The sequence below is a fragment of the Pseudonaja textilis genome, chromosome Z (assembly GCF_049901715.1).
Source record: "Pseudonaja textilis isolate UNSWEBS1 chromosome Z, rPseTex1.2, whole genome shotgun sequence".
Classification (NCBI taxonomy): Eukaryota; Metazoa; Chordata; class Lepidosauria; order Squamata; family Elapidae; genus Pseudonaja; species Pseudonaja textilis.
This window is the reverse complement of record NC_142008.1, coordinates 108,524,880-108,583,229: the sequence shown is the minus strand read 5'-3', so window position 1 is coordinate 108,583,229 and position 58,350 is coordinate 108,524,880. Positions and strand designations below refer to the sequence as shown.

The 58,350-nt window shown below is 34.3% G+C and overlaps 1 protein-coding gene and 2 pseudogenes across 2 annotated transcripts; all 3 read left to right on the top strand.

Annotated features, from left to right (window-relative positions):
- The first annotated feature begins 3,387 nt into the window (after positions 1–3,387).
- On the top strand, positions 3,388–19,773 carry LOC113452386 (vomeronasal type-2 receptor 26-like). 2 transcript variants are annotated; one of them, XM_087917834.1, is made up of 6 exons: positions 3,388–3,643; positions 4,473–4,764; positions 7,737–8,600; positions 14,777–14,998; positions 17,701–17,827; positions 18,711–19,773. In XM_087917834.1, the coding sequence occupies exons 1-6, from the start codon at positions 3,426–3,428 to the stop codon at positions 19,610–19,612; spliced, it is 2,625 nt and encodes an 874-aa protein (XP_087773960.1). In that variant the 5' UTR covers positions 3,388–3,425; the 3' UTR covers positions 19,613–19,773. The 2 variants fall into 2 exon arrangements, with proteins under 2 accessions (XP_087773960.1, XP_087773961.1); XM_087917835.1 differs by lacking the exon at positions 18,711–19,773 and having other exon boundaries at positions 17,730–17,817.
- Positions 19,774–25,087: 5,314 nt separating this feature from the next.
- Positions 25,088–27,340, top strand: LOC148124238 (vomeronasal type-2 receptor 26-like; annotated as a pseudogene).
- Positions 27,341–33,788: 6,448 nt separating this feature from the next.
- LOC113452385 (vomeronasal type-2 receptor 26-like) lies at positions 33,789–47,834 on the top strand (annotated as a pseudogene).
- Positions 47,835–58,350: the final 10,516 nt, after the last annotated feature.

Sequence of the window (58,350 nt, the reverse complement as noted above, 5' to 3'; positions counted from 1 at the left end):
TTTACAATGGAAAAACTGTATCAGGGTAACAGGAATCCACCTCTCTTGGCTTACTGTTGTTGGACAAGGCAGTGAGATGCATCAGACACTGTATACAAACAAAAATCAGCAGCAAAACACTTTTAGTAATTTCAGAGTGTCAGAAACATGTGAGTAAATACAATCATAGCCATTAATAGTTAATTTTATATTTCACAAAATTCCTACATAACAACAGTCATTTTGAAATTACAGTAATTTGTTCAGTTTGAAAGGGTCTATCAAATGGTTTTCAGAAAGCAAATCATTTGAAAAAATGGTTGTCCCACATAATTGATTCTCTAAATTTTTGAAAGATAATATTTGTGTCAATCATGATAGTATCACATCTTCTTTTCTTTAATTTTCTGACTGCCTTTAATTTTTCCATGTAGCAGGAACTCCCACAGTTGTTTTTACCTTCACAATATTTGTGAAAAATACTTTATCTTTAGTTTGTTTTCAATGCTTCCAATGACCCTTCTGGTTTTATATCATCTAATAGTGAGTGGCAGATTCTTCTTATGGTTCAAAGTTTTCTCTTTTACAAAAAAGAAACATATTTGTTTGTTCATTTATCACCAAAAATAAAATACAAAACAAAGAAAAAAAAAGGAAAACAGTAACAAACATCCAACCCTAACAAAAAAAATTAAACAAGGAAAAACTCATGTGTACAAAAAAGAGAGGAAAAAATCCAAATATCAAATACATCAAATATCAATTACATTAAATATAAGAAAAAATCAATCGGGGCTAAATACTGAAAAATACATCAAAAATCTAATACATTCTCCTCTTGTTACAACAGGTATAGAAATACTTTTTAAACTTTTCCATCTTTATTTAACTAAAATACTATACAAATATACCAGATATGTTAATCTATTTATTTAATAATCAAATTGACCCAACATCTGTTCACGTATACAGTACATGTAAAAGAAAAAAAGTCAAAAGGTTACCCCAAAGATAAAACTAATCTTCAAAACTCTCTGTAAAGCATCTGTCATTGTATTTAACATATAGAAAATCCACAAATGACTTCCAGTCTTATAAATTTGTCCAATCCAGTATATCCAATCAAAGCAGTTAATTGTCCCATCTCAGCTAATTCAGTAAATTTTTAATCCACTCTTTGACAGTTGGCAACCCCCCCTTTTCCAGGGGTTCACCTCCTCATCAAGTACCCTGGATAGTATGGTAGTGTGAACCAAATAACTAGGAACAGTTGGCAGTCAGACTGCACTGAAGAATTGGCAGTTAATGACAGTTGGCAGTCAGACATCTTTGTAGAACTCCTGGCTCTCTAAAAGCACGGCAATGGATAAACAAAAGAGGCCTTGTCAGGGCCAAAGAATCCATCACATTGTGTCCAAATGTCCATCAAGATTTTTTCAACATAGACCATCCTATCCTTGGATGGCTGGGTGGACTGGACATTAACATTTGAATCGCTATAAATTCATGTATTTGCCATATGCTAAATAAATAAATCCCCTTTTCCTTCCAATGCTTAGCATATACAATCTTTGCAATGGTCATCATGTAAAGAAATAATGCCCCAAACTTGTTTTTGATTGGTTCATCTGTAATACCTTTTCACAAAACTTTAAATCCAATTTTAAGTTCTACCCAGAGTTTGAAAAACTCTTGCTGTTCAGTAAACTTCTGCAGCAGTATTAACAGGCAAGCTTCCTTGACTTTTCTAATTCATGTATCTTACCTGATTTTTCCAGAGTTCTCTTTTCTGGACCTGATATCAATATCATTGTCACTAGAAATACTTTGTATAATTTAAATATTAATTTACTTTTTCTCTATAACTGCATTCTGTGTTGGGATCTAGGAAGTGCTATATCATGGAAACAAATATTTATGTGGCCAGGATGAACCCTTCATTTTAACCACTACACCCATGGTGGCACAGTGGTCAGAATGCAGTATTACAGTTCAACTCTTCCCACTGCCAGGAGTTTGATCCTGCCGGCTCAAGGTTGACTCGGCATTTCATGCTTCTGAAATCAGTAAAACCCAGATTTTATGAACCAGATTTTAGGGGACAAGTAAAACAGTTTTACCCCATTTTACTTCTTTTCTTGCCACTACTGTTAAGTGAATCATTGCAATTGTTAAGTTAGTAACATGGTTGTTAAGTGAATCAGGTTTCCTCATTGACTCTGCTTGCAAAAGCAGATCACATGACCCCAGGACATTGTAACCATCATAAATATGAACCAGTTGCCAACCATTTGAATTTTGATCACGCAACCATGGGGATACCCATTTTGATTTGTATTTTGATCACATGACCATGGGGATGCCCCTGGATACCCATGGGGATGATCTTGTGATCATGGACCTGTATACTGTACAAGTCAAAAAGAGGGCTGTGAAAATATCTACAGACCCCTCACATCCTGGACATACATTGTTTCAACTTCTATCCTCAAAATGATGCTATAAGGCATCAGAACAACTGGACACAAAAGGACAGTTTTTCCCCAAAATGCCATCACTCTGCTCAACAACTAATTCCCACAACATTGTCAAATTATTTACTAAGACTGTATTACTATTCTTCTTCTCATCCTTCTTAGTACCTATCTCTTCCCACCTATAACTATAACTGTATTGCTTGTATCTTTGCAATTTATATAGTTTTATTTGTTTTCTAGTATGATTTGATTGCTTATTAGTAACCTATGACTGTCACTAAGTATTGTATCTTATGATTCTTGATTAGTGTATTTTTTCCTTTTATGCACACTGTGAGCATATGCACCAAACATAAATTCCTTGTGTGTCCAATCACACTTGGCCAATAAAGAATTCTCTTCTCTTCTAAGTGTGAGAAATGATCACAAGTTACTTTTTTTTAGTGCTGCTGTAACTTTGAACAGTCACTAAATGAACTGTTGTAAGTTGGCTACCTGCATAGTTGGTTACCTTTGTTTGTTTTTGGATCATTCATCGAAAAATCATATCTTTCTCAAGAGGTTACAATAAAAACATTTGTTAAGACCTGATAAACATGTTTTCTTTAACAATTCCATAAGGAATTCTAGCTTTGAAATGATAGCAATTCCATTTTCCATTTAATAATATTTGCAATTAGCTAATCTGGCACAGCAGTGTGTTGTCAGTCATGAATAACAGTTAGGTGGATTATTTCATTAGAGAATTATGGTATAAACACAGTGCCTATTCCAGTATTTGAAGGAGTGATAAGGATAAGAGACAGGCATGCGTGTATTAATATGGTCCCAAATATTTAGTATTTAGAGATTTAAATTGATCAGAAGACTTTGTAAACTTCTTCAATGATTTTCCAAGTATTCCAGTGATCATGGCTAGATAGAAAAAAGAAAATTTTCAGGGAGGGATTTTCCTACTTTAAGTTTAGGATGTCAGAAACAAGGTTAATGCTGTTAATCCTTTTATCATATATGCCATATGGAGCTCCCACTGTAAAATGCAGTGTTGAGTATCTGGAGCACCCAGTTCATGAATATCATCAAGATGGGGACTTCCTCATTGGTGGCATAGTCTCTCATGGTGTTTTTCTCTCTTATGCCAAAGATTTCAAAAGAAAACCTCCACCCACAGTGCCTGAAGAGTTTATGTAAGGAATCCATTTTCATTTGTTATTGTAATTATGATAATTTTGCAGTGAATGCTGATGTTCCACCTTACACTGCAGAAACAATGCTAGTGTAATAATGAAATTTAGGGGTATTTATGTAGAGTTGATAAATTGTATGCATAGCATTAACTGTAGCATTTACATAGTGCAAACACTATGCTTAATTCTTCTGAACGTAATTTTAGTAAAATTTACTTCTCTAGCATTTTTATTAGGCAAAGAAGCCTGCAATTAGTTTTGGTGTCACATGTAGACCCTTAAAACATATTAAAATAATATTTTATAAAAGGTATTTGTTTTATTAAAGTGGATTAGCCATTGTAGATTATATTTCATATTACTATATCACAGGAATTTCCTTCATGATTCTTTTGCAACTTCTTGTTTTATTCATTTTGCTATAATTTTCAGTTACTCTTGTTCCAAACAGATCTGTTATTTTCCTGCATAGATGGTAGAATATATTAGATTCAATTAGTTTATTTTGTAGTACTATCCTCCTCATTAAACTTATAATTGCAAGCAAATTTTTTTCTTAGAAGAGGAGATTTTTTTCATTCTTTCATTTTTTTTGCTATACTTAAACCTTTTTTTAAATTTGTCTTCCAGAAAAGTAATTATAAATAATTATAAGCTCTATTAAAATATATATGGTACTTTAGGTTAAATATTGTACCTAAAAATATGATGTAGTAAATACCATAAAATATTACAGAATGAATATGATATAGCAAATCATAATCTAAAGAAAATATTGAGTATGTTGTGTGAATTCTTTCTTTGATTCGCAATACAATATTTATTCCAGAATGCTTCCGAAGCATTATCAACATATTCTGGCTTTGGCCTTTGCAGTAAAGAAGATTAATGACAATCCTCAAATACTTCCCAATATCACTTTGGGATTCCAAATTTTTGACAATTACTATAGTGGAAAATGGACCTATTATTCCACTATGCTCCTTTTGTATACATTGGAGAATTTTTTTCCAAACTATGGTTGCAACATGGAGAAGAAGCTGATTGCAGTGATTGGTGGACTGGATTCCCTAACTTCTCTTGGCATAAGGATTCTCCTAGAGATCTACAAGATTCCCCAGGTAGGAAATGCTTCTGAAGATTCTCGTTTCTTTACTTTTTCTCTGTTCCATTGGATATAACTTTGGATTCTGAGTAACTGAGTGACCTATTATATTCAACCTGACATTTGAGATTACACCCTTACCAAATCCAGACTCATTGAAATTGTGTTGATTATATTTAGTATACTCTATAACATTTGTTTTCCTAACATTTGCCCTGTCTATGTGCTACCTTGCCAAAGAAAATCAGATATATCTTATATGACATTTGTAGTAAGGCATTTGAGGAAAGAAGGCTCAGGAGTCTGGGATATGGTATATCGTTGTGATCTGGGATGAATTTGTACTAGCTATTTCTGAAGAAACAGACAATTTTGCCTGTTATTTAGATTTGTTTTGGTCAGGTTTAAGGCCAAGATTTAACCAAGACTCCCAACTGCTACTTAAAAGTATGTGGCAACTATGGCTGGGAAGCTCTTATGGAGCTATTACACCCTGTGCTAAATAAGGAAGCCCTTCAGACAGTCACTTATGCCCTAGTTATCCTATATCCTGACTACAGCAAACAAATTATACACTGAAAAACTGTACTGATGAAAAATACAATGAACATGTTTTCTCACCCTGTTCTTCAATATGTGTCAGAAAACAAAAGAATGATGAAAAAGTACTTAGATGAATAAGTAGAAAAATGTGCATATTGATTAACATTAGGTTATTCTCTCTTTTTAAAAAGTATTTAAAGTATATAAAACAAAATAAATGATTGAGATATTAAAAAAGGAAGGGAATAAAAAGAAAACATTCAATTATGCCTCCTTTTCAATAATTGCCAACTTATTTTTTCCTCATCCTCGTTGCCTATTTATATTCTTTGAAATCCAAGAATCAATTCAGTCTTTTCCTCCTTCAACAAAAAGTTCATGTGGTGTTTACAGTCCTTCAAAAAAGAAATCTTTATTTTTTTTGCTGACCAGACTGGGCAGCTTTACCATTTCTGAAAATTTCAGTTAATTCAGTTTTTCACTGTAGCTTTTCATTAATTTTCCAATTTTTGGCATCCAATTATCTAAAGTCAGTTTGTAGAGAAGATGGGTGGCATAAAAATTAATCAATAGCAATAGTTGTTAATTGCAAAGTCATGTCCGACCCATCACAACCCCATGGACAATGTTCCTCCAGGCCTTTCTGTCCTCTACTACCCCCCAAAGTCCATTGAAGCTCACACTGACTGCTTCAGTGATTCCATCCAGCCACCTCATTCTCTGATGTTCCCTTCTTCTTTTGCCCTCAACCTTTCCCAACATTAGGCTCTTCTCCAGTGAGTCCTTCCTTCTCATTAGGTGGCCAAAGTGTTTGAGTTTCATCTTCAAGATCTGGCCTTCTAATGAGCATACTTAGACTTTTATACCTCTTCATAGTGCTTTACAGCACTCACCAAGCATTTACAGAGTCAGCATATTGTCCCTAATATTCTGGGTCCTCATTTTACCAACCTTGGAAGGTTGAGTCGACTTTAAATATTGGTCAATATTGAACTGCTGACAGTTAGCAGAATTAGTCTGCAACACTGCATTGTAACCACTGAAACACCATTTGTAATCCCATAAAATTATTATGTTTCCATATTTTTTCCTAATTCTTTGTCCAAAAAACCAAATAGGAAAAAATCTGGTTTCATTATGATATCAGTCTGCAATATATTTTGCACGATTGCATGGATTCACCCTCAATACTTCTTTTGCTTTTTCACAAGTCCATAATTTGTAATAAAAAGATCCCCTCTTGCTTTTCCTACTTCCAACATTGGTTTGATGTTTCCTGAAACATTTTAGATAATTGAGCCAGTGTTATATAGCGTCAATATTTAATTCATTTAATAAAAAAAATCTTTTAAATTACAATGTAAATTAAAAAAACCAGTTTGCCACATTTTCTCCCAAATGCTGATATTGACATCATTTGTACATAACTCTATTTCAAATTCAGTTTTCTTTTACTCAATTCTGTCCTTTTGTCCCTATTAAACCTGCCTTTCATCTTATTATAAGAAAACTATTGGAAAAAATATCCTTCTGTTGCTAATTGCTCTCATCTCTTCATATTCACCTTCACTTCTTGCTTCTCTTGTATCAATAACTCTTCATGTTTGTCTTTGATAAAATGCTTCTTGTAAGAATAGCAATAATAACATCTTTGTACATAGCTTTGATTTATAAATATTTCACATACTTAACATGTTTCCTAAGTAATGTTTCTTAAAAAGTTTTTTCCCAAACGCCATCACTCTACTAAACAAATAATTTCCTCAAACTGATTAATTATTTATAAAATCTGCACTACTATTACTATTAATGTTCTCATCACTCTTTATCACCATCCTCTCCCACTTGTATGACTGTAACTTTGTCACTTGTATCCTTATGATTTATACGGACTGTTTCCTAGTATGACTTGATTGCTTATTGTACCCTATGGCTATTATTAAGTGTTGTACCTTATGATTCTTGACTCTCGACAAATGTGTCTTTTCTTTTATGTATACAGAGAGCATTTGCACCAAGACAAATTCCTTGTGTGTCTAATTACACATGGCCAATAAAAGAATTCTATTCTATTCTATTCTATTCTAAAATCTACATTCATGTCCACTTTGTCATTCCATAAAAAATTATGTAACCGAATCCTAAGATTGTGAACATCCAGCTCTAACATTCTATTATTTCTTAACAATATCCATTATTTCATCCAAATAAAACAACCTGCAGCAAAGTACAATTTGAGATTAGATACCTTTAATCTACTTTTCTTTTTTTGGCATCCTGTAAAATCTTGTAGATCTCCTTATTTTTTTCCCTCCTGTCATATAATCTTTGATAATACTTTTTGCAATTGTTTGATAGTTACTTCATTTTTTATTATTGGCATAGTCTGGAGTAAAAATACTTGGATTATTCTTTGACATATTTCTTCTTTATGGATCTCTTTAGCTCACCTATAGTCCCACTCCAGTGATGAAAGATAAATCTTCTGGTCTTCTTTTCTACCAAATGGTTCCTAAGGAGGAGCTTCAGTATAAGGGGATTCTGGCTCTGCTTCTGCACTTCAGGTGGATATGGATTGGAATGATGGTTATGGATAACGAGAATGGAGAAAGATTTGCACAAACTGTACTTCCCATGTTTTCTCAGAAGGGTGTGTGTGTTGCATTTGTACAAAAAATCCCTGTTGTAACTTTTGTTACTGATCTGCTTGAGATGTTGCATAAAGCGAAGAAGATTTATGACACTGTGATCAGCAGTAAGGTTACAGTAATACTTGCCTATGGTGAATCTCATTCCATGGGATTGTTTAGATTTGCATCTTATCTATCAGATGAAGATGTAGACAGTAAATATAGAAAACCTCTAGGAAAACTATGGATCTTCACTGCCCAAATGGAAATGGTTTCCTTTGGATTTCAGAGGTATTGGGATTTAGGAATTTTCCATGGAGCTTTAGGCTTTGCATTTCATTCCAATGATGTGTCCGGATTTCAGCAGTTTATTAAGAGTCGAAGTCCTTTCACTACAAAAGGAGATGGCTTTTTCAAAGGCTTTTGGGAGCAGGTCTTCAACTGCCAGTTTTTAGGTACATTTATCCATGAAGAAGAAGAGAACATTTGCACTGGGCAGGAGAAACTGGAGAGAGTCCCTGCCTTCTTTTTTGAAATGTCTATGTCTGGTTACAGCTATAGTATCTACAATGCTGTCTATGCCATAGCCTATGCTTTACATGCCATGTTTGCATCTGGATTCAAACACAAAGCACTGGTGGATAGTGGTCTACAAATTCATAACCAACCATTTTGGCAGGTAATATAGCGTATAAGTCCTTGTGTCAACTGAAAAACCTGACAGTGACTTCCTTTTCTTTTCCATCTCATGAAATTATTTCAATTTAATGCAATCTTGCAATTTCCACTATTGGTCTCTATGCTTCCTTTTTGTTCTTAATGTAAAGAACTAATTGTTTTTACTATTAGTGGTTCTATTGGCAAGAATTGGAAACTATGAAATAGAATAGAATAGAGTTCTTTTTTGGCCAAGTGTGATTGGACACACAAGGAATTTGTCTTGGTACAAATGCTCTCATTGTACATAAAAGAAAAGATACATTCATCAAGAGTCAAGAATCATAAGATATACCACTTAATAGTTGTCATAGGGTACACTAAGCAATCAAATCATACTAGGAAACAGTCAATATAAATCGTAAGGATACAAGCGACAAAGTTACAGTCATATGGTTACAAGTGGGAGGGGATGGGTGATCAGGAGTGATAAGAAGATTGAGACCAGAACCACTCTGGAGGGGTGGTAAAGAAAGGGGGAATCACCTGGAGGGTTGAGGGGAACCGCAACTCCCTTTCCTGACAAGAAAACCCGCTCCAAAGGCAAAGTGTAGTGGTGGTCCTAAAATGACCACCACAAAGACGAAGAACAGCCTGGAAAATTAAGACTGTGCTGGAGCAGAGAAGCAGCAAGCAGAGTGTGAATCAGGCAAAATACATGGATTTTGAGGCACCCTGTATTAAAAAATAAAGGATTAAATAAAATAAAATATATATTGGAGGAAAGTGGTGTGGAAGCAGTGACCAGAGAAAGTGAGAAGGAAATTGGATTTTATAAAATTGTTTTGAATTATTGTATTGGATTAACTTGGAAGAGAAAATTTAAAGGAAAATATTGGAACAGAACAAAATTTTAGAAATTAAACTGGACAGCTATTGGATTATTGGCACTTAAAGGGCACAACTAAATGCTAAAATTGAGTATGTTGAAAAGAAAAGAAATAATAGCTAATGATTGAAATTAGTGAATTTAATAAAAGTACTATACTTTACAAAGAAAGTTAAAGTTAAGGAAGGAGTGGATGGTGGAGAAGACTCAAGAGTGCCACCTGATGGTACAGGAAAATTTTCAGTGACTCTTTAAAAAAAGTGCTTGGTCTTTCTAAGAAATTGGACTTTGGAACTTAAAAGAGAGTAAAAGAAACTCCATTAAGACCCTGGAAAGTGATATTAGAATATTACAAAGGGGAAGATATTCAAAAATATTGTCAAAGAACCACCTGATGACTGTGGGAAACAATCGGGAAAGGGCCAACTAGAAGACCTGGAACAAAGACTTAAGGACATTGATTTTTGAAAATAAACTTAAAAGACACTGGCTGAAATAATATACTGGACTTTGGGATTGAATACATCTATTAAGGAAGAGGAATATGTCTATTAAGGAAGAGGAAAGAAAGGGAAAAAAGGAGAAGATACAATGGAGGAATTATTTGTTGAAATAAAATTGGACTTGCAAGACATAAGGGAAATGATGAAAATCAACCTTGAAATGTGTAATATGTATTACAGAAATTAGAAATGGCAACTCAGCCTGTAGAACAACAAAGTAAACCAGAAGGGGAGGAGTTTAACAAAGAAGAAGCCAGCTTTGAAGAACAAAGGGAACAACAATTATTTAAGCAGTCGGAAAAAGGAATTAAAATTTAAAAAAAATTGTGGTCTGATGTGATAGTAAAAGGAAGAATGGTTCAGAAAATGAAAAAAAAAGGAGAGGGAAAAAGCAGAAAAGGGAAGTACAAAAGAAAAATTGAAAGAGGGAGGGAGAAAAACTTAATAATTGGAAAGAGAAATGGAGGGGAATAAGAATGGAGGAAAGGGGAATTAAGAGAAAGGACCAGAAAATTAAAGAGAAACAGGAAGCAAACAAGGATGAAAATAAATTACATTGTTAAAAGAGTGAGAGTAATGGGTGAAAAAAAGGATAGGTAAGGGGATTTCACATGGTAATACGTTGTGATATATAAGAATAAGTGTTTAAAATAGATAAGTATGTACTGTAACTGATGTATTTTTTCTTTCTTAGTTTCTCTTTCTTCTCCTCTCTTTCTATTAAAGGATTATCACTACATTAGACATGGAACTTAATTAAATAAATATGGAATTGGGAATTTATAATAAGAATATATTATTTGATGATTATATTATATTATATTAATTATATTATATTATATTATATTATATATTATATTAAGATATATTAATTGATGATTAGCTATGTATAAGAAAAGGAGGAAAATGTTGAAATGAGAACTATCATGGAAAGATTAATATCAGTTGCTATAATTAATTGATTAGATTAATACTTATGTAATGTATAGATGATTTATAAGGTGATTGAGAAAATGTAATGTGGAATCTGACACACACACACACACACACACACACACAGACACACACACATATGTATGTATGTATGTATGTATGTAAGTATGTATGTATATATTTGTGTTTTATAGTAAATAGGGAGGCTGAGTATGAAGGTGGCTAGCTCAAATTATTAAACAGAGGGACACTTTCGAATTAATAAAATGAGGATAAAATTGCAAATGTGACAGAAAAAGAAACATGGGAAATGAACATAGAAATGGGATGAGAATTTTAGATAATATTGGAAAATAATATATGAGAATATCTTAAGGAAAATGAAATAAGTAATAACATGAATCGGAATTGGATAAGATACGTTTAATATTTAATACTAATAAGGATAATTGATATAAAATTGAATAAATAAAATGTATCGGTAACTATGGTCATGTTTGTATTGAAATGTGAAACCTGGAACCATACTGCTTGCCAAATGAGAATTTTTTATTTTAAAAAAATCTAAATTGGGGAGGAAATTGAACAATGAAATTGCTAGGTATGATATGGTGGCTGGCATTAGGAGAGGGTATTGAAATGTTGAAAATAAGCAATGAAGGATTATGATTTAATGTGAATATGAAGAGATATGATTGGTATTAAGTTGGCCTATACTAAAATGTATGATATATTGATGCCACACTGTTAATGTATTGTTGTGTGTGTGTAGATTGAAATAAAAAAACTTGATTTAAAAAAAAGAAGTGATGAGAAGATTAATAGGAATAGGAGTGCAGACTTTGTAAATAGTTGGACAGTGTTGAGGAAATTATTTGTTTAGCAGAGTGATGGTGTTCAGGAAAAAACTGTCCTTGTGTCCAGTTGTTCTGATGTGCAGTGCTCTATAGCATCGTTTTGAGGGTAGGAGTTGAAACAGTTTATGTCCAGGATATGAGGGTTCTGTAAATATTTTCACAGCCCTCTTTTTGATTTGTGCAGTGTACAGGTCGTTGATGGAAGGCTGGTTGGTAATAACAGTTTCTTATCCAGTTCTAATTACTCTCTGAAGTCTGTGACTGTCTTGTTGGGTTGCAGAACCAAACCAGACAGTTATAGAGGTGCAGATGACAGACTCAATAATTTCTGTGTACAGCTGCATCAGCAGCTGCTTGGGCAGTTTGAGCTTTCTGAGTTGGCGCAGAAAGAACATTCTTTGTTGTGCTTTTTGATGATGTTTTTGATGTTAGGTGTCCATTTTAGGTCTTGTAATATGATAGAACCTAGAAAGTTGAAGTTCTCTACTGTTGATATTGTGTTATCTAGTATTGTAAGAGGTGGTACTATGGGAGGGTTTCTCCTAAAGTCTACCACCATTTTTACAGTTCTGAGTGTGTTCAGTTCCAGATTGTTCTGGTTATACCACGAGGCAAACTGTACAATCTCCCATCTGTATGTAGATTCATCATTATCTCAAATGAGACCAATCTCTGTTGTATCTTCTGCAAACTTCTGTATTTTAATAGACAGATTGTTTGAAATGCAATCACTGGTATATAAGGAGAAGAAAAATGGTGCCCCTGTGCTAATTGTACAGGTAGCAGATGTGATTTTTGCCTAGCTTCACCTGCTGCTTCCTGTCTGTTAGGAAGCTTATGATCCATTTACAAGTGTGTTCAGGTACCGCTAGCTGGTTTAATTTAGTTAGAAGAATGTCTGGAATGATGGCATTGAATGCTGAACTGAAGTCTACAAAGAGGACCATTGCATAGGTATTTGGAGATTCAAGGTGTTGTAGGATGTAGTGCAGAGCCACAATAACAGCATCATTTGTTGATCTATTTGTTCGCTATGCAAACTGCATGCGATCTAACAGCAGATCTGTGATGGTTTTCAGGTGGGACAGCACTAGCATTTCAAAGGTTTTCATAACTATGGATGTTAGAGCAACTGGTCTGTAGTCATTCAGTTCTCTGATGGAGGCTTCTTTGGCCCTGGGATGATAGTAGATAGTAGTGTTTGAAGCAAAATGGAACATAGCACATATCTCGTGATTTATTGAAGATTTGGGTGAAGATGGGGGCCATTTGGTCAGCACAGACTTTTAAGCAAGAAGGAGTTATCTTGTCTGGCCCTGGTGCTTTATCTGTGAAATAGATCTTGCACATCTTGTTCTGTGATCACCAGAGGTGTGTAGGAAGCCTGGCTGTTGTTGGTGTGTTTGAGATTGGGGTTGTGCAGATAGGTGGCTATAGTTTTCTTTCAAACCTGCAGTAAAACAACTTCAGGTAATTGCTAGTTGTTGTTGTCCTTCTGCCTGGGAAGGAGGTTTGCTGTAGCCAGTGATGTTTTAAATAGTTTTCCACATGTTTGCTGGTTCATTTGTTGAGAACTGATTCCTTAACTTTTCAGAGTAGCTTCTTTTTGCTGCTCTGATCTCTCTTGTTAATATGTTTCTGGCCTAATTACATAGCACTCTGTCACCTTTTCTGTAGGCTTCCTCTTTGGAATGATGTAACTGCTTAAGTTTAGCTGTGAACCAAGGTTTATTGTTACTATATATTTGCAGGTTCCTTATTAGTACACATAAGTCTTCGCAGAAGCTGACATATGATGTTACAGTATCTGTGAGCTCATCTAGGTCTGCAGAGGTATCTTCAAAAACATTCCAATCAAGGCAATCAAGGCAAGACTGGAGCTTCAGCTTTGCCTCATCAGACCAAGTCCTCAGTGATTTAATTATTGGTTTCATGGTTTTAAGTCTTTGTCTGGAGGCAGGTACAAGGGGAATCATTGTAAAGACCTATAAGCATCTTTTACTGTTGTGTAGCAGTAATCTAAAGTATTTTTGCTTCTGATGGGACAATTTATATGCTGGAAATATTTTGGGAGCTCTTTCCTTAAATTTGCTTGATTGAAAAACCCTAAAATGATGGGAAGGGAATCTGGGTGTTTGGCTTCAGCCTCCATAATCTGATCAGCTAGAGCTCCTAATGCCTTGCTTACACCAGCTTGTGGAGGAACATATACAGCTATTAAGAGAAATGAGGAGAACTCACATGGAGAATAAAATGGCTTGCAGTTGATATGTAAAGACTCTAATTTTCATTACAGAATTTATATATTATAGTTATATCCTGAGACCAGCTCTTGTTGATATATAAACATAATCCTCCACTCTTCATTTTACCTGGTGTCTCTTCAATTGTGTCTGATGTAAATATCTGAAATCCTGGGATGTATATGCTGTTGTCATCATGAATTTCTGCATTAAGTTAGGTTTCAGTGAAACAAAGAATTGCTAAGTTGTAGAAATCAAAATTGTATCGATTTAAAAGGAGTATTTCATCCATCTTGTTAGCAGGTGAGCGTAAATTAGTCAGAAAGATTGAATGGAGAGGGTGCCCCCCATTCCTTAGTCTATTTAAAATCCCTGCTCTTTTACCTCATCCCCTTTTTTTGGCACTGCCTCTTCTTTCCTTTGTTTGTTGTAATCCATAGCACTAGGGAATTAGTTAGAATTTCCTCTGCATTTGCAAAGGGAAATGAGGAATAAGAAAGCTGCTCCTTAAAGAAAAATTGTCAAATTCTTAGCAGATGGTCTCGTGAGTATGAAATCCGTAGTGAATAATAAAGAATAAAAAAAAAAACATTAGAGAGCATTTCACTGAGGCAGCTGTCATCGTCACCATCTTGGATGTTGCTTTAATTTAATTAATTAATTTAAGTAATAAATATATTTTGAGTTATTTTAATGCACATATTTTAAAGAGCTCAGAATCATTTGATGTGCAGAACACTTTTCAATGTATTTCTCTTTTTATTGCATTGTAGCTTTGTAATTTCTTGAGACATTCCACATTTAATGACAATATTGAAGAAAAGATGACATTTGATGAAGATGGGAATTTAATAGGTGGATTTGATGTAATCAATTTTATTTTTTCTGAAAACCAGACAGTAGTGAAAATAGGACGGATAGATCCATATTCTACTCCAGACAAAATGTTAATCATCAAGAAAGATGCCATAATATGGAGTAGCTGGTTTAACCAGGTAGGTTCCAGGAATTGATTACTTGGTAATCTTTGTTCCCTGTGTGATCATTGTATCTTAACCATTATTTTAAATCTGGTTGAATTATGAAAGAGATGCAAGATAGCTTGTTGTGGAACTTTGGTCTTATTCATCAATGTAATTTATCATAACTGCTCTCTAGTAGATGTGTTAAGTTCATTATTAAGTAGAGTTAAATCTAGTAAGTTAAAAATCTAGTAAGCTAAAAATCACATTTTCCTAAGTAAGATGAAATATACAGATTTGGACAAAATAGGCATTATTTCAAAGCCAACAATGTATAATAATTTTCTTACTGAATATACTTCTACATACAACTAGTGCTGACAATTATTAATACCAAGGTTGACTATTACCAGGAATATGTGAACAGTCTTCAAACCTTTAGAAAAAAAATCTAGAGGGGTTTAGGTTCTCCCACTAAACAAGAAAGGAATAAAGAATTTATTTTATTCATTAGTTTCAAAATGTAAAAAGAAATCAGAACCAATAATAAACAGATAATAGAACTGGTAGGATTCTTTTTTAAACAATGATTTTCATTTTTTAAAAGTTAAATACAAAGCTCCTCCCCCCCCAAAAAAAAACAGAAAAAAGAAAATTAACAAGGAGAAACAAAAAATCAAAGAACAAAATATTTTAAAAGTATGTTTTAAAAAACACCCATAAACACATCTACACATATTATCCCAAGTAGTTGAATACTGGATATATTGCAATAATATTAGTTTCCCACACCTTGTGAAACAGGCCAAAAAAGTTTCAAAGTTCTAATTCTATCTACAAATTATTAACCTGACATCTATCTACTATATTAATGACCAAAATAGAACAACAAAGAAACAAAAAGGTCAAAAGTAATATATCAAGTCCCTCTGTTATACAGCTGGTGTTCAACTGGTAAGAAGTTTATCTTGGCTTCTTATGTATCCCCAATCATCTCAAAGGTTAATTCTGATTTGCTTTGGATTCAATATTTTATCAATTATTGTCTAATTAAATATAGTAGATCCAGTCTCCATTGTCAATCTATCTTCCCCCAAGAGTCCAACTGAAGTTGTTTTCAAGTTGAGTATAATAAATCCATTCTCCAATCTTCTTCATTTGAGCATTCAGTCAGTTTTCTGCTACTGTAAAATAATAAAAATCTGAACTTCAGAAGGTATGCATAATCCCCTCATACAATTCTATGTTTATAACATCTATATCTCTTTCAATCTCCTTCACTGAATCTATTTTCAAATCAAATTGCTTTTGTGAATCTAATTTAACTCCAATTACTTGCATTTGAACATTTTTTGCAAGCATTATTGTTTCATCAAACTGTTTAAAAAAGTTTTCAACTTGGATTTGCATATTATTAAATGGTAATAATGTAATCTGATACTTTGTTGCTCTGGGGTAACTTGGCAATGGAGAGACAGGGAGAATATTCCTCAAAATAGAAGTAGCAAGAATTTTTTAGATGTTTCAGTCCAGAATAAAAAAGATTTTTGAAAAAAATAATCTCCAAAATGTAGTGAAAGTCCAGTATAGATATAAATCAAATCCAAATCCATCCACTGCTCCAGGGTATATTTATCATTACACAAAACAAAGGATATTCAAAAAAGGCAACAAGAACAAAGGGAAAAAAAATCCACTAGGTGGTTAAAATAAGTATACATTCAACCAGCCAGTAAACTTTTAGAGATAAGAAACAAAGCAAAACAAAAGCTTTAAAAAGTTAATACCCATTCATGCTTACGAAAATGTTCTCCCAAAAGGAAAAAAGATGGATGATCTGGTTTTCTGTCACTCCCACTAGGAATTGTAATCTTTGATATTTCTTATCTAGGGTGGGTCCTTGGTCATCTGAAAGAAATATTTGGTCATTCCTAAATGCTTTCATTCAAAACCATAGAGCCGGACTGCTAAACAACTACTCTGGAAGAAAAATCAGGAGATTGTCAGCAGGAGAAAAAAAAAATCTCCTTTCTGTTTAGCAGCCAGTTTAGAGAGGTGTTCCAGAACTGGGAAGATTCTTGAATGTTGCTAGTTGTGCAACCTGTATTCAATTTATCTTCCTCTGGCCATTTGTTAATGTGCTTCTTAAAATGTCATTACTCAACCAATCACAGTTATAATCACATCAGAATAAAATGGGAGGATCCTTTTTCTGTTATCTGAAAATTGTATCTCTTGGAGTAGACAAGAGACAATTAACATTTCTATTCTTTTTTATGCAGATACAATTGTTCTTCTGACTCTGAGTCCACTTGTAAATATTATAGCACTTTTATTATTACATGTCCTTTAAAAGGAATCCTTTCTCAATCATATTCATGTATATTACTGAAGTTGGATACCTTTTTTTTAAAAAAAAAACCTGTTATGATTCCTGAAAATTGAAATTGATCTTACAATGAGTAAGATCAATGAGCATATGACATAATCTATTAAGGACAGCAAAATAACAAAAGAAACTCTTTATTATGTTACATTATAAAAATATTTGAAAATCTAATCCAATAGAATTTATGAGGCAGTTCAATATTTCAAGAAGAATATACCCAGAAGACATGGCTGTATTACAGATATATTACACAGAAGGAAAAGCCCCCCCACCAAAAGCCATATTTCTAAGGGTCTCAGTTTTAAGACCATAATTTATGTTGTTGGTTTGTTTCTTTACAAGCTAGTCACAGCCCGTTTCTCTCTGTACGCCAAGCTGTTTTCCAGGTTCTAGTAAGCAAGTCATAGAGGGTAAGCCATTCTGCTGCTACTCTTGTAACCCATGTCCAGAAGGGAAAATTACAGAAATGGAGGGTAAGGATAATTCTGTTGCTTCCATAAAGATCTGTTGCTTGTACATTATTTATACATGAGTGTATATGTATGTATGCATGTGCCATACATCGATATATGTACAACACACACACACACACACACACACAAACACACACCCTTATTTGAATGAATGAATAAATGAAATGGAAAAGACCTTGGAGGTCTTCTAATCCAGACACATGCTCAAGTACAAGAAACTATACTATTTCAGATAAGTGTCTAGTCTCTTCTTAAAAACATCCAGTGATGGATGGAACATTCATGATTTCTGGAGGCAAGCTGTCCCATTTCCTATTTGACAATTTGTAAAGCCAATTTTGGAAACGTGTAAAATCTCATCATATTATTGTCATGCTGTTCTTTCCAGAAAGATATTCATTATATATTAATCACACACACACACACACACACACACACACACACACACACACACCTATTTTCTGTTTGTCAATTTGTAAAATCAATTTTGTAAATATGTAAAGCAGCTTCCTCCTTCTCCTTTTCATGAGGCTTTATAAACTGTATTTGTTTAGGTAGGCATTAAGGTTAAACTGGAAAAAATATTGAGACCTGCTTTATTGCATAGATATAATATGTAACAGACATGATTCCATTCCCTAAAATAATTTATATAAGACATGGCCAATATTTTTGCATGGTGCTTTCAAATAGAAGTATAATAATTATGTTATTGTAATTGTTCATATCTGATGCATAAGAGATGCATATCTGTTTTCATAGACCTGGCCATAACTAAGACATTTCCTATTTGGAGTAAAGCATAATGTAATATATAATATTATAAAGGCTAAAAAGATTTATGAATCCATATGAGTTTGATGATACATCCTTTCCATTTCAGATATGAGTGACTGTTATGATTGCACAGATGAAAATTATCCCAACCAAAAGCAGGATTCATGTGTTCCCAAAGATATAAGTTTCTTGTCATATAAAGAACCTTTGGGGATCATTTTAGCCTGTTTGGCTCTTTTCTGTTCCACGATCACATTTCTGATACTAAGAACATTTTTGATGCATCACAACACTCCCATCATCAAAGCCAGCAATCGGGATCTCACCTATATTCTTCTTGTCACCCTTCTGCTTTGCTTCCTGTATACTTTAGTATTCATTGGTCAGCCCAGTAAGGTGGCGTGCATTCTCCGTCAAACTGGTTTCAGCATCATCTTCTCTGTCGCTATTTCCTGTATTCTGGCCAAGACTATTACTGTGGTCCTGGCTTTTATGGCAACCAAGCCAGGAAGCAGGATGAGCCAATGGATTGGGAAAAGATTGGGCTATGCTTTTGTTTTATCTGGCTTCTTAATTCAGACTGGGATTTGCATTATATGGCTGTCCATCTCTCCTCCTGTCCCAGATGCTGACCTGCACTCAGGGAATGGAAAAATTGTCCTACAATGTAAGGAAGGGTCATTGATTTTGTTTTACTCTGCAAGGTGTTATATGGGCTTCTTGGCAATTACTAGTTTTATAGTAGCTTTCTTTGCAAGGAAATTACCAGATACTTTTAATGAAGCCAGGTTTATCACTTTCAGCATGTTGGTCTTCTGCAGTGTTTGGATATCCTTCATCCCAACCTATCTGAGCACCAAGGGGAAATACACCATAGCTGTGGAGATCTTCTCAATGTTAGCCTCAAGTGCTGGGCTGCTGATCTGTATCTTTTTCCCCAAATGCTACATTATAGTTCTAAGGCCAGAGTTGAATAACAAGCAGATAAGAAAAAAGAGAAGTAGTTAAAAGTGCCCAAGAATGTAACTGCAATCTTCCTTGCAGATGGAATTCCATATTTGTGTGTATTTTATAATGGAAATTGTACTGAATATTTTTCCTAACATTTATATTAATTAAGTTGTTAAAAGTATGTCTTTCATTTGTAACCCATTGATTCTGAAGACACCTGGAAAAGTAATCAACAGGTATCTTCAAAGTCATTTTTCCCCTTCCAAGAGACCTTTTTTCAGTTCATAATATTAATATAAAGTTTGGGTGATAACAATGATAATAAAATTCATAGAAAACATTTTACCACAATTTGTATTGTACAGAATGATTTTACTGGTAGCCCTCAACCTATGACTATCCATTTATCACTATTCATTTAATAGCCATTCAAAGTTACAATGGTTACAGTGAAAAAGTGACCAAGAACCAGCCTTCACACTGTTATCCTGCATCCCCATGGTTACATGATCAAAATTTGGGCATTTGACCACCTGTGTTTATAATAGTTGCAGCATCCCAATTCAAATGATTGCTAGTTTTGACCATCCTATCTGTCTTCCTGCAAGCAAATTTAATGGTGGAAGCTGCAATTCACATAATGATTACATGATTTACTTAACAGGCACGGCAATTGGCATAACAGAAAAAGATTGCAAAACTCAGATATAATTCAATAATTTATGACTGCTTCTCATTAAATGAGCCACATCTTATGAATATAAACACAGATATTTTAAATTATTCAGATATTTGTAATGCAAAATAAAGTAATATTTATTTGTGTGTAGAATGCCATTATAGTAGAATGGTTGAGGCTATATTCCCCCCCCCCCCCCCCCCCCCCCCCCCCCCCCCCCCCCCCCCCCCCCCCCCCCCCCCCCCTTAAGGCGTACAATATATCTTTTTCCTGTGGCTTCCCAGTTGCAGCATCAGCAAAAAAAGTGAACATGGTTTGGAGGATCTTGTAAATTTTGGGTATGTGATAGAAAATAATGCTACTTGGATTGGAGTAAACATAGTTTTCTCACAGTGGACTTTAAACATAGTGGACTTTAAACATTTGGATTTGAGCTATTAATGCTATTTGAAAGAATATCATATGAAGCAAAAGAAAAAAGGTGATAGAAGAAAAGAAGAAAATTAAACAAAACTTTAAAGTTTGGACAATTGGGAAGACAAATAATTGGAAAATCAAAAGAATTTTTAAAAATATAAACTTAGGGGGGTTGGAGGTATAATTATGAGATTGATTAAATTTTACTAATAACTGGCTCTTTGGGAGTGTTTAAATATTGGGACGTTGGAACTATAGAAGGATATTGAGTAATTTTTATTGAATTGCAATAAAATGGATAACCAGGGGATAGTAGAAGGATATGAAGAAATAATTTTGATGCTTAAAAACATGTATGAAACCATATAGAACAATAACGTAAGGGGATTTTCTAAAGATAAAGAAATGAGTGTAGAAGCCTCTCAACAACTGGGGGAAAAAGATGACCAAGATATTCAAAAAATAGATGAAAAATGAGAAGAAGTGGAAGAGGAAAATCAAAATAAGATACAAGAAGACAAAAATAATGAAGACAAAGGATTAATAAGTAGAAACAAAATAGATAACTCCTTAAAAGTTTATAATACAACAGAGCGAAAAAAGAGAAATCTCTTTAAAAAAGAAAAAGAAAAGTTTAGAGAAAAAAAAAATCTCTTCAAAAAAGGAAAGATTTATGGATGGGTGTTTAAAGGATGCAGCAGAAAGAGATAAAGGACAACCTGAAAGCAACACTTAATGGGTACAAAAAGTTATAAGATTCCAAGAGAGAGAAAGAAAAGGGTGATTAAAAAGTTAATAGATGATGGAACTCCAAAAATATTAAGAGATGATGGATAGCAATAAAATGCATTAATAAAATGGAAATGTAGAAAATATAAATAGGGAAAATAGTAGCACATATACTAATAGATGTATTTACTACACTTAAAAGTAAGCTAAGGGTAGAAGGTGGAAGTTTAGGATTAGCCAATTTAATTGTATTATTAATATTAACAGTGTGTTAAAATATATTGTGAATTTAAAACTTAAGGATTAGAAATTGTGGGGATTTTGAGATATAATCCTGGGATTGACTGAATTTAGTTAATATTTGGTCTGATTAGTAGTTTTAGATATTTGGCACATTGAAAGTATGGTGGAATCGTGAGTGATTTTTAAAATATTAAATATAAGTGACTTAATAGGGGATAATAAATACATGGTGAAAAGAAATGTTATGTTTAAATGAATTAATGGAGAAAATGAGAAAGAATTATAAAGAGAGAATAGTATTGTTGAAGTTGGAAGATTAGGATTATACATACTTATTTGTATTATCATTGTTAGCACTGTTTAAAAAGGACATTGACCCAGTAAATGCACTGTCCACAAAATAGGTATGCTGTGAAAGGGAAACTGTAAATAAAACATAAATTGAAAAAAATAATGCTACTTCCATCAATATTATCTACTGGAAATAAATTTTTCTAAAAATATAGGTTTTCAGTTTAGAAGAAAAAGGCTATTTTATTTCTAATTTAGATTAGATATGCAGGAATAAATGTTTCTTAGACTTTCTACATGTTGGAAATTTAGTCCTTCAGTGTCAGTAAACTGTTAAAAAGAAGGCTAACACTATGAAAACATGTCTTTTGATTTTGGGTTATTTCTCTTTCTACAGCTCATTTTCAATAACAAAAACAACAATAACATCAGCAGCAGCAGCAGCAACTACTACTATTGGCATGGAGTTCCCATACTGAACAAAAAATAATTCCCATCCTTCAATCAGAATTAAATTAGCTGACATAAAATTTTAATTTATTCCAAAAGATAAACCCTGATCAATAAAAATGATGAGAGCAGATAGGGCTCATCCAAGGATGCTCTTCAGTTAGTTATAGATTCCACTTGATCTGGAATTCTGCATTGTCTCTATTAGATAGCAACTTAATGAAGTATTCAGAATAGGAAATGTTATTGCTAAATACAATCCATGATAATAAAAAAGCTATTATCAAAATTTGGTTAATCTTCTTGAATATCTCAAAAGCATCAAAATTATTTTTGAGCTATCATAATATGCATTTTACTTTATAACAACATAGAAGGGTTTGGAAAAAATCATTAATGAAATTGACTTGGAAAAGCATAACAGCAAATTTCTGATGATGGTACCTAGTTTGCTAATGAAATGTCTTCTAGAAAATAACCAATCTTAAAAGTACCAAGTATCCTCTGGTTCAACCCTGAGCTACAGATATTCTCTTCTACCAATGCATTATTGTGCTTTTCCAACATCTGACCATGGCAGGATGCTGACAATGCAAAAATTCATGGCAGTCATGTTACTAAGAACATGCAGAGTTCATAAATATCCCAGACGTGTTAATCTATTTATTTAATAATCAAATGAACCAGACATTTGTTTACATATATATGTAAAAAGGTTAACAGATTACCCCGAAGATAAAACTAATCTTCCAAACCCTTTGTTAACTATCTGTCATTATATTTAACATGTAGAAAATCCACAAATTACTCTCAGTCTCTTAGAAACTTTTCTAATCTATCTATAATCAAGGCAGTTAATTGTCGTATCTTATCCTTGCAATGCTTAGCATGTACAATCCTTGCAGTGGTCACCATGCAAAAAAATAACCCCCAAAATGTTTTTGGGATTGATTTGTCCATAATACATTTTTCATGACTTTAAATCCAGCTTTACGTTCCTATTTCCTCTGCTTTTCCACATTCATATTTTTAGTCATCTTTAGTTTATTTTCAAACCCAACATTCTTCCAAATATTTTTTGTGTAAAAAGAAGGAAAAATATCGTTTGAGGTAACAATGTTTGTAATGTAACTGTTGGATTTTTCCTATTTAGATTAAATTGATATCACTATATAGAGGTATACTCAGAGTTTGGAAAACTCTTGCTATTCAATAAACTTCTTCTGCAGCTGTATTAATAGGCAAGTTTCCTTGACTTCTCCAATTCATGTATCTTACTTGATTATTCCAGAATACTCATTTTTGGACCTGATATCAATACCATTTCCAAGTCCACCACATATGGTAATATGAGCCAGGTATCTGATGACATTTCCAACATTTTTTGAGATTTATTCTTGAACATTCTTGCTATTCTTGTCGGGGAAAAGTGCAACCTGTAAAACATCTTATACAAATTTTCTTTATAAGCTATTGACATTGTCATTTTATAATTTTGAGACCACAATTTTTTCCATTTCTCTAAATCAATCCCATATCCAATTTTCTTCCCCCAAGCAATCATAGTTTCTTTAACTTGTTCTTCCTCTAGTTTAATTCCCAGTAAATAACCATATAATTTTTAAATCACCTTTTCATCAGTACCTGTCAAAATCTTATCTAAATCAGTCAGTTTATCATAGAATCCCTCTGTTTTAGAATCTTCATTATACCTAGAATGTATTTGCACATATAAAAACCAATTCATCTTTATACCTTGTTCCTCTAGATTTTGCATCGATTTAAGTTCACCCTTTTCATCCAATATTTCCCCATATCTAACTGTTTGTTCCTTCTTATAAATTATAGGATAGGAAAATGCTTCAATGATCGATAACCAAACTGGAATTTTCAAATAACATTGTCTTTTGATCTTCTCCCAATTTAACCACAAAGACTCCCGTATATAATGTCTTCTAAAATAACCCTGTGTTTTAGTTCCCTTATACCATAAAAAGGCATGCCAACCCAACAGCAAATCATGACCTTCTTATGTCAACAATCTGGTCTTTCTTAATGTTATCCATTCCTTGACCCACATCAAATTTGCAGCTTGATAGTACAACTCCCAATTAGGCAGACCAAAACCTCCTCTAATTCTAGCATCTTGTAAGAGTTTTAGCTTTATTCTCTCTTTCTAACCTTGCCATATATACTTCGACATAATTTTATTTAAATCTTCAAAATAATCTTTTCCGAGCCTAATTGGTATTGTTTGAAACAAGTATAAGATTCTGGGTAAAATATTCATCTTGATTGTTGAAATTCTCCCTATTAATGACAATTGTAGATTTTCCCATTTCTTCAAATCTAAGGCTATCTGTTGTTTAAGATTAATATAATTATTCTCTTTTAATGTACTACATCTTGATGTCAAGTATATCCCCTTGATGTCAAGTATATCCCAACAGGATAAATGTGATATAGTAAATTATATTTGATGTATAAATTATCCATTTGAAACTTAATACAATATTTACTCTTGAATGCTTCCGAAGAATTATCAACATATTCTGGCTTTGGCCTTTGCAGTAAAGAAGATTAATGACAATCCTCAAATACTTCTCAATATCACTTTGGGATTCCAAATTTTTGACAATTACTATAGTGGAAACTGGACCTTTCATTCTACTATGGTCCCTTTGTATACTTTGGAGAATTTCTTTCCAAACTATAGTTGCCACATGGAGAAGAAGCTGATTGCAGTGATTGGTGGACTGGATTCCCTTACTTCTCTTGGCATGAAGGTTCTCCTGGAGATGTACAAGATTCCCCAGGTAGGAAATGCTTTTGAGGGTTTGCTTCACTTTTTCTTTATTCCAATGGATATATCTCTGGAGTCTGAGTAACTGTTCATCAGATGAGATGAAAATGATCTACAAAATAAGGAAAAGTTTTAGCTTCTTACTTGGAGTAAATCAGTGATTTATTGATATACTCTTTATGAGATTAGATAAAATGATCTCCAAGATAAGGAAAAGTTCTTTAGCTTCTTACTTGGAGTACAATAAATCATTCATTTATCAACATTTTCTTTGCATTTTCATCTTCTCAAAATTCCTGCCTTCATGCTAAATATTCATTTTTTAAAATATTTTTAGTATTATGTTCTTGTATGCTTCATCCACTTGTATATTTAGTCTAATCAAAAATCCATTAAAGACTTTCAGAGGTAGGATTTCTCAAATATTTTTACCCATGCAGATATTGCAAAATACTTGAGAGGGTGCCAATTGGGAGAAAAATCAATCAGGAACTTGTTCCCCAGCAAATTGTTTCCATTCACAGATCATATCTCAAAGATAATAGGAAAGGATAAATAATAATGTTATACAAATGGGTCAATATTGTTAGAATTAGAATTTTTCAATACAATAAATGTATACAAATGAGATGAGCCTGCCCATTCACTTCAGTGGAAAAGTCTTGCTGTGGACCCTGCTAGTTAAGGAATTTTGGCTATTGGTCTCAAGGAGAACAGCCTTTTTTTGCTCTACTCCTGTCTTTATGGAACCTTCTCCAACCCTCCTGGCCTTCCAAAAGAATCTTAAAATATGGCTTTGGTAATTTGGCTTGGGGTGCCATGGGCTTGTTATGTTTGTTTGTTACAGATGTTTGACAAGGAGGAAAGAAGACCTCACTCCCTGGCCCCCTTGCTCTTAGTTCTCATGTAACTCTTCCTAAGTTTAACGTTTTTGATATTTATCTTTTTAAAGCTTGAAAACCTTAATCAAGTAGTATATAAATCAACAAATATAAAACCAGAAATATTCCCTCTCCCTTTTCATACCTCTAACACTGGTTTAGTCTTCCTTGAAACATTTTAGACAATTTAATCAGTGTTACATATCATCAATACATAATTTAATAAAAGTTATCTTTTAAATGATCACAATGTAATATTTAGCAGCATTTTGCCACATTTACTCCCAAATGCCCATATTTATATGATTTGTATAAACTCTACTTCAAATTCAATTTTCTTCTCAGTTCCAATTGTCCATTTGTCCATATTAAATCTGTCTTTCATCTTTAACATATCTCATCTTTATGGATCTCTTTAGCTCACCTATAGTCCCACTCCAGTGATGAAGGATAAATCTTTTGGTCTTCCCTTCTACCAGATGGTTCCTAAGGAAGACCTTCAGTATAAGGGGATTCTAGCTCTGCTTCTGCACTTCAGATAGATATCGATTGGAGTGGTGGTTATGGATAACGAGAATGGAGAAAAATTTGTGCAAATTGTGCTTCCCATGTTTTCTCAGAAGGGTGTGTGTGTTGCATTTGTACAAAAAATCCCTGTTGTGACTTTTATTAGTGATGTGTTTGAGATGTTACATATAGGGGAGAAGATTTATGATGCTTTGATCAGTAAAAAGGTTACGTTGATACTAGCCTATGGTGAATCTCATTCCCTGGGCTTGTTTAGATTTGTATCTCATCTATCAGATGAAAATGTAGACAGTAAACCTAGAAAACCTCTAGGAAAACTATGGATTACCACAGCCCAAATAGAGATTGCTTCCTTTGGATTTCAAAGATATTGGAATTTAGAAATTTTCTGTGGAGCTTTAGGCTTTGCGTTTCATTCCAACGATGTGTCTGGATTTCAGCAATTTATTGAGAGTCAAAGTCCTTCCACTACAAAAGGACATGGCTTTTTCAAAGGCTTTGGGGAGCAGGTCTTCAACTGCCAATTTCTAGGTACATCTATTAATGAAGAAGTGGAGAATATTTGCACTGGGCAGGAGAAATTGGTGAAAGTCCCTCCCCTCTTTTTTGAAATGTCCATGTCCAGCTACAGTTACAGTATTTATAATGCTGTCTGTGCAGTTGCCTATGCTTTACATGCCATGTCTACATCTGGACTCAGACATAAAACAGTAATAAATCGTGGACTATAGGTTCATAACCAAACATTTTGGCAGGTAATGTAGCATATAACACCTTGAATCTTAACTGAAAAATCTGATAATGACTTGCTTTTCTTTTCTATCTCATGAAATTATTTTAATTTAATGCAGTCTTGCAATTTCCACTGCTGGTCTCTATGGTTCTTCTTTGTTTTAATACGGTTCCCCAACCTTTATAGGTTTGTAGCTCAGCCAGAGTAGGGGGAGAGGGTATAGTTCTACATGAGCAGCAGGCAAACATGTACATGTGTACAACTCCATTTGCAGGAGTAGTAGGCTCACCCGACATTTTGTTGACCTAGTTCCAAACAGCTCAAGATCCACTAATGGGCCATGGCTCAGGGGTTGATGACCCCTGTTCTAATACACAGAAGTGATAGTTTTTAATGTATGTGATCTATTACAATATATGGACTATTAAGTTCTGATTTTCAAAAGAAGTTCCTAACCGCACCATTTGGTTTATTCTAACAATCTGAGGGTGTCTACAGGGTTTATTATCCACCAAAACACTGTTTCTCTTGCATATGACAGAAATCATTGCACCATCAGAATAGCCTTTAAAATAAAATGGCAGCTTCTGGTGTACAAGAATAACTGTACACCAGCAGCATGGGGAAACTATGGGATTCATTTAAATAATAAATATCCTTTTAATGAATAATTGAAAAGAATCCTTGAGCATTTAATTTGTAGAAGTGTTTCCCTGTATATCTTTTTAAACTTGCATTTTCATTTCAATTCAGCTTCCTAATTTCTTGAGACATATCACATTTAATAACAGTATTGTGGAAAAGATAACATTTAATCAAGATGGAAATTTGGTAGCTGGATTTGATGTTATCAATTTTATTTTCTTGGAAAATCAGACAGTAGTGAAAATAGGAAGGATAGAGCTACACTCTTCTCCAAACAACATGTTAATTATCAAAGAAGATGCCATAAAATGGAGCAGCTGGTTTAACCAGGTAGGTTCCAGGAACTGATTACTTGGGAAATCTTTGTTTCATGTGTGATCACTGAATCTTAGCTATTACTTTAAATCCTGTGGAATTAAGAAAGAGATCAAGCTCATTTGCTCTGGATCTTAAGTCTTATCCATCTGATACAGTTCATAGGAACTGCTGTATAATGGTTGAATTAAATTAATAGTTAAGTAGAGCAGTTAAATATCAAATTTACCTAAATGGTTAGCTCAAAAGTACAGATATGGGCAAACTAGACACTATTTGAAGTGGTAGCCAACAGTAGGTAATTTTTTTCCCCATACTGTCTTGCTAAATGTATTCCGGCATACAGCTATTACAATTAATAATATCAGGAGTGATTAATATTAGAAATATGAGAGTACTTTCCAAAATTTTTAAGAAAAGAACTAGAGTGGTTTAGTTCCTCTGATTTCCACTGAAAATTTTCTCTGAACAAGCAAGAAAATAAAAAAAAAATCATTAGTTTTAAAATGTAAAGAGAAATCAATAAAATAAATAATAATAAGCTAGAATTGAGAGGAAACTTGAAGGTCCCCAATTTTTCAATTACCATTCCATGCTAAGTAACCCCTAAAGCTTTCCCTGACAGACGGTGATATTAATTTAGTGCAAGTTTATAGCATCAGAAGGAAGCTGCTACTATGAAAAAAATGAAAATACAGTATATTTGTCAATTCTGGGTTCCAGTTTTGCTTATTGGGGATGGTGTGAATAAGAGAAAATCAAGTCTGCCAGCTCTAATGTACTAGGTATTGTGGCTCTTTGTAATCTGTTTTATGATGAGTACTTCTTCATAGACTTGCTTCCTTCATAGAATTGCTTTCCAACTTCTTCATTTTCCTCTGGCCATTTGTTAATGTCCTACTTAAAACATCATTATCAGAACCAATCATAGGATACAATTAAACTAGCATAAATGGGTGGATTTCTTCCCATTACCTGGATGTTGAATATCCCTTAGTGTAGACAAGAGAGAATTATTATGTCTGTTTTCTTTCTTTATGCAGACACAATTGTCCTCTTGAGTATAATAGTTTTAGTACAACATGTCTTATAAAAGAAATGTTTTCTTGATCATATTCAGGTATACTGATGCTGGGATGCCTATTTTTTTCTTTTTACTTATTATCATTCTTGAAAATTAAAATTGATTTTCTATTAATGAGTATATGACATAGTTTGTTGAAGACAGAAAAAACAATATTATGTAATATTATAAAAATATTTCAAAATATAATCTATGAAATTTAAGTGGCAGTTCAATATTTCAAGAAGAAGGTGTTATTATAAGTAGAAATAAGCCCTTAAGACATGGATGTACTGTATGGTTGACATATAATACAGAATAAAAAGCTCCCTAAAAACAATGGTTTAAGAAAATCATTTTTAAGACTATAATTTATTTTCTTGATTTGTTTCTCTACAAGCTAGTCACAGCCTGTTTCTCTCTGTTTCCCAAGCTGTTATCCAAGATCTAGTAAACAAGTCATAGAGGGTAAGCCATTCTGCTGCTACTCTTGTAATCTATGTCCAGAAGGGAAAGTTGCAGAAATGGAGGGTAAGAATATTATTGTTATTCTGTCTCTTCCAGAAAATATATTGTTTGTCAATGTATAAAGCAGCCTCCCCCTCCTCCTCTTCATAAACATTTTGCATTTAGATCAGAGATACATAGTCTATCTTTCTTTGAATAGCTACTTATGCCAAACAAAGCTCTCAAATGTTTTACAGAAATAAAGATAATAAATCTTCAATCTTCATTCATTTATGCATAAGGACTTCATGGCTAGATTGGAAAAAATATCTTGAGACCTGCTGTATGGCATTGATAAAATATATAATAATCACAATTTGATTTCATAAAGTTATATTTATAAGAAAATATAAATATAACTTTTCTTATAGTGCTTTCAATTAGGAGCATAATGATGTTATTGCTCGTATAAGACATATGTATGCTGATTTCATAGACCTGTTTACAATATGACATTTATTTTCTATTTTGAATAAAGTGTGTTGTAATATTTAAGTCTATATAATGTTATCAAGTCATAAAGATTTATGAATCCATATGAGTTTTATGATACATTCTTTCCATTTCAGATATGAGTGACTGTTATGATTGCACAGACGAAAATTATCCCAACAAAAATCAGGATTGATGTATTCTGAAGAAAATAAGTTTCTTGTCTTACAAAGAACCTTTGGGAATAAGTTTAGCTTGTTTTTCTCTTTTCTGTTCCACACTCACAGTTCTGGTACTAAGGACATTTTTGATGCATCACAACAAAGCCAGCAACCGGGACCTCACCTATATTCTTCTTGTCACCCTCCTGCTTAGCTTCCTTTGTATTTTACTATTTATTGGTCAGCCCAATAAGGTGACATGTCTTCTCCAACAAACTGGTTTCAGTATCATCTTCTCCATGGCTATTTCCTGTGTGCTGGCCCAAACTCTGACTGTGATCCTGGCTTTCATGGCAACCAAGTCAGGAAGCAGGATGAGCCAGTGGGTGGGGAAAAGATTGGGCTATGCTTTTGCTTTATCTGGATTTTTCATTCAGACTGGGATTTTTACTCTATGGTTGTCCATCTCTCCTCCTGTCCCAGATTTTGACCTGCACTCAGAGCCTGGAAAAATTGTCCTACAATGTAAGGAAGGGTCCATGATTATGTTTTACTTTGCAAGGTGTTTTATGGGCTTCTTGGCCATGACCAGTTTTATAGTTGCTTTCTTTGTGAGGAAATTACCAAATACTTTCAGCATGTTGGTTTTCTGCAGTGTTTGGCTCTCTTTTGCTCCAACCTACCTGAGCACCAGGGGGAAATACACAACGGCTGTGGAGATCTTCTCAATATTAGCCTCAAGTGCTGGGCTGCTGATCTGTATCTTTTCCCCCTGCTACATTAATGCTACATTATTTTTCTGAGACCAGACCTTAATAAAAAGGAACTAAGAATAAAAATAAATTGCTGAATGTAGTCAAGTATTTTGTTTTGATTGTGCTATTATACATACAGCAGAAATACCATCGAATAGTTGACTAAAATTTAAATGGAAAATATAGTCAGAATGTGACTTTCTCCTTTGTTTATACTTTATTTCTGCAAAGATCAATTGTTGAACTACTACTTATGAACATGCCCATTATTGTAACTTCTTATTAATTTAATGTTTATTTTTTAGAATATCTTTCCTTGATTGATTAGTTTTCTTATCTTCTTCAATGAATCAGAAACTAATATAAGAATAAGCTTGCAGCAACACATTAGTTACTGCTTCCATTATGTATTCTCCAGATACAAAATATATCTGACCCATAATAGATATTGCTATGTTATATCTCAGGATTTAAAATAAATTTAAAATACAGTTAACTTAGATGATATATTCCTTTCTTTGATTCTTTCTGTGATATATGAACTTCTCAAGCTGTAAACTTCAAAGAAGGGAACATTTTCCCTTTGGATATGGTACAACTATCCAGATATTCTAAATTGAAAAGAATACTGATAAATTAGAAATGTCTTCCCCAAAAGTGTAATAATTTAAATAGTAGTATTCAAAGATAAGTTATACTCAATTTTACAAAAATGCAACGTACAATAATCCACATTTTAATTTAAGATCATTCTATGATTGCCTTTAGTTTTTCCTTTGTTTTTGCTATTTTTATGCTTCTCTTGCCTTTGGAAATGAACTGTGAGTAAATAGATACACAATATTATTTTCAGTCTTTAGAAAATGTTGCTTTTAATGGACATGAGGCAAAATACAAATTACATATATGAATTACAGGTAGTCATCAATCTAGACCATTCGAAGTTATAATGAAGAAATAATAGTTAGTGCAGGTTGGTATGTGGTTTCTGCAGGGCACAGGGATTCCACAAAGAGGCCACAGTGGGCAAAAATGTGAAATAAAGTAACTACAAACTACAGGCAGGTACATGGGTACCACAGAAAATATATTTCAGTGCTGTAATTCATCCAGCTTTACTAAAATGGACTAGGAAGGAAAATCTAGAGTCTCTCTTTCTCTTTTTAAATGCAAAGAAACTTAGCATTATTTCCCACTGTAATGAAAATTTTATAAAAATATGTCTGAAAGTGTTTCCAAGAACTAATTTGGTCCAGGTGCTGATACTCATTCCTTTCATTTCTGCCAATTATTTTGAAAAGCTGATTAAACTTACGATGAAGTGCCTAAATATCACATCTAATGTAGTCAACTTTTGTTATCTCTCCTCCCACTTCTCAATTTCCAACAAATGATAAATGTGTTTTCTGTAGAAATTCCACAAAGAATACCAATTCTGAATAAAAAACAATTCCCTATTCACTGAATTGATTTAAGAAACATAATTAAATTAGCAGGTGTGAAACTGCTGTTGTTCCCACAAATTGTGGAAATAATATACTCAGTTTATTATGGCACAAATTTGACCTGGAGCAGTTGGAAATGGAGATAAGGAAGGGTGAGTGTCAATATGTACATCCATATTTAACCCTTAGAATTCTAAGTCTGTAGAGAATTGTTCTTGTATACAAGTGACTTTTATAAAAATGACAACTGTGATGACCATGGATAGACAGAAAAGAACATGCAGAAGGAAATGTTTTATTGGTCTTCAACATGTTAATAGCAATCATAGTCCTGTTAGCACTACTTCAGTACATGGCATACAAACCACTCACTATGAAATGCAGTGTCAAGTATCCAGAACAACCACTGCATAAATATCATCAGAATGGAGACTTCATTCTTGGGGGGATTGCATCTCATGGACTTTTCCTCTCATATGCTAAAGATTTCACAAAAAAACCTCTACCACCCTTGCCAGAAGAGCTTATGTAAGAAATTTATTTTTGTACATCATCCTAATTTTTCTTGTAGTGTTTTGTCATCTTCAAACTATAAAAAAATATCAATACAACTAAAAGAATTTTCAATAGGTAGGCAGTTTTGACTTTGAAGTTTACGCATAACTTTGACTGTAGAGTTTGCTACAGTGCAGAAGAAAAGTATTTAATTTTTATAAATGTTATTTTATAGAAATATTTGTTCACTACCATGTATTTTTCTTCTAGTCAAAGAGACTATTTCTAGGTCCAACAAGTTAACTTTTAAGCTTTTGAAAAACATTTTCTAATAATACTTTAAGAAAAGTCTTGAAATATGAATATGATAAAATTAAATCAATCCTCTTCCAAACTCCTGTATCACAGCAAGTTCCTCTATTCTTCAGACTTGGGTTTTAAGGCATCTTTCTACCCCATTCAAGTTATTTTCAGTTTAACAGTTCTATGAGGTATATATGTCAATTGTCTATATATTTACCAGATTTTTCCCCCCTCTGATATATTGTCCAGCTTCGTAAGTCATAACATTTTGCTGAAAATCTCTTTTCATGAGGTTGATTACAAAAAGTTATAATCTACATTCAAACTTAGAAAAATATTTTATGGTACCATCAATATGTTTAATATTACACTCAAGAGAAATAGTAATCAGTAATAAATACAACAATAATGCATTAACTTTTGGACACATGGAGCACTTCACTGACATTTAACACAATTCTCATTGTAGAATACTTCCAATGAATTACCAGCATATCCTTGCTTTGGCCTTTGCAGTAAAGGAGATCAATGAAAATCCTCAGATATTACCAAATATAACATTGGGATTCCATATTTATAATAATTATTACAATGCAAAGTGGACATTTCATTCCACAATGCTACTTACCTATACACTAGAAAGGTTTTTCCCAAATTACAACTGTAATATGAAGAAGAAGCTCCTTGCAGTGATTGGTGGATTAGATTCTCTTACTTCTCTTGATATGGCAATTTTCCTGGATATCTACAAGATTCCTCAGGTAGCACATACAGAAAACGCATTATGTTTTTAATTGTCGTTGTTGTTTAATACCAATTATTCATTTTACATTTGAGAAAAAGTTAATTAAAAATCATATCATTAAGCTTCCCATTTTTAATAAAAGATATAGTTGGAACAAATTATTGAAAAACGAATTCTCCAATTTCTGAGTTTTCCACAGCATCAATCTAGATCTTTAAAAATCCCAAAGAACTGAGATGATTTAGATATGTATATTACAGACACAGGTTTTGCAAGAGGATGAAAATAGTGATTCAACTCCTCACAAAAACTACAGATAAAATGGATTTAGCTGTTGCAATGAGCACATAACTCTTAGCATCTGCAAAAATACATATGTTCTTAGGGAGAAACTGTTAACTGTATACTCTATTTTTTGGGATAATGGGAAAATTATCAAGTCCTGATTATGTCACAGATCATTAACCTTTTCCTGCAAAGTTACAACTAAAATGTTGGGGTTTTATTTGGTAAATAGAATGCCTGAAAAATACAAGACTATCTTTCATAATATTATTAAATCAAAGAGATCCAGAAATACAAAAATTGAAAGGCATTGAATTGGTGTCTACAATTATGTTGTGATATCTCAAGAAGACAGAAAGTAAATTGAAATAGAGACACCGGACAATGTAGGGAAGGGCAAGGAAAGACAAAAAGCTATATCTAAATGAGTAATAAAAGAAACTGTAGAACTAAATGGGAAGGACAAGAGATCTATTAAAAATGATATTTTTTCAATATCAGCTTATAAACCTTAGCAATAATATTTTCAGCATTACCACACAATTGAGCTTTCAATTCATTTTTGCAAAGTCCATAGCTTTTTAAATATAATTTAAAACGTTATTTCAATTGTATATATGGAATCCAGTGATACACTCTTCTGATTCCAATTCTTCTTTGGATTTGAGGTTAGGTTCATCTTTTATTATTTGATCATAGGTCCAACACTCTTGACATTTTGATATTTATGTCTTTTATTTTCTCATCCTGTCTAATAGCCCTATTCAAAGTTTCCAATGGCATTATAGACAATAAGCGAGATAACATGTATTCTTGCATTTCACGCAGTGAATTTCAAATAGTGAATTTCACTTTTTGAATTTCACTTTTCACATAGTTTAGTTAAGTCTCCATTAATAATAATCTTTGCTTGTTGTAAGGTAGAAATCACTTTAACTCTTGAATAAATGTCTCCCAAAGTCCATACCTTCCAGGACTTTGAACATAAAAATGAAATTTCAATTTCAATGGTTTTCTCTGCATCCAGGAATATTAAAGCTGCTTATTTCCTATTGTAATATTGTAAGAATTCTATAATATTTGAACCGTTGTCACATTATCTCTTAACTGTTTTTTTCCCTTACTTCTTCAGAATGTCTGTTAGGAAGGTAGAAGCTTTTTTCTTTCTCAAAATTCTCACAGAAATTTTGTTCTCCCTACATTTGTTCTCCTTCCCTTTTTCCTCCCTTCCCTTCTCATTATTTTTATTTTTTTGTATTTTATATTTTGATAAACTAAAAATTTAAAATCAAAGAAGAATATTGATGCAATATGAATAAGACAAAGAAAGCAGAGATCAACAAAAAAGAAAGATATAAAAAAATATGCAAACGTAAATAATTATACATTTACTAAGGATTTGTTTTGGTATGTTTTAGCATGCATTTGCTTAAGATTTTTAAATGATTTCTGACAGAGATTGCATGACATATACTTTAGGATTTACAGGAGCCTTCCTTCCTTCCTTCCTCCCTCCATCTCTCTCTCCTTCCCTCCCTCCCTCCTTCCTATTTAAAAGCAGATTGAATGATATGCCTTCAAAGTTATTTGAAGATGGAATGTCTTTTCTACCTGCCTTAGCACAAATATAATTTGATCAAAATGATTATTAAAATCACATTGCTTTTATATATTAATTAAATTGCAATTATCATTTCATAAAATCAAACAAGAGCAAGGCTAAATTAGATATGCCTAATGACCATATATTATTATAAGTAGTCTTCTTCCTAGAAAAACCACATTTCTCCATTTAAGCACTTTTTCCAGGTTCTTCACTAATTAGTGTGGCACATAACAAAATGATAAGTAGAAAGAAGTCATATCCAATATTTTAAGCAGTTTGGTATACTTATGTCTACTATGCCAGTTCCTTTTCTATCCTTTCTTCATGGATCTTTTTAGCTCACCTATAGTCGCACAGCAGTGATGAAGGACAAATCTCCTGGTCTTCCCTTCTACCAGATGGTTCCTAAGGAAGACCTTCAATATGAGGGGATTCTTTCTTTGCTCCTGTATTTCAGATGGATTTGGATTGGGGTGGTTGTCATGGATACTGAGAGTGGAGAAAGATTTGTTCAAACAGTGATACCAATGTTTTCTCAGAAAGGTGTCTGCTTTGCATTCATACAAAAGATCCCCATTCCAACCTTTATAACGAATATGAGTTGGATGCTAAAACAAGGGAACATAATATATGATACACTAAGAGACAATAACAAGGTTAAGGTGATACTGGCCTACAGTGAATCACATTCCTTGGGATTTTTTAGATTTCTATCCTATTTATCAGATGAAGAAGTAGAAAGTAAACACAAGAACCCCCTAGGCAAAGTATGGATCACCACAGCCCAAATGGAGCTGACTTCTTTTGGATTTCAAAGAGATTGGGATTTAGACATTTTCCATGGTGCTATAGCCTTCACCTTTCATTCCAATCATATACCTGGCTTTCATGAGTTTATAGAGAATCAGACACCATCTGGTGTAACAGGAGATGGTTTTATCAAAACCTTTTGGGAGAAAACGTTTGGCTGTCTATTTCCAGATACAGTTGTAAATGAAATAAATGTGAAACATTGCACAGGGGCAGAAAAATTGAAGAGCCTCTCTCCTCCAAGTTTTGAAATGGACGTGTCTGGTGACAGCTACAGCATCTACAATGCTGTTTATGCCATAGCCTATGCTTTCCAGGATATGATGACATCTAGAATCAGAGTAATGGTGGATGGTGGACTGCAGCTTCACAAACAATCATTTTGGCAGGTAATGTGTTCATCATTCTCTTAAGTCCTAATTTTCCAGCATAGAAACACAATAACTCTATTTTTCTTTCCATCCTTAGAATCATCCTAATTGAAATGAGTATTGCCTTGTCTCTTTTACAATTTATGAGTCATGGAAAAGTGATAAATCATTCTAGTTCAAAAACAATTTCAATTTGTTGATAGTATCAGATTCAATTTGAGAACATGGTCCAGGAATTTTAACAATCTTCCATAACAAAATAACACACTAAAGACATGGAAGAACTTTCAAGATTTTCTAGTGTAACCCACTACTCAAGCAGGAAACTTATACCATTCTGGACAAATGGCTTTGATATCCTTAAATGCTTTAAATCTCTTAAAAAACCTGCAGTAATGGTATCAGATTCAATTTGAGAACATGGTCCAGGAATTTTAACAATCTTCCATAACAAAATAACACACTAAAGACATGGAAGAACTTTCAAGATTTTCTAGTGTAACCCACTACTCAAGCAGGAAACTTATACCATTCTGGACAAATGGCTTTGATACCCTTAAATGCTTTAAATCTCTTAAAAAACCTGCAGTAATGGTGCATCCACAACTTCTGAAGTCAATTTACAAAACTGATTAATTGTTCTCACTGTCAGAAATTTCTTCTTATTTCTAGGTTGGATTTCTTCTTGTTTCCATTTGTTATTTCTTGTCTGGCACTCAGGTGCTTCAGTGAATCAGTTGATCCCCTTTTTCTGTGATGGCCCATAAATATTAGAAAAACTGTAATCATGTCACCCCTAGTCCTTGTTTTCATTAGAATAGATATATCCAGTTCTATAACAGATAATCAGAGTTGGAAGGGACCTTGCAGGTCATCTAGTCCAAACCTCCACCCAAACGGGAAACCCTACACCATTTCTGACAAATGGTAGTCCAATCTCTTCTTGAAAGTCTCAAGTGATGGCGCTGCCGCAACTTCCGAGAGCAAGATGTAACATTGGTTGATGGTTCTCACTGTCAGAAAGTTTCTCCTTATTTCCAGGTTAAATCTCTCTTTGTTCAGTTTCCATCCATTATTCCTTGTCTGGCCTATAGGTGCTTTAGAAAATAGCATGACCCCTTCCTCCCTGTGGCAGCCCCTCAAATATTGGAAGACCACTATCATGTCTCCCCTGGTCCTTCTCTTTACTAGATTAGCCAAGCCCAGTTCCTGAAACCATTCATTGTATGTTTTAGACTCCAGTCGTCTATTTTTATCTATCTATCTATCTATCTATCTATCTATCTATCTATCTATCTATCTATCTATCTATCTATCATCTTTCTTTCTTTCTTTCTTTCTTTCTTTCTTTCTTTCTTTCTTTCTTTCTTTCTATTTATTTGGTTTGTCAATTGCTTACAAGATAACAGGTATAAGTAAAAACATACAAGGATACATATAAGAAAAATAAAATAAAAAAAAAGAAAGAAAGGACAGGGACGGTAGGCACATTGGTGCTCTTATGCACGTCCCCTACAGACCTCTTAGGAAAGGGGTCAAGTCAATAGTAGACAGTCTAAGGTTAAAGTTTTGGGGATTTGGGGAAGAAACCACAGAGTCAGACAGAGTATTCCAGACATTGACCATTCTGTTGCTGAAGTCGTATTTCCTGCAATCAAGTTTGGTGCGACAATCTACAAATACGACTTTGTATCTATTGTTTGCTCTTGTATTGTTGTGGTTGAAGCTGAAGTATTCATTGACAGGTAGGACATTGCAATGTATGATTTTATATGCTATACTTAGATTGGACCGAAGGCAGCATAGTTCTAGGTTTTCTAGGTATAGAATTTCAAGTCTGGTGGCATAAGGTATTCTGCAATGAGTAGAGGAGTGGAGAACTCTTCTTGTGAAATATTTCTGGACTTTCTCAACTGTCTTAATATCAGATACGTAATGTGGGTTCCAGACTGATGAGTTGTATTCGAGTATTGGTCTAGCAAATGTTTTGTATGCTCTACTTAGTAGTGTAATATTACCAGAGAAAAAGCTATGTAAGATTAGGTTAACAACTCTTAATGCCCTTTTGGCTGTGTAGTTACAGTGGGCTCTATCACTTAGATCATTAGAGAAGATCCTTGATAGAGTTTGGTCATCAACAAGGTCTTGACTATTCAGCCTGTATTTTATTTTCTGATTTTTTTTGCCAATATGTAAGAGCATTTATTTGTTGAGATTTGAAGTTGCCATTTGTCTGACCATTCTGATACATACACACTTCCGGTTGTCGGCTTCGGTGACAGCAGGGATTCGCCTTCTCTGCGATCCCTGCTGTGCTAGCTGCCTTGGTGCCTCCGATCCTGACGGATTTGGAGGCTAAGGCTGCCCTGTTGGGGCAGCTGAAGATAGGGGGGATCTGGACGGGGGTGAGGGGCATCGCAACCCCCCAGCCGGCAATAACCCCTTCTCTCAAGACGGTGCAGTGGTGGTCTTTTGGCCACCATAAAGAAGCTTCGGCAATTGGATAAAGAATGCGCAGGAGGAGAAGGAGTTTTCTTTTTTTTTTTTAAGAAAGTTTTTTCTTGGTCGAACTGGGACCTTAAGGATATATTTAACACCTGGGAAAGTAATGACTTGGAAGCTATAATGTTCCTGATTGATGTTTTCAGCTGTGAAGAAAAGTGACGAAAAGGGGAAGTTACTCTCCCTCCCTTATGGAATTAACAAATGGACAAGGGAAACTAGCCTTTTGATAGAAGGTAAAACCTAAACTCCTTTGTTATAAGTGGGAAGGGAGAGGCTGGGGAAAACAAATTTTTACTCTAAGACTTTGCTGGAGGAGATGCCTTGAAGATAAAGAGAATAGAAATTAATTATAAGAAAGACTTAAAGCACAGATTGGACATTTTTTCTTTCCCTAATTTGACTTCACCCCTAGAAGATACATAGTCAAGGACTTTTTGAAGGGTAGCAGTATTGTCTGTGGTGTTGAATACCTTTACATCATCAGTGAAGAGAACGCAGTTACTCTTAATATGATCACAGAGGTCATTTATGTAGAATATGAAAAGAGTTGGTCCTAGAACACTGCCTTGGGGGACACCACTATTGACAAGTACAGAATTTGATAGAAAAGTCCCAATTTTGACTATTTGTTGTCTATTTGACAGAAGTGCTTCTATCCAGTTATGCAGGTGTCCAAAGATACTGTAAGATTTTAGTTTTTGGAGTAGTTTGTCGTATGCCACTGAATCAAAGGCTTTACAGAAGTCTATGTAGATTGCATCTATTGCTTTGCTCTGATCGAGTTGTGTAGTCCATATGTTTTTGCAGTGTAAGAGTTGCAGATTACAGGTTAATTTTTTTTCTGAAACCAAATTGTTTATTAGAGAGTAGGTTGTTTGTCTCTAAGTGGAGGATAATGGATTGGTTAAGAATTGATGCCATGACTTTACAGGTGATGCAGCATAAAGAGATTGGTCTGTAATTTTCAGCTAGGCTGGGGTATCTCTTTTTGAAGATGGGGATGATCATGGCTTGTGACCATAGTTTTGGCAAAGAGCTGGTCCTGAAAGATTTTTTAAAGACTATGCATAGAGGTTCGGCTATGGCAATGGATAGCTTTTTTAAGAAGTAGGCACATATTCCATCTGGTCCAATAGATAGAGATGGTTTTAGATTGCATAGTGCTTTTTCAACGTTGTCTTCTGTGGAATTGATATGTATTAGATTATTGTAGTTGCCTGTGGTTTGACTAGGAAATATTGGGCATGATCCATTGCTGTTTACAAATACTGAGCCAAAGAATGTGTTTAATGGTGTCATCGTTGAAGTCTTTACCATTAGGTCTTATCAGGGGTGGGATGGACCTTGAGTCTTTTAGTTTGTTGTTTACAAAATTGTAAAAAAGCACGGGTGGAATTGTTGCATAGAAGGTTTTCTCTTGTTTAATGTGATAATTGGTACATTCAGTCTTCATCTGGTGGCATAAATTTTTGTATCAGCTTTTGAAATTTGCAACGTGACCAGATTTGTTCTTCTGCCAGAGTGATCTCTTTTGGATTGAAGTTTCCTTATTGTTATTGGTAATTTGTTTTTTTTTCGGGGGAGTTGTTGATACTTATAGTTTGATGACTCTTTTGACTTCAAGTAAAAATATGTTGTAATGGTCTTCTACAATATTGCATGCAGTGAATAGAAATTGCCAATCAAGGGATGAGAGATTGTTGTCTATAAGATCATAGTTGCCTTTTTTGAAGTTATAATTGGGGATTACATCATTGTGATGATTTTTGTGTGGGTGTATGTTGAGACAAAAGTCAATCAGATTGTGGTCACTGTTGGGAAAGGGTTCTTTAGTTTGCATTCCATAAATTAAACTCAAACTACTGCAGAAGACGAGTTGTTAAGTCTAGTATTGTTGGTTACTAGTTGTTCCAGTCCCAGATTTGTAACAGCATTGTAGAAGGTTGCATGTATGGGTTCAGTTGTACATTTGTTTAGGGTCCAGTCAATATGAGGTAGATTGAAATCACCAAGAAAGATAAAAGCATGTGGGCAGGATGTTGTCCATGTTAGTAGTGAATTTAGTTTGTTTACATGTTCACTGTCATAATCAGGTGCTCTGTAACATAGTAAGAATCGAAATGTGATAATTAAGGATAGTTCACAGATGATGGTCTCAGGAAGAACAAGCTCCTGGGTGATTTTTAGATGTAAGAATTTTTCTAGAAGATAGTAACACCACCTCCTCTCCAAATTTCATGAACTGATCGGTAAACATCTGTGGTAATGGAGTCAGGGAGAGATGCATTGAGTCATGTCACACAGACAAATATGATATTGAATTTAGCCATATTTAGTAAGAGGAGAAATTCAGGTATTTTATTCACAAGGCTTCTTGCATTGAACAGCTTGCATTTAAGGCCAGCAGTAGTTGGAATTAAGGTAGTTAGGGGCGTGTGTGCTTAGTCTTGGGTGATTGTGGGTTGGTTGAGGTAGGGTTGTGGTTAATGGTTAAAGCTGAGTTGTGGGTTGTGTGACTTACTTTTGATACAGTCAGCATGGTAGTCAATGTACAGGTCCTTTTCTCCATTGTCTAGACATTTTTTGAGTTCAGTGTGGAGTACATTGGAGCGGGCATGTTGCTGTATGGTTAGGTCAGGGCAAGAATGGAGGTTCTTATGGTTGGTGTTGCTTTTGGCAAGTAAATTTATAGTATAAATGAATTTACGTTTGCTTGATTCATTTTTTCAAATGACCCTGCAGAAGCGTGGGTCCACAGAGCCGTCTCTGTTTTTGAGCCCTTGGCCAATGTGGGAAATGTCAAATATTTCATCAGGGGAGATGGTTGATGCTTGATAATCACTGATCACGTTTCGGATAGTTGTGATGTCATCATTGTCATTGATGTCCTCTAGACTAAATAAGATGGTGTTCGGACGTTTCTATTCATGCTCAACAGCTTCTCTGATGAAGATTGGGATATCATTATTTGTCTGATTTATGGTTTTTTTTGTGGATTGGGTTGTGGATTGGGTTGTGGTTGTTGGGTAGAGATGTGGTTTGTAGCTATTGGATGTTCAGGTTTTTGCGTTGTGTCTTTTTTTCAAGTTTGCATTATCTTTCTTTTAAAGAGTGCAGGGATGCTACTATGGTGTCAAAGGATGTTATTCGGGTTTTTATCAACTCTTTCAAATATATTTCAAATATATATTTCAAGTATACTGGTAGAATCGCTGAACAGATAAACCTACAGCCCATATTATTAAGTTCATACCTCAAGCTCTGGAAGTCTTTCTGAACAGAAAGTACACCCTTCTGGGACAGATCATTTGTACCAAGATGTATAATAGCATCAACATCACAGTCCTTGCTGGCATTCTTGACTATCTTAAGAATACGCCTCTTGTGTAGCAGTAGCACTTGGTAGATACCTGACCTCTTTCAAAACCTCAGTATCCTTTCCTAAATTTACATCCCTTACAATTGAGTCCCCAACCAGATGGTGGCTTCTCTTTTTGGATGCCTTGCTCTTCTTTTGTGACTGGTGCGTAATACCTGATTCACACTTTCTCCTTTCCAAAGTAAGTTCTTCTTCTAGGACCATGACCCCTGGCTTACCTGAGCTATTATCACAACTACCTTGACCTGTCACTTTAGTGTCCCTATTAAGGTCAGCAAAGGCACTGTATCTGTTATGCTGGGACACAGCAGAAGCTTTGCATTTATGGTCCACAGCTCTCACCCTGTCAGATCCCACAGTTATCCATACTTCCCTTTTCCTGTGGGATCTTTGTGGTAGTGGGGGCAGGTAGCATGGCAGCTCAATAGATGGCTGCATTGGGCATCTAATTTCTGCTTGGAGAGCACAGATTACAGATTCTAGGTAGGTAATCTGCCCATGTAGACTGGTAACTTTTTTTTACAAAGAGGTATCCAAGTTTGAAAAGAGTACTGCAAAAGACAACTGTAAAACAAGTATTACACTGAACTAAGCCAGTCATTTTGAAATAAAATAAAATCACGATCTCAAGCGCACTTACCCTAAATGTCTTATTGGTATTCTTGGTTTATAGTTATATGATTCGCGCACCATTAGGTATGCGGGCTGCTATCCTTCTCCTTTCTACTCTTTCTCCTTTCTACTCTTACAACTCTTCATCATATATTTTAGCATCCAGCCTTCTAGTTATCTTTGTTGCTCTTCTCCGCACTCTAGAAAGAGTCTCAATATCTTTTTTGTATCACAGTAACTGAAACTGGATGCAATATTCCAAGTGTGGCCTTACTAAAGTAGTATATAATGGTACTAATACTTTTATTTATTATTTATTTGTTCAATTTACTTGCCATCTATCTTCACTGGGGCTAGTCAAAGGGCTACCCTGAGAAGCTTACAATAATAAAATGGGAAACATGAAAAAAAAATATAATCATAATAATAGCAAAGGAGAAATTTCTTGACAGTTAGAACAACTAGTGAGTGGAACAGCATGCCTCCAGAAGTTATGAATTCTCCAACACTGGAAGTTTTTAAAAATAAATTGGACAACCATTTCTCTACTTGAGTAGGTGGTTGGACTACAAGACCTCCAAAGTCCCTTCCAGCTTTGTTATTCTGCTAAATTATAAATTATAGGTGAAAGGGGAGCAAGAAGCACAGGGGCAAAGTAGAGTCAGCTAAATAGTCCAGTAGCACCTCCAGTTATGTATGCACTTTGATCCGGATTCTTTGTTGAGGCAGTCTAGGGCTTGATCTTGATAAATGGATATCATCACATACATATCATCATCTCACACAAAGGCTATCGTTTTATGTAATTAATGCTATCATAAAAAAATATTTTTGGGCAATATTCAAAATGGCTTTAAAAGATAGAATTTCACTGCCACCATTCAAAATATTAACAGAAAAAGTAAAGACAGACAGAATGGGAAGGGAAACCTCAAAAATAATGCAAGCAAGAGATGCCAATTACCTCAAATGAATAAATAAATATTTAAATGAATGAAAGCAGAACTAGGGGCTTTCCAACTGCACATGGTTTTAGTCTACAACTTTTTTCTCAACATTTGTCCTTTCTTTGTAATTTAGCTCCATCACTTTTTAAGACAGGTCACATTTAATAACAGTGTTGGATACAAGATTTCCTTTGACCAAGATGGAAAGTTAATTGCTGGATTTGATATCATTAATTTTATTCTTTCTAAAAAGATAACAAAAGTAAAAATTGGAAGGATAGACCCTCAGTCTTCTACAGATCAATCATTCTTCATTAAGGAAGATGCCATAACATGGCACAGCTGGTTTAATCAGGTAGGCTGCAGGAACAAGCAGTTTGATATCAACACTGAATCTCAGTGATGATCAGTAAAATTGACAAGGCAGTTAAGGCTGTTCTGAGGATGCTTTTCAAGTTAAAATATATTTTAATTTAATCTGAAACTGTGTGTTCTCTCAAATATATACTGTTTTAAGAAGTACTCTAAATTGGAAATATTAAATGAAAGTTGAAGTATAGAACTAAAATCACAATTAGCCATGAATTTTCAAACATTAAATTGATCAACCTAGACCTCTAATTTTTTTTGTTGTTGCTATTATACCTAATAATACCTATTATACCAGGATGTTCAAGTTAACATTGCATATTATATTTTAATTCAAGACAGCCATGTTGCAGAGAGTTAGTAAGAATTCAGAAATACGGTGCTCAAAGATTACCACTTTTTTTTGTTATTTCTGATTTATAAGTTAGACACGTCCTGTTTCCCTATGTACACCAAGCTGTTATCCGGGGCCCAGGAAACAGGTCATGGATGGGGAGCCATTTTGCTGTTACACTTGCATGTCATGTCCAGAAGGAAAGATTTCGGAAAAGGAGGGTGAGGATATTTTATTCATTTGTGTTTAACTCCTTATAAAGTGACATATATTTTTAAAAAAGATTGTCTTTAACTTCTTATACAGTTATAATATTGTTAACAATGGTAGTATACAACTACTTTGAGTTTTTCAGGTGATCTTTCTATTGTTTTCATTATTCTGAGAACCAGTTTGATATAGTGATGAAGACACCAGGCTAGAAACCAGAAATCCATGAGTTGTAGTCCCAGAATGGAATTCATATTTTCTTCTTTCATCTTCAGCAAAAAAGGATACATGAGGAAACAAGATTTTGATATTAAATTAGTCATTTTAAAAAGTGCCACATAAAAGTGGCACCAATATATAGTTATTTAAACAGAGAAAGATGGCCCAGGCCTTTGCAAGAGATGCTATGCAGTCGGAGAAAGTATGTGGATGGTTGACAGGGTATGTGGGAAGGCTCATAGGTAAATGAGAAGTGATATATGGGTCAAGGAGGGCATTTGGGAGAGTGGGAGTAGATTGTGAAAGATAGCTGGGTGTGTGTGAGAAATTCCATATGAATCAGATATCTTACTTGGAAGAAGTGTTTGATATAGGTAGGGAAAGATACATGACAGAAGTTGGGAGTGCATGAGAGGGGCAGTAAGAATCATGGATAGACAAGTGGAGTTGGTACAGGTAGGGAAGGGTGAATGAGGTTCTGCAATAGGTGTTGAACGGATTGGAGAAAGTGCATAGGGGGCACAGTTCTGCAAAGGCAAATGGAGAGATGTGTGGGCTTGCAGAAGTATATGGGAGTTTTCCCCTCCATATTCTTCCTTCCCCTCCTTCATTCCTAATTGTTCTTCCCATCTCTTTCTTTCCTTTCCTAGCAGGCTGATAGGGAGGGATTGATTCTGATTATAATTGGGAAACTGTCATAGACCATTAAAATGAGAGTCACATGACCACAGCAACAACTTGCAGCAATAGCCTGGCAGGTGAAACAGCCATAACTTCCCCAAAGGTCTTGGAGGCATGGGTCTTGGATTTTGTAAGCATTCTGTTAGATAGCCAATTTGAGGTACATTGGTTCCAAACTTTTTGTCTCTGATACATTGTTTCACCCAGTTAAAGGTTTTAAATATGAGAATTTTAGTAGCATGTAGATTTCCAATAGATATTTGCATATCCACTGTTAAATGAATGTTTTCTATGGTGTGTGAAATTTTCTTCAGTACATGTTATATCTAGTCCTTTCTATAAAGTTATTATTTTCAATTTCCTATGTGTTCATATATATACTTCTAAGGTTTATCCATTCACTGAGACTTAGATAAGACCTTTTCAATTACAGATATGAATTACTGCTATAGTTGCACAAAAGAAAAATATCCCAGCAAAAACCAGGATTCATGTATTACCAAGGACATAAGTTTCTTGTCTTATAAAGAACCTTTGGGAATCAGTTTAGCCTGTTTTCTCTTCTCTGTTCCACAATCACAATCCTCATACTAAGGATATTTATGATACATCACAACTCTCCCATTGTCAAGGCCAGCAACCAGAATCTTACCTACATGCTCCTGATCACCCTCCTGCTCTGCTTCCTTTGTGCATTACTATTCATTGGTCAGCCAAACAAGGTGGCATGTATTCTCCAACAAACTACTTTCAACATCATCTTCTCTGTGGCTATTTCCTGTGTGCTGGCCAAAACTGTGACTGTGGTCCTGGCTTTCGTAGCAACAAAGCCAGGAAGTGGGATAAAAAAGTGGGTGGGGAAAAAACTGGGCTACACTTTTGTTTTAACTGGCTTCTTAATTCAGGTAGGGATTTGCACTGTATGGTTGTCCATCTCTCCTCCTATTCCCAATCCTGACCTGTACTCAGAGACTGAAAACATTGTCCTACAATGTAAAGAAGGTTCCATTATTATGTTTTACTGTGCAAAGTGTTATATGGGTTTCTTGGCCATGATCAGCTTCATAGTGGCTTTCTTTGCCAGAAATTTACCAGACACTTTTAATGAAGCCAGGTTCATCACTTCCAGCATGTTGGTCTTCTGCAGTGTTTGGATATCCTTCATTCCAACCTACCTGAGCACCAAGGGGAAATACATGGTGGCTGTGGAGATCTTTTCAATGTTAGCATCAAGTGCTGGGCTTCTGATTTGCATCTTTTCCCCCAAATGCTACATTATTGTTCTGAGACCAGATTTGAACAACAGACAGCTAAGAAGACAGAGGAAGTAGTGAATGTGCCCTAGAATGTGGTGGTAATCTGTATTGCAAGTGGACTTCCATGTTTATTTGTGCTTTACTGTAGAAATTGTGCTGAATAGTTTTCCAAGCATTTATATTGATGAAATTGTTAAAGGAGTATATTTCATTAGGAACACATTCATTTTGAAGATGCCTGGAAAATTAACCAGCATGTATCTGGTTAATTTCTCCTTCCTCAATTTTGAGTAAATAATATAAAGTTATTATTAATAACTTTAATAAAGTTATTAAAGTTTTGGGTAATAATAAGGATGATAATCAAATTCACAGAAAACATTTTACTACAATTTGTATTGCACAGAGATTACATTACAGGTGGTTTTCCATTTATGACCATTTATTTACCAACCATTCAATTGATTTACAACATTTAGGACTATCACAGCATACCCATGATCAGATGTTCAAAATTTGTGCATTCGGCCACTACCAAGTATCATTTGTTCCTATTTGTCTTTCAGCAAGCAAAGCTCTTTGAAGTAGCTATATTCACTTGATGACTACATGATTCAGCCAAAACATTGTAAAATAGGGCATGACTCAATTCAAGGCTGTTTCTTTTTTCTTTTTAAATAAATTTTACTGGTCTTTTATGTCTTTTAAAACAAAACAAAAACTTAATCTTAACATTAACTATTCTGTGACATCCATTTCATAAATTTCCATCTTTTGTGCATATTTATAAATATATACAATATTATGCAAGTATATAGAATTTTCAATAAATTGTTTATCTTAAATTTGTTCATTTTCTATCTGTCTTAATTTTATCCAATTATACCACATACCCCAAATTTTATAGTATGTCCTTGTCATTTAATATTAGGGTCAGTTTGTCCATTTCAGCACAGGTCATAATTTTTGGAATGATCAGTTCATCGGGGGTAAATACTTGTGTTTCCAACATTGTGCGTAAGATGTTCTGGTGGCAGTTAAGATGTGTAATATAATATCTACATCTACAATATCTCTCTCTCTCTCTCTCTCTCTCTCTCTCTCTCTCTCTCTCTCTCTCTCTCTCTCTCTCTCTCTCCCACTTACCTATCTATCTATATATCTATTTTATATTACTTTTTGAGTATTTCTAACAGAAATATTTCAGGTTCCAACTCTATTTGTACCTTAAGAATTTCTTGCAACCATTGTTTTATTTTAAGCCAATATTTTTGGGCTTCTGAACAAGACCACCACGTATGATAGAAAATACCCTGTTTCTTACTACATTTCCAGCATGCCGGATTCATGTTGGGGTATTTTCACCAGTCTCGCTGGTGGTAGATGCCACCTGTAGGACATCTTATAAATATTTTCTTTGTATGTTGAGGATTTTGTTAATTTATAACTTTGATTCCACATACTTTCCCATTCTGTTAAATTTATGTTATGTTCTATATTTTGAGTCAAAGCTATCATACATCCGTTAACAATTTCCTCTTCTAATTCTACTTCTAATAAATACTTATAAATTTTTGTAATGTTTTTTTCATTGGGGTCTATTAAAATCTTTCCCAATTGTTGTAATTCCATACATATTCCATAATCTTCTATGTCTTTTTTATGTCTGGTTTGTAACTGAAGATATGGCCACCAGTCAATATGTATCCCTTGTTTTTGCAAATTCTGATTCAATTTTAATTTTCCCTGTTCATCTAAAACATCTTTATATTTAGCTATTTTACATAAGTCCAAATTATTGGGATGTATCATAGCTTCCATCATGGACAGCCAAATCAGAATTTTCATATAGTGTCTCCTTTTAATTTTAATCCAATTTTATATTAATGAATCTCTGATCGTGTCTGTGGAAATATAATTGCTTTTTGGTTCCTATATCCCACAAAAATTAATGGCCCTCGAAACTTAATATTAATTTGTTATTTAGATTAATCCATTCTTTAGTCCATATTAGAACAGCTGCTCTGTAATAAAGTTCCCAATTTGGTAATCCTAAGCCACCTCTGCTTCTATTGTCTTGCAATGCTTTAATTTTGATTCTAATTTTTTTCCCTAGCCATATAAATTTTGCTATATTCTTATTCATCTCATTGAAAAAGTTTTTCTCTAATTTTATGGAGATCATTTGTAATAAGTATAAAATTTTAGGTAAAATAGTCATTTTAATTGCCGCTATTCTTCCTAATAGTGATAATTGTAATGTGGCCCATAGTTCTAAATCTATCTTTGTTTGCTGTAAGAGTTTCATGTAGTTATTCTTTTTTATTGTTTTGCATTGTGTGGTCAGCCAGATACCTAAATATTTAATTTTCTTTATTACTTGCAGTCCCATTATTCTTTCCAATTCTTTTTTCTGTAATTCCATCAAATTCTTAGTCAACAGTTTAGTTTTTTGGCTATTAATTTTAAGATCAGATATTTCCCCATATCTTTCCAATCCTTTAATCAGCTCATTTCCTGTCTCTAAGGGATCCTCAATAATAAATATCAGGTCATTTGCAAAGGCTTGTAATTTGTATTCTTCCTTTTTGACTTTTAGTTCCTTTTATTTCTGAATTCTGTCTAATTCATATAAGAAAGTTTTCTAGGAACAAAATAAAAAGCAGAAGTGACAAAGGACAGCCTTGCTTTGCTCCTTTCCTTATGTTGTAACTCTGGGTATTTTCACCATTTAGTATAATGTTCGCCTTTGGGTGGAGTATATCATTTTTATTATATTCTCGAATTTATCTCCTAATTTCATAGTTTGAATTTGTTGAATCATGAGTTTCCAATTTAAATTATTGAATGCCTTCTGCACATCCAGAAAGACAAGTGCTACTTGTTTCTCTGGATGCACCTCATACTATTCAAAAAATTATTTATTTATTTTATTTTATTTTATTTATTTGTCAAGTGATTATAAGATAACAGGTATAAGTATAAACATAGTTATGAATACAAGAAATGGATACATATAAGACAAAAAACAGTAGGACAGGGATGGTAGGCATGTTGGTGCGCTTATACATGCCCTCTACAGTCCTCTTAGGAAAGGGGTGAGATCAATAGTAGACAGTCTAAGGTTAAAGTTTTGGGGGTTTGGGGAAGAAACTACAGAGTCAGGTAGAGTATTCCAGACATTGACCACTCTGTTGCTGAAGTTGTATTTCCTGCAATCAAGTTTGATCCAGTTTACCTTGAGTTTGTATCTATTGTGTGCTCTTGTGTTGTTATGGTTGAAGCTGAAGTATTCATTGACAGGTAGGACATTGCAATATATAATTTTATGTATTATAAATAATATATAATATTTATATAAATAATATATAATGTCTAATACAATCCTAGTATTATTTCCGATTTGCCTTAACAGCAAAAATCCATTTTGATCAGGATGGATATATTCATTTAGTAATATTTTAAGTCTATGTGCTATTATAGTTGTAAATATTTTGTAGGCATTCAGTAATGATATTGGTCTTTTGTTTTGAATTAATCTTTTGTCTGTATCCTCCTTTGGTATTAACGAAATATATGTATCCTCCATGAATCCAGGATTTTGGCTTCTGTGAAGACTTCATTGTATAGATCTAACATCTGTGGTTCTATCTGTTCTTCCATTATTTTATATATCTTCCCCGGAAGTCCCTGGGGCTTTATTCTTCTTCTGATTCTTAATTGCTTGTTTCAATTCTGTCATAGTTATCACTTTAGATAGGCTTTCCCTTCATTCTTCTATTAATGGACTCCTTTCCTCTCTCAAATATTTTCATATCTACTCATCCTCTACCTCCTCATTTTTATACAAATCTCTTCCATTGTATGCTGGTATTCTCCATTTTCATCTTGTAATTGATGTATTATTCTTTTTTCCCTCTCTTTTTTTAGTCTATGGGCAAGCCATCTTCCCAGTTTGTTTGCTTGCTCAAAAAATGTTTGTTTGGCTGCTTTTAAGTTTTTCATAATTTTTTCCTGCTCTAATATATTAAGTTTATGTTTAGTTAAAGTCAATTGTTCTTAAATTTAGTGTTTTGTGGTGTTTTCTTCTTGGGAGGTATTTTGCTGTTTCCACCTCTCTTTGTTTCTTTTAGCTATATACAATATTATAATTCCATGTATGTAGACCTTAATGGTATCCCAAAGATTTTGTAATGATGTGTGATGTCTAGTATTTTAATTAAAAAATAGATCTACTTCTCTAAATTTCAGGGTAAACTCTTTATCTTTAAACATTTGTTTATTTAAGGTTCATCTTCATCTTGTTTTTTTTTAAACCTCCCCAAGTTATTCTAAGTGGGTTGTGGTCTGCCCAAGTATTCAGTATTATTTCTATGTCTTCCACTTCTTTCTCTGTTTCTCCATCCATCCAAGCCATATCAATATGGGACCACAATAGGTGTGGATTAGAATAAAAGGTGAATTGTCTTTTATCTACATTCAGTTGTCTCTATATATCTATTAAATTGAGTTCTGTTATCATTTCAAGGCATGTTTTTGGCAGTAAACTTTTCTTTCTAATTTTCTTTTTGCTGTTATAGTCTTTTTTGTAATCTACTACTGCATTGATGCATATGTTTCTTTGTTCTGTTTCTATAATTTTCTCATGTAATCTTTTATAAGATTCTTGTTGATTTTCATTGGGTGCATATATTACTACTAATAGTACTGCTTTTTGTACACATTTCCATCATTAGGATTCTTCCTTTAGGATCCGCGAAAATTAACTTTGTTTTTATTTCCTCCTGAACATATACGGCTACTCCTTTTTGGGGGGGGGTGTCCACTGACGCTGTATATAGTTTCTCTAATTTAGGGCACTCTAAATATTTTTTGTCTATTCTTTGGATATGCATTTCTTGTAAACATACTATGTCAACTTTTTGTTTAATTAATTTTGCCAATATTCTTTTTCTCTTTGTTGCCAAATTTAATCCATTTATATTTAACAATAATAGTTCAATTTCTTCTCCCGTCTTCTTAATTGTATCTCAGTCTTTGTTGTCTGTTGGCTCTTGTGTCTCTTTGGGTTCTTACTATCACCTTTGGGTCTCCTTCTTCTTGTTGTTCTTTGTCTTTTGTCCCCTGGTCTCCTTCTTTGGTTCCTTGTTGTTCTTCTTCTTCCTGACTATTCGACTCAAGTTCTTCTTTACTGCTTTGGTCCTCCAGTCCTACTAGCTGATCATAAAATTCTTGGGCTTCCTCTAAGGAATCAATCTTAAATTTCTTTTCCTCCCAGTCACTAACATCCCTTCTGGGACTAACCACTGAAACAGAATATTTTGTTTAGTAAGCTATGTGACCAGAAATCGATAGTCCCGTCTTTGTTCCCTCACTCTCCTCGGAACCTGTTTTAACATCTGGATCTCTTTTCCCTTGTACACCATTGGTTCATCCTTTGTCATTTTGTATAATATACCCCAAACCCTTCTTCTTGTGAACCGTATGTGCACCTCCTTTAGTAACTTATGCCGTCTGGCATAAGTCATGCTCATTCAATAGACATCATCCTTTTTATTCAATGTTTCATTTTTGTCCCATTATAGAGTTTCCGCTATCATTTCAGCCATCACTAATTCCAAGTCTTCTTCCTTCATTTCCATTACATTCTGGAACCTAAGGTATGAAGTTGCATGATCCATCTCTAGGTGGATAAGCGATCCATCTCTAGGTGGATAAGCGAGTCCTCTAATTCTTTATTTATTATTTTCATTTTTTGATCTACCAGATCTAATTTTCTCTCCATTTGTTCTGTATGTTTTTCAACTTCTTTTATTGTATGTTCATTTTTTTCCAATGCCTGCTGAATCGAGCCAACCTTTTCATCCAATTTATGTATATCGGTTTTCATTTCACTTTTTAATTTCCCCATTCTTCTTTTCCTTCACTTATTTCTGCTTTCATTTCACTATGATTTTTCATCATCGTTCCCTGAAGCTTAATTATTGATTCTTGTATTGTTAGTAGTGTGGTTTATATATTTAGTGTACTTGGGGCTACACTCTGCTTTTCTGTTGTGAGCATTCCTTTGATGTTTTTTTGCATCATAGGTGAAGCAGCCACCTCTGTTACTTCAGCTGCTTCCTCTTCCATTTTTCTCTGTCACTATCACAGTCAAGTATAAGTGGCCTAGCAGCTAACATTATTGCAAAAAAAAAAATCTTCTTTTGAGTCTAGAAATCTTTTAAAGGCCTCTAATCTTTTTTTCTGATTCTTTGCTTGTACCGATCATGAAATTCACTCTCTCAAGCAACTCCTCCACTCCCCATTACTGCTCACTCCATTGCCTGTTTACCGCCTTTTTTGGAGCTCCCATCGGCTTTCTCCTGTCTCTCTCACCCTCTGCGAATTACGAACCTTCTTTTAAAGCAATCCCTGGTTGTTGCATGTGATCTTCGCACCATCAAGTCCAGTCAATGCCACAGTCAGTTATTCTAAATTTGCTTCCTTCTTGCAACTGGGCTGTCGAGACTTTGGGGCTGCCATTCAGGGATGGCAGCCACTTATGCACTGAGATCAAAGAGTATCTCTTTATCTCAGGGGCAGTCACCCTCCCCCACTCTGCTCCTTGAATTTACCCACACTGTCATGGATCACTCTGGATCTGTGTACCCCTCAGGAGTCTTTTCAGTGCCAAGAAAAAGGTTTGTAGAATGGAGCCCATTCTTTTTCACCTCTCACCATCACAATGTCACCACTGGAAGTCCCCAATTCACAGCTGTTTCACTTAGCAACAGACATTCCAAAATGCCCTAACTGTAGTTAGAAATCAAGAGGTACCTATATTTGGATTACTAACATTATCTAGTCCAGAAGTGGGTGGAGTCAAATAGATCTTATATATGAATGCATTATATACAGTATATTTCTAAAAATATGAATTTTGTTTAGAAGCTACATTTTTATATAGGAATTAAATGAGTTTTGTTTTATAAATATTAACACAGATATCTTAAGTTATTCTCATTTAAATTCTAATAATACATAGTTATTATTTTTACCTGAACAGAATAACTGTTGGACAGCTAAAATTTTACAAGGAAATAATTATTTTCCAAATTCATAGGAAGTTAATTTAAAACGTTATTTAAAAAAAAAACTTTGCCTTTTGTATACAAATGTGAAGAAACTTAGAATTAAAATACTCTCTATTTAGGGATGTAATGATTTCTTGAATACTTTTTTTATCATGAATATTGAAAGAAAATGGATGGTTGAAAGAAATCGTTAGAATTTAATGGCATGATGCAATGGGGATAAGCAAGAGATTATCTGTGCCATATTTCCCATAAAATGGAACAAATGGCAAAACAATCACTTTTATCCTTAAGATCCCCAGACCTTCACCAAGACCATGCAATTAGATAAACATGGGTGATTTTCAGGGAACACTATATTGTTTGAGTGTAGATTGATTCAAGTATTCTTTTCTGGAAGGCCGAAGTGATGCTTTTTCTGCTGTGTCATGACTATAAGTCAAGCCTATTTTACATAGAAACCTTGTTTTAATTGTGCAATTGTGGATAGGTCATGCAAGATGGTTTTTCATCTACTTCACACTGGAAAATATGCTAGAAGAATAATTGGATTTTTTTATACACATTCCGCAATATTTGGACATACTGACATTCTGGAAAATCTTAACAAATACCTACCTTATTGGCAACACTGGAAGAGTTGATAGACCATATGGCATCTGCTCATTTTCCAGAAAAAGTATGTATATTTGCACAATGGAGAGCTCAATAAACTGTTATTTTGTGTCTTGATTTTCTGTTTATAATATAATTTTATTGTACTTATTAGAGTTTTTAATATAATGAACCTGAAAATAGTGATAAATTGGGAAAAGGAAATAAAGGAAAGTGAAAAGTGCAGGGTAAAGGAAAAAAACTGTCTCTTTTCAGTGCAGTTAAATGAACTAACAAAGGAGAATAGTTGTAGCTCAGAGTTGACATGGGGAGTTGTTTCACTACTCAAAGTAGGTAACATCATCAGTGCTAGTAAGGAGTGTTAATTTGCTGTCAGTTTATATTCTAGTGCAGGGGTTCTCAAACTAGAGGCTGTGGGCTGGATATGACCCACCAAAGCCATTATTCAGTCCATGTGGGACCATGAAGCTGCCTCACCCACATCACCTCACTCACCCACTGGCCCCCATCCTTTGGCTGAGTGCAGGACTTATCTATGCAAGCTGGAACTGGAAGGTAAGGCAGAGAGATACTGGAGACAGGGGTCGCAAAAAAAAAGGGTCATGCAGAGGCACCAGGATGCCAAAAATGGGCCTGTTTTTGGATGGCAGAGAGGTACTGGAGGCAGGAGGGAGGCCAAAAATGGCCCCATTTCTAGGGACTGGAGACCCAAAACAGGATACACGGAGGCCCTGGGAGGCTTTCACATACCTCATTTTTGGCTTGCAGAGAGCTTCTAGAGGGTGGGGAGGCAAAAAACAGGATGCATTGAGATCCCGGGGTGCCTCTGCACATCCTGTTTTTGCCCGGCAGAGTACTACTGAGGACTGGGGAGGTGGCTGCCTGCCCTGCTATTGCCGCTGCTTGGCTGCTTGTCTTTCTCCTGTTTAGTGCTTGGCAGTTATGGGGCAGTGGCCAGTGAGGCTGCTTGCTCTTGAAGGAGGATGGCCATCTCTGCCCCTGGAGAGGGAGATGGGAAGACTGGCCAGTTAGTGGATCAGTGCCATTGAGTCCCCACTTTGGGGCTTCCTTATAAGATCGGCTCCAAGCAATGCCTGCTCAATCCCAATCCTTTTTTTAAAAAAAAAACAAATTTTATTCATTTTTTCCAGAACAAAGGGAAAAAAAGCTCTTTTCAGTGTACAAAATCTTCTTCTTCTTTTTCTTCAGCGTTTGTCTCGCGCTCGGGCGAGGTCCGCTAATGTCCTTGAGTACTGCTTCCACACCTCTCTGTCTGCCACGTGTGTCGGGTCTGCCTTCGCGATCTCTAGATCGGCCTTGATCGTGTCCATCCAGCGTTGTTTAGGTCTACCACGCGGTCTCGCTCCTCCGACAGTCACCTTCATTACAGATTTGATGATGGATTCTTCCTTGGCGCGGCTCACGTGGCCGAACCATCGTAGCCGGGACTGCCTCATGACCGTGGGGATGGGCACGACGTTGAACCGTCTACGCAGTGTACAAAATAATTCCGGGTAACCACTTTTACATGCAAATATGACAATAATTATCTATTCATTTTCTACATTCAACTTCCTATCTTATCCATTTTTAACTTAATTCTCCAACTTTTTCATAAGAAAAGGAACAAACAAATTAATCCTGTTCACTAATGTTACTTTCATTCTAAACATTTTCTCAATTCATTTCAATTTATTTCAAATATTTCTTAAACATTGATGTTTCTTTTTAAACGTGACCTTTTCTGTGATACTCTTTTCTCATTTAAAACACAAATGATTCCTATATCTTCATACTTACTACCTTTTAATTCCTTTATTTGTCAGTTTTGCAATTTCATCAGATATTCTTTCCATAGATTCTAGTTTAATACAAGCTTTTACACACAAAATAGAACATAAATTTCCCCTCCCCTTTTACTAATTTGGGAGTGCCACCTCAGTGGTTTACCTTAGTTCCCTCATCTTAATTCCCAATAAACATTTATTTTAATTAGTTATAGTAATAATCATTCCCTAAAAAAAGAACTACATAACATTGTACTTTTCAGTCAGATTCCGCAGTCTATTTTCCCCCTTTACTTCCACAGGGTTTTATTTATAATGCCAAAAAAATAGAACAAAAGAAACAATTAATCCATTTAGCTAGTCCTGGTCACTGATATTAATCTCATTTTAAAATATCCTCACAATTCATTTCAATTATTTCAATATATATAATAAACATTTACCTTTCTTGTAGCAATAAAAATAAGAACATACATTCATCTACTAAAAAAATATCAGCACCCTTCCCTCCTCTCAGTGGTCTATATTCCCCTATTTTCTAGATAACTTGTAATTGCAAATACATTCTTATTACCCCTCATATTAGTGCAGAATCCCCTTTCTTAATTCAGTAACCATTATCCCTATGTAATCTAAATAAACAATTTTTGCATAATTTTACAATTCCCATATTTTTTTCTTTCCTGTTCCTCATTACCTCTCTTCCCTTTTATTTTTCCAAATATTTTCTCCCTCTGATTTGTGTCCCTCTACCTCTTTGTATCTTCCTCCCCACTTTTACTTTTCTGCTGTTTCTTCCTGTCTTTCCTACTTTTACAGATATTCCCCTTTTTAGTTACTTTTTGGAATCTTCTATTTTTAACCCCCTTCTTTTGTTTTGGTGACCACCGGTTTAGTTGATTGTTGTCTATGTTAACCTTGGAGAGAGGTACTTCAGACTTTTTGTTTCTTTTTTGTCTGGGTGAGTCTCTTTTGCATAGATGTTGTTAATGTCTCTGTGTCTATTGATGGCTGACCTGTCAGGGTGCCATGCTTTTAAAAATTCCTTGGCAATTTTGGACTTGGCATGGTCTAAAGTAGTCACATTTACCAATTAAAACTATGGTTCCAAAC

What these genes read in the sequence shown, in the direction of transcription:
- LOC113452386 (XM_087917834.1), top strand. Translation starts at nt 3,426, where the DNA reads ATGTCAGAAACAAGGTTAATGCTGTTAATCCTTTTATCATATATGCCA. An exon ending in ACAGTGCCTGAAGAGTTTAT is followed by an intron (nt 3,644 to 4,472) that starts GTAAGGAATCCA and finishes TATTTATTCCAG; the next exon opens with AATGCTTCCGAAGCATTATC. An exon ending in GAAAATTACAGAAATGGAGG is followed by an intron (nt 17,828 to 18,710) that starts GTAAGGATAATT and finishes TTTCCATTTCAG; the next exon opens with ATATGAGTGACTGTTATGAT.